This window comes from Salarias fasciatus, chromosome 5 (genome assembly GCF_902148845.1).
Source record: "Salarias fasciatus chromosome 5, fSalaFa1.1, whole genome shotgun sequence".
NCBI classification, from domain to species: domain Eukaryota; kingdom Metazoa; phylum Chordata; class Actinopteri; order Blenniiformes; family Blenniidae; genus Salarias; species Salarias fasciatus.
The window spans coordinates 23,216,042-23,268,467 of record NC_043749.1 but is presented as its reverse complement, the minus strand read 5'-3'; the positions used below and the strand labels follow the sequence as shown (position 1 = coordinate 23,268,467).

The 52,426-nt window shown below is 42.7% G+C and overlaps 6 protein-coding genes across 8 annotated transcripts in view; 3 read left to right on the top strand and 3 right to left on the bottom strand.

The window, feature by feature from the left end:
- Window positions 1-1,848: 1,848 nt before the first annotated feature.
- Window positions 1,849-6,728, bottom strand: nprl2 (NPR2 like, GATOR1 complex subunit). The gene is made up of 11 exons (XM_030090952.1): window positions 6,333-6,728; window positions 5,079-5,170; window positions 4,756-4,924; window positions 4,560-4,668; window positions 4,272-4,408; window positions 3,822-3,919; window positions 3,675-3,711; window positions 3,102-3,195; window positions 2,899-3,016; window positions 2,671-2,813; window positions 1,849-2,591 (listed from the first exon to the last, which is right to left on the bottom strand). The coding sequence occupies exons 1-11, from the start codon at window positions 6,411-6,413 to the stop codon at window positions 2,524-2,526; spliced, it is 1,146 nt and encodes a 381-aa protein (XP_029946812.1). The 5' UTR covers window positions 6,414-6,728; the 3' UTR covers window positions 1,849-2,523.
- Window positions 6,729-7,159: 431 nt separating this feature from the next.
- hemk1 (HemK methyltransferase family member 1) lies at window positions 7,160-14,421 on the top strand. The gene is made up of 11 exons (XM_030090961.1): window positions 7,160-7,341; window positions 8,699-8,872; window positions 8,971-9,062; window positions 9,134-9,227; window positions 9,629-9,766; window positions 11,476-11,540; window positions 11,640-11,689; window positions 11,767-11,872; window positions 13,251-13,346; window positions 13,643-13,753; window positions 13,966-14,421. The coding sequence occupies exons 1-11, from the start codon at window positions 7,276-7,278 to the stop codon at window positions 14,027-14,029; spliced, it is 1,056 nt and encodes a 351-aa protein (XP_029946821.1). The 5' UTR covers window positions 7,160-7,275; the 3' UTR covers window positions 14,030-14,421.
- Window positions 14,422-14,863: 442 nt separating this feature from the next.
- Window positions 14,864-17,075, bottom strand: cisha (cytokine inducible SH2-containing protein a). The gene is made up of 3 exons (XM_030090982.1): window positions 16,492-17,075; window positions 15,906-16,069; window positions 14,864-15,714 (listed from the first exon to the last, which is right to left on the bottom strand). Exons 1-3 carry the CDS (start codon window positions 16,509-16,511, stop codon window positions 15,218-15,220), a joined length of 681 nt encoding a protein of 226 aa, XP_029946842.1. The 5' UTR covers window positions 16,512-17,075; the 3' UTR covers window positions 14,864-15,217.
- Window positions 17,076-31,964: 14,889 nt separating this feature from the next.
- On the top strand, window positions 31,965-45,388 carry ippk (inositol 1,3,4,5,6-pentakisphosphate 2-kinase). The gene is made up of 14 exons (XM_030090939.1): window positions 31,965-32,169; window positions 36,790-36,849; window positions 38,410-38,505; window positions 38,865-38,931; window positions 39,139-39,257; window positions 39,491-39,580; window positions 39,859-39,917; window positions 41,141-41,213; window positions 41,294-41,446; window positions 41,624-41,744; window positions 42,471-42,606; window positions 42,682-42,784; window positions 42,906-42,997; window positions 43,224-45,388. Exons 1-14 carry the CDS (start codon window positions 32,059-32,061, stop codon window positions 43,456-43,458), a joined length of 1,515 nt encoding a protein of 504 aa, XP_029946799.1. The 5' UTR covers window positions 31,965-32,058; the 3' UTR covers window positions 43,459-45,388.
- Window positions 45,389-45,837: 449 nt separating this feature from the next.
- cenpp (centromere protein P) overlaps window positions 45,838-52,426 on the bottom strand; it is a 92,950-nt gene continuing 86,361 nt past the window's right edge. For both annotated transcript variants that reach the window (XM_030090972.1, XM_030090973.1), the window contains exons 7-9: window positions 46,824-46,903; window positions 46,646-46,737; window positions 45,838-46,002 (exon numbers count right to left, since the gene is read on the bottom strand). In XM_030090972.1, coding sequence (XP_029946832.1) covers window positions 45,872-46,002; window positions 46,646-46,737; window positions 46,824-46,903 — 303 coding nt within the window. In that variant the 3' untranslated portion in view covers window positions 45,838-45,871. The remainder of the gene's footprint in view (window positions 46,003-46,645; window positions 46,738-46,823; window positions 46,904-52,426) is intronic.
- The window catches only part of ecm2 (extracellular matrix protein 2, female organ and adipocyte specific), a 17,865-nt gene continuing 16,246 nt past the window's right edge, over window positions 50,808-52,426 (top strand). For both annotated transcript variants that reach the window (XM_030090930.1, XM_030090932.1), the window contains exon 1: window positions 50,808-51,013. The gene's annotated coding sequence lies outside the window, so the exon portion shown is untranslated. The remainder of the gene's footprint in view (window positions 51,014-52,426) is intronic.

Here is a 52,426-nt window from a genome sequence, read left to right as displayed (position 1 = left end):
CAGAGTGCCTGTTACTTTCATTTTCATGCTCCTTGTCTTAGTTTGTCTATATTCGTTACAGTTTGAGGAAAAATAGTGATTAGTCACTCCAGACATTGATTATGATGTTCTGCTAATAGGCTGTTTCAGTTGCTCATGTGTGACTCTTGCCTCTTGTGTCCTTTTGGTAACCCAATGCAGGAAGAGGGATCCCCAATGTTCTGGCCTCAGGTGGCTTTCCAGTCCAGGTTCCTGAGAACCTGCTGCCTTGTGCCTCTGTTGCAGCAGACTGGTACGATGCAGAGAGAGGCTCTTCCCTGACCAGGGTCTCAGGTTTTGGAGTCGACCCTTTCACAACAGAAGAGGCGAGACAACAGGCTGGAAGACGATTCTCAGGGGGTTTTGGCGACATCACTTCTGTGTTCGATGGCATCACTGACAACCCAACAGCCTTTCTGGATGCTCTGCAGCAGTGAATGAAGAGATCAGAGGACAGAAAAAAAGTGCAGAGAATTTGTTCTCCCATTAAAGTTCCTTGAAAAAAGTTTAAATGTTTATGTTTTCTTCATGCAGCACAAGATTAAAACATTTTTTGATATTAAGAAAGGAATCAATAGCTGCATATTTAACCAACACCCATATGAAATATCAATTTATTCCATAATGTTTCAAACAGTGACATTGCAAACATTCAATCAACAATAAACTCCAGCAGCAAGATAAACTATGTACAATAATAAAATGCAAAAACATGAGATCGCATGGGAAAGGAGAAAACATTAATTAACGGATCTGAAAAAGGCCAAGGCAGCATCGAGACCCCTTGTGTGGTGGACGCTGGACTCAAAGTCCGGGCTTCTGCACTTCAGTCAGTGGTCTGTTTATGAGCCACTGCCTCACACAGGCTCCACGCCCCACCAGTCATCCATCCATGATAGCTGTAAATACAAACAAACACAATCCTGATACAGAAATAACACATTTAAACAGTTCATTGAAAATTAAACAAAGTGTAAGTTAGCTGAAGATTGTATCTTGCACTTCTGAAGTCCCTGTGTTACTTATCTCTTCTGCATACCTTTACAAACCAGGCAGGCGAAAGCTTCCCCTGCTGGCTGGACATCAGCTTCCTGAATTTTCTTCAAGGCCATCTCAGATAGCCGAATGATGTTATCTGAGATGCCATGGAGGTTCTCAGCAGCATTTTTCAGTTCATCGACTTTTTTCTATGACATCCTGCAGATGGCCGTCTGGAGCCCTTCGACTTACATGTGGAAACAAAAAAGAAGTAACTGTAGACAATAAAGGACAATAAGTCATTTAAGATTTCCATGTGTGTAAGATTCTGTTAAAATGTGTGCAGTTAAAATGCACACATTGTAACTCACAACCTAAATGACACATTTTTACTTCATGTCAAATGTAATATTACCTTGTTCTGGCCCGCCGTCCACTCTGGAATTCCCGGAATTCACTGTCAAAAAAGGCAAATACTTTCCGGGAATTCTGTTTCCAATTGTGGGAGCCTGAAGAGTCAGAGAGAATCTGCATTACTTTTCCATTCAAAAGCTCAAAAGAATGATAAATTGCTATGATGTAATTCCCAGTTTGAGTGTGTGATACGTACCAAACAGTCTGAGCCTGAGAAAAACAACTTACTTCTTGTTCACCCAGAATTTATGATTTTATTACCCGTCCTCCTCAATCTCCAAAGCACCTTGTCCCAATCACTAACAGCAGAATCATCATTGATTCTTTGTTTCCTCCAATAACAAGTAACAAAATCAGCACACGACCATCATTAATGTGTTTTAGGAAACAGTCCTTTTTAAGTTCATTTAAATCAGGACTTAACGCATCATTATTTTACCAGCCTCTCCATTAAAACAGAAGATTTTGGTTATTTTATGATCTTTGTTTACTTTATTTATTGTTCTTTTCATTTTAACCACAGTTTTAATGCTTTTCATAATCCTATTAGTTTAGTAAGAAATCATTTTAATACAGTTTTTTTTTAATATATATTTCTTCAATTTCTTTGTAAAACAGTTAATTTCTGAATGGTGCTATCATCTTACCTTGCCTTTTTTTTCATGGTTAAATCATAGTTATTGTTTCTCTGTACACATGCTAAAATATTTCCGAAATTATATATTTGAGACAAACCTTTTTAACATCCATAGCTGTAAGTCCTTAACAAGCAACGTCTTCTTCAGTATTTTGCTGTGATAGGAATTATCTTTAGATCATAAAAAAGTGATCAAATATGAAAAGTGATTCCAGACAAACTGTCACATTATATTATGGATTTTATTTCCTTCTGTTCAACATTATTAAGAGTAACCTTCATCACTCGGTTCAAACACAAGTCCATCAGATTTTCTGATGAAAAGTAGGTCACATATTTTTTTTTAAAAAGTAGTTAACAAAGATACAAAAGGCTAGCTGATTTTATTAGTTCATTTAAGAAAACTCTTTGTGATGTCCAAGGCATCTGTGGTTGAAGCATCTCTGCGTCTTTCAGTCAGATGGCTTTATTTTGCGTCACTTCCAGCACACCACGATGTTGGGATCGTTTTCCAGACGCTCATCCAGCTCCTGGTAACTAATCCCTGTAACGTCAGAACATTGTAAGCATACGCTTTCGGCCATGAGAAGGATGGATGCCTCTGAGAGCGGTGGAGAACCTGCCTGTTTTGCAGCAGATCTCATCATAGCTGTGGCAGCCGGTGTACAGTCGGGGCGGCCGGCTTCTCTCATCGCGGATCACCTTCACCGGGTACTTTTGCAGCCGTCGAATCAAAGATTTCATCAGCCCAAACTGAATGAGCCTCCTGACCCAAACACGAGATGCATCGGTGTCACTCCGACCTGACTTTTCGGGAATTTTCAGCAGCTGATTAGGCGACCGACACTGACCTCTCATCAACCCTTTGAAGCTGCTGTGCGTAGCGGGAGCAAAGGTCACGCACTGTGGTGCCTGGACTCAGACCACAGTAAAGCTGGAACACGTCTCTCAAGCTGGCACGTTTCTGACCTGATAGTAACAGGGAAAACAGTGTAGTGAAGGCCGAGAAAAGGGAAAATAACATTTGTTTTGAGCTGTTCTGACCGCTACTCACCCTGTTTGGTGACGTAACTGAGGCACTCCTCCTGAATGGATTTGTCATCGATGAGGCTCTGCACTTTGGGGGTGGTGCAGTAAACATTTGAGTACTAAAGGAACATAAAAAAGGCATAAAACAATCATCGACTATGGCAAACTCCTGGCTAAAATTCAACCACATTTCCTGGAAAGTTGTGACGATGCATAAACGAAAAACAAAAACAGGAGGCAGTGGTGTTTCTCTCTAAAAGCAGAGCGTAACCAGTGTAGTGTGTGTGGGCGGCTGATGAATTCTACTGACTTTCAAACGATTAAAAGAAAACCTGAACAGCATGTGGTTCGCTGTGCTGCACTGTTTCCTTCCCGAACGTTTGCCACAAATGGCTGCATTACTTCGTCAATGTTTGATTGGCTCTGACAGTCAAAAAATGCATTTACCCAAATAATTTTCATAATATCCCTTATACAACACATCCGATTCTTGGTGGTTTTGTTTCTTTCAATAAAGAATTGAGGATTTATTGACACACCGTCTAAACCCCATGCAGTGGATGAAGTCTAATGAATAATGTGAGTTTTTGTTAAATACCTGAAAGATTGACACCAACGTCACAACGCCATAATACCTGTGCAGGAAAGAGCAGATTTAAGTAAAACTTCTGCCCTGGCCTTATTTGAATATAACAGCGTCACTACCTGTGAGCGGGACACAGCACGGCAGCAGCGTCACACTTACAGGAGGTTCTGGACCGCGATACGAACAAGATTCAGCTCCACGTCGGCTTCAGCTGAAATTTTCTGTATATGTCTGAATCCATCGATGTGGCGCAGGATCTGGAGCAAACAACATACAAGGGTAATGACTTGATATGCAAAGGTCAATGACATGTTTTAAGCTCGCTTTTCAAGGGCAGGACTGGATGTATGGATTCAATTCCGAGAACACTGAAAACTGGTTTCTTTATTACATCCATAATATTATATCGCACTAATAAATAACACCCTCTTCTGCACTAATACCACACTGGTGTTATGAGACAAACAAGATAAGTGCATATCACTTATTGTTAGGCTGATAAAATTGTTTTACCACCAAGTTTTTCTTAGTACATCTCAGAACTTTGTGGCAGTCGTCATAATGTCTGTTTTTATCGACGGCTCGTCGGCGCTGACGGTGAGGACCGACCTGCTGAGTGGTGAGATCCCACTGAGATTTGATAAAGTGGTCTTTGCATTGGGTGAACACAGGCACGTCGTACTCCTGGACTATCGGTGGGTCCTTTCGCAGCTGGATGAGCTTGAGGTGAATAGTGTTGGACTCATCTAAAGCAGAAACAGAAACAATAGAACTTTTTCTTTCCTTTTGTTTTTTTTTTAATCCCTCTAGACCAATTTTGGAAATGAATCCAATGATCCTGGAAGTGTGTGCTGACTGCCTGCTGCAGAAGAAACTGTAATATAACAAAAATAATACCTATAGGCAAAGTGCAGGCTCCTGTGGCGTTGAGATCCTCCAACAGTGTTGACAAGATGGGTAAAAGCTTTGGTTTGCTCTCCTCTTTAGAAATAAATCCGCTCTCCAGCTGCAACACAACGAAGCAGAAGAATACAGAAACAAAGCAAGACGAAGAGCAGATCAAATAGAGGTATGGAAATACTGGGCTCAATACCTCCAGAGTGGTGAGGTAGCCAGAGAGCTTCTTCACAATGGGCTCCAGGGCGCACGTGTTGGACTGGGCGTCGCAGACCAGGCCCAGGTTAAACAGGAGGGCGTTCCGGCTGTACTTCTTATGCTCGATGCACACGGGGCACCCAATTAACTTTTTTCCCATCGCAGTGCTATTTCACATTAAATGAAAAACACAGTAAATATTAAGTTTGTTAACTTTTATGCAGACACGGCAGAGGAGCAGCAGCAGTACATACAAGACATTTTTGGATAACAGATATACGACAGGAGCAGAGACAGGAGGAGGCGTGTGGGATTACATACACTGTGATTAATTTGTTTTGCAGTTCTGGCTTGGTGATGATATAAACTTGGACTGTGTCAAAAAGCTCCCGAGAAATGTATTCCTCTGGCACCTGTAAACAGAAAGACACGAAGATCAGTTTATGTCCTGCAAGCAGGGATGAGTTCTATACTCCACAGATAATAAAACAAGAGTTTCTCACATCCTAACACATCTAACTTTCAACTAGGGCTGCACAATATCATTTAAACATGCAACAATTTTTTACAACCACAGTATGGCTTGTGATAAATAAACACTTTGGTGTATGATGTCACTGTCTTTCTGCCTTCGGATTTGTACTTTCACATACCAGTGCTGTTCTTTTGACCCAGTTTTAACAGGACACAACAGTGCTATTCTTGTTTTTCTTTTCTGGTCACATACGTCTGAATTATGAGCAGCTATAAGCAGCATGACACTAGTCAAGCTGTTGTTGTTATTGACGTATTTAATAAATGATCCTTGTTTTTTCCAACGGAATGTTCCTGGCTTCTGGTCTGGAATGGAATGTTATAATAAAGATGCCATTTATGACCTATATGGAAACACATATTTAACTTCAGTTCAGTCAGCCTTTTGCATTATATATATCTCAAGGTTGATACATTTACAATAAATCACACAGCCAGGACTGCTTTCCTCAGTCCTGGAAGAAGATACTGTTTTTCAGAAATACTGAAATGGGGAAATAAATGATTCCTCATGTCACAGCCATTAGATGTAGTAATAAGAAAAATTATAAGCAGAACATAAAGTCAAACACAAAGGGGGGAGGGGTAGAGGTGTCTCTCGAGCAGAAGGTTGCACGTTTGGTTTCCCATCTCTCCCTGTCCACATGCCAGTGTCCTTGAGCAACACACTGAACCACAAAACTGCTCCCAACTGACCGATTGACCATCTCCACTGGTGCATGACTGAGGTGTAAAGTACTGGAAATGAGCTATAGAAGTGAAATCCATTTACCATTCTAACATGTAAAAGAGAAATCAACAATGAAATGACTGTAAGGCAGCATCATTAAAAATCCTGCTGTTTGGATCAAATACATGTTAATTATTAGAATTGTCAGTTATTCCATTATTGAATTGCTCTAAGCATCTTGAGGTTACTTGCCAGGATGACCACGATATTAATTGAAGTTATAACAGCGTTTATTTTAAATTATTGGGAACATTATTATGGAAGCTGGTAAAATTAAGGAAGTCCAAGGCTGACTTCCTCTTAACACTCACCTGATATGTGATCTTTGGGCCCAGAGTTGGATGAAACTCACTGAAGAAGATGCACTCGATTCGGCTGCTCATGCCCATCATCCGGCTCCCCTGTCAGGTGAACTTCTCCAGGCTTTCTCCTCTCTGTCTCTGCCTTATTTTTTGACACAGTCTGGTGGATCTGTTCACCTCCAGCTGCGGAACACAAGCTAACCTCCACTTTCAACGCTAAAATACGAGCGAGTGTCCTCCCCCGAAATACGCCCAGGTACTTCTAAGGCTAGTCCGAGTACAGGTGCTATTAAAATATTGAGTAAAAGTGTCTGTGGCATTGATTTCTAACTATTCACCAACTCGACAGATCCATGTAGACACACGACAGAGAACAACAACACTGCTGCGTTCAAGAACGTCCCGGAAATTACACTTCCGAGTAACGGACGGCTTACCTAGACGAAAGACACAGTGAAACGTCTAAAGCAAACTACACTTTAAAATGACCCGATGTACTAAAATGAGATAAACTATGTCGAATATTTTAAAATTACTTCTAATAACACAATCTCCCTGCACTGCTTAATGTCCATCTACAGCTGAGTTGAAACAAAAGAAGATCATACAACATTTGATTTTGCCACCACATTTTGTGTATTTTGAATAAAATGGACATTATATAATAGTTTTGTTTGAAACATCTCTTTCGCTTTAGCGCCACTGGACGTCTCGTATTGTAGTGCACTGAAAAGAATAATTTATTTCACGGTACCTAAATGCATCGTGGTTCTGTTGCGTCAGTGCTGCGCAGGCTGCGTCGCATGTTTGCGTCAAATTACATGCGACCTTTTTGTGCCATGTGTAGGAAACATGCCACGGCCAGGCGTGTTTATCATGTAGTACTCCGGAAATGTCGTTTCGATTTCAAAGTGTGAGATACTGAATGAACTGAGATGTGTTTATATCCGCCATGTGGAGCAGGGCGCTGAGCGCGAGCTGCCGCCGGTGGTCTGGGCGCACGAGCAGTGGAGCAAAGGTGAGTGTTGGTGAAGGCTGATGTTGACCCAGTGTCCCCTGAGTGCTGCTAAATATTTTGAGCACACAAGGACAAAAGCACATCAGTGTCTGTGTTGAGGGTACAAACGGGTTGCTCTCCTTTTGTTATTGTACCTGCTGGTAGAAAGTGGCGCACGTGTAAACATTTGACAACATCACCTCAGAGACATAACAGAGAATAGAATATTTATAATAATATAGAATATAATTATTTATCCCTGAGGGAAATGTTAAATATCAATGACAGGATAAAATTCAATAAATAATATATTTTTATGTACATGTTTTACGGTGCCTATAAGCACAACAATTATGCAATTAACAGAAAACGTAGCAAACACAGAGAGGAGCTATAGAGTTTTACGTCCACTAGAAAGAAAGATTCCCTGGCACTCTGCAGTGCACTTTGAAGGGAACACTTCAGAGAAACAGTCTCTCAGATCTGAAGATGAGCAGAGGTTCACTGCCTGTGGCTCATTGCATCGTAAATGAACAATTTCAGGGGAAAAATGTTCTTCGGGGCAAAATTGCAAGGATTTGAAAGTCTTTCCAGCTGAAGTTTTGAATACAATCTTAAGTTTTAGAAATCATCTGGCACATCGTACATCGTTCTTTACTGGATAGCACTTCATGGCCTCAGGGACACTCAGAAATCCCTGGGTTTGATTTCACCATTAGGATCCACAAATTCAAGTTTTCATGCAAAGAAGGAGCCATGTGTGAATGCAGTTTAGAAATGCGTCTGTTTCCTCTAAACCAAAGCTCAGTCAGGGGCAAAATGGAAATATCTGTTCTGTGGTCCACAATGACAATTAATTTTTGTTTTGGAGGATGATGCAGATTGTGTCCTATGGACATGGAGGGGGACCATCCAGTACGTTCTCTCACACTTCAAGAACCTGCATCTCTGATGGTGTGGGGTGGCATTCGTGCCTCCAGTGTGGAGGAGCTTGCACATCAGAAAAGGCATTTTCATGTTTAATAGCAACATATGCTCTCACCCAGACATCTGTTTCAATAAACACTTTGTGAATTCCAGCAAGTATCTTGGAACAATATTTTCCAAGAAATAAAATTTCTCAGTTTCAAAATCTGACATAGTTTTTGTTTTATTCAAAGCAAAATATGGTTTATGGATTATTAAATCATTTTATTCAGTTTTGATTTACACTCGAAAATCATTGTACTGGTTAGCGTTCGTTGTATTGTAAGTGTGAGTCAAAAACAGTTTTTTCTGTAATGATTCTCTTGAGAACTGGATGCATAATCCACTGAATCAATGACTGACCATGAACATTTGATTTGGACTTATATCTGACTCCTTCTGGTGATTTCAGGTGATATGGCGCTGTCATTCTGTACGCGGATACGGCGCTCCAGCCTTACCTGCGGGCAGGATCACGGCACTCCAGGCGGTGGAGTTTTGGAAAAGGCACTTTGCGGAGAGAGGAGTGTCGGAGCCTGATCAGTCCAGTCAGTACATCATTGCTCATCTGCTTGGAGCTAAAACTGTGAGTTGAAATCTGCACAGGTCTCTCTCTGTGGTTTCAGTATACCTGCATTCATATTCAGAGCTTCTCTTCCTGTTGCCTCTCTCCGGTTTATCCAGATAGAAAGTCTGGAGCCGCAAAAACTCACAGAGTTCCTCAGCCGAGAACAAACGGAGCAGGTGTGGAAGCTCTGCACACAACGTCTCTCCAGGTGAGAATACTTTCCAGGTGTATCAAGGTGTTTTTTTACTGATTGTACTCACACGTGCACATTTGGTGCAGAGTGCCAGTGCAGTATGTAATCGAGGAGTGGGACTTCAGAGACCTGACACTCAAGATGAAGCCTCCTGTGTTCATACCAAGACCTGAAACTGAGGTGAGTGAGAGTGAAAACATTCTGCACATGTGCAAAACATACAGTCAGGAAAAAATGTGATTACTGGCACATGAACTGAAGAAGAGGCGAATTTACCCATATAGCAATACTCACCACCTGGAGGTACGTTGAAGGGAGATTAAAATTCAGTTTGGAGACAAAACAAACTGTTAAAAACATACATTTTAACAACATTTTAAAACAAACATGAAGCACAGCAGTTACAAATGATCCAAAATGTTTGTTACATGTCAAAGTTATGTTTGACTGTCTGAGTTTGAGGAGACCTCAGATGTTCCAGAAGTTTGCTCCACTTAAAGCTGCTTTACCCTGCTTGGTTTCCATCCTGATCCGTATAAAACAAGTGGAAGAGTTGTGTCCGTTCCCTTCTTTTGTTGCAGGAGTTGGTTGACCTGGTGCTCACTGATCTGCAGACGAGGCCCGGGCTTGGAGTGGAGCCAGACACTCGGCGGACCTGCTTAGAAGTGGGATGTGGGTCTGGGGCCATTTCTCTGAGTCTGCTCAAGAGTTTGCCTCAGGTGCACTTTGTCTTCATCAAAAGAGGAAATGTTGTGTTTAGCCACAGGTCAACTGGCACAGGCTGTTAAACTGTCATAATGGAGGCTTCAGCATCACCTGGGGTTTGGAATTCCCTTTTTGGGGTTTCCAGAGGTTAAAGGTCAGGCTTGAATTCTCTGAAGTGGTCAGAATTACATTTGTACTTGTTAAAGGAAATCATAATACACTTTCTAGAATCCAGGGCTCTGATTACAAGAGAAACATCTCCTGAAAAAGGTGGAAGTTTTTTTTTTTTTTAGGTTTCAGAAAAATCCAACATGAAGACAGTAACATTTATATAATCTACATGCTGCAAGAATGTGAAATGTTGTAAATGCTGGCTTTTTTTTTTGCATTGCATTACAGAACTTTTTTTGCAGAAGAATATGACGTAAACGTTGTACTGGTAACGTTGTACTGGTTCGCACAGGATCCTTCGATAGTAAGAAATGCTTCTCCACAGACGATGGTGTAGTCAGTTGGAGTTAACATGCTCTCTGGTGGAGGAGTGCTGTTAAATTCAAAAGAGTGAGCAACACAAGCATCGCTCGTCAATGACGTGTGTTCTGCAATCGAACAGGAAAAATGCAACAGAAAGTTTACAACATTGATGTGTCAATAAGCCAGCAGCAGACCTGGGGAGCGTCACAGAGCTGTTATTTTGAAGGGTCCTGTTTTCTGTGTTGGGAGGGGAAAAAAAACAAAAAAACTGGCATGTAGTCTTCAATCCAAAGCTGTTTTAATCCGAAAACATCTTTCCAAATAATATAGTGGAGGCCCGTGTGTCAGAGCAACTGTCTGGATACTTCAGGTTTAATTTTCTTAGTAACAGAGCAACAAGTGCTGTCAGTGCAGATAAATAGTGACAAGCTGTAAATATGAACTTTATAGCTGACAGCTGTCTCTACTTGTTGTATTTATAATATGCGTATGTCACTTTTAGCTGCGATAACGATGATTATTGAAAACAATAATGCACTTTTCCCACATAACTTCACCAAAACTTAGTTCTGCTTAAATGTGATTTCATTAGAACAATTTTTTAAAACAGAAATGCAATCAAAGCTGTAAACATGGACAGAAAGTCGAGCTGCATTTATTTTCATATGCACGCGTCTTTTATTTGATTTCATATTTATCTTGTTATTTTGTCTTTTTGTCTGTTTGACTTGGTTTACATTCTGTTGCTTTAATGTTTTTACTGTCCTTGACAGTTTTCCTGCTCTTTCATGCTCAGTTCAGAAAAATAGCAAACAGAGCAAGAGTAGTGGTGAAGCTGAGCCTGTCTGCAGTTAACAATTAAAACAAAAAAGGAAAGAGAAAAACACACATAGATATGATAGAATTTCTTTGAATGCTCATAGTTCGCTGAATTCTATTGCATCACTAATAGTTTTTCAACTAATCATTTGTATTGAGTGCTTGGTCACAATTCCACAAAGGTGGAAGACAAGAATTGTTTCGTTGAAAAACAAATTCAGCTTGGTTGAGTAGTAATGACTCTCCACTGTTCAGACATGGGAGTGTAACCTCTGCTGACCTCTTTCTTCTGTTAACTAGAAGAAAGGAAAGCTCTTCTTTTTCTCATGTAGTTGAACAGGCAAAAACACAAAGGTCTGTTGTGCCTGAGGTGGTTTCAACCAAACAGCGAGGAGAGCTTTTTATTTACTGTTTGCTTCTCTTTCTCCAGCTTGAGGCTGTCGCCGTGGATCAAAGTCAGGACGCCGTGGATCTAACAAGAGAGAATGCTTTCAGGTTTTTACATTATCACTTTATATCTGCACACATATACTTTATTTGTTTTATCAAATGTTGTTGGGTGGAACTGTTGAATTTTTTTTTTTTTTAATCCAGGTTGGGACTCCAGGACAGATTACAGATTCATCAAATAGACATCATGAAAGGTGAAAGAAGCATTTGAAATAGTATATGAGAACAGACTCCCGATTAAAGGTCATAATTAATCTCTTTTTACTCCCAGATGCAGAAGCCGTATGGAGCGTCTGCGGTCTGGTTTCAGCTGTGGTCAGTAACCCTCCGTACCTGTTTTCAGAGGATATGGCGTCACTGGAGCCTGAGATCTTCAGGTAACTTTAAGAAAACAAAAAAAGGTTAATGTTCCTATGAAATCTTTGCGAACATATAAGTGAACTTATGTTAAGAGATTTTTAAAAAATGTTAATGAATGCAGGGGATTTGTTGATGAGTTTTTGATAAAATTCTTTAACATAGATTATGCAATAATTTGTAAGTGGGTTTACACATTCATTTAAATATTATGAAAATCGATGTTTTCACTCCATAAAGTTGTTCCGAAGATTCAGTTGTTGTTTACTGTTTTTTCAGATAATCTCAAAAACACAACCATGTGAAATCTGTTGAAATAACTAAATTAGAAAACCATATTTCACAACTTGGAATTAATTTCTCACTGGATTTCAGCACTACTGTACAACATTTTCATTATATACACTATTCTCTCCTGCAACATAATGACTTGTTTGCAGAAAAGTCATGTGTTCTTTGTCATTTACTATAGGATGACTTTTTTAATATGAGAAAGTGCTGAGTAGATATTCCTGTTATTATTCCATTCAGAAAATCGCAATGTTGCAAAGACAATAGCAAACACTAATTCAAAGTGCAGTGTTGGTAGGGGCGAACAATTTTTCAACATTGTTGTCGTCCAACATGTAACTTGAATATCAATAAATTTTATAGGATGTTATTGCAGACTGCAGAAATCTGCCAAGAACCGACAAAAGATCCTGCTAAACTATCATATTAACGATCCTGCTTGTTGCCAAAGTATGTTATGACATGGATTAGATCTTCAAGTCACTATTCTCCACTGGCTTGTAATTTTTGTCGAATCCTGTCATTTTCCAAGAATAATCTGATAGAAAAACTATGATTCATAGTGGAGCATTAGAGAAATAAAATATCTGGAATTAGATAAATGCATTGTTGTACATCTCTTATAAAGTTATATTCACTTAAAAGTTCCGTCATGTATTCTTTATCAAATGCAACAGTAATTCACACTAATTATTATATTTAATTGCTACATGTAAGTATTATGAAAGTATTATGGGACAAATAACTTAATCAAATAGTTAATTCATCAATTAAAATGTTCATTCAGTTTATTTAATTAAGCTTTCAAGTTTTAATTTTCCCCATTTCATTTAGATTAGTTAGCTAATTTGTAGTATCTGCATGTTTCAGATACTTCACCAGCTTCAATCAATGAAAAGAAAATAATTTGGGGTGCTAAAGGTTATAGAAAGGGTTGACATTTTGTTTATTTTTTGGCAAAAATTGTACTGCACTTTACATAAAAAGTGTTTCAGAATAACCAAATGAGATTCCAGCCTCAGCTGACAGGAGGGGTCCTGGAGAGGGAGACTGAGACGATAACAGGATTGACGGGAGCGATGTCTTGTTGTTTACTGCTGCTTGCAGATTTGAGGACCACGCTGCTTTAGACGGCGGCGAAGACGGCTTAGTAGTCATCAGACAGATACTGACTCTTGCTCCGCAGATTCTGTTAAATCATGGGTGAGGAAGCCCCGGCGCTCGACGTGGATACACACACTCACACACACACACACACACGAACCCACCTGGGTTTAATTCCTAATGGCGGTGGCGACTTGTCGCTAGAACAGCATGTTCTGAAAAACACACGTATCGTGTTGCCTCTTTAATGAGTTAAGCTTTCTAAAAGACTTCCAGTAAATACAGTTCCAGACATTTGTGTCGCCGCTCGCACCTCAGGGCCGTTTCTGATAACGCCGTCCAAGCCCATGATTACATTTTAATCCACTTTCTGTTGTTTTTGTGGCGAGGAACAGGCGTGTTTACTTGGAGGTGGACCCCAGACACCCCCCGCTTGTCCAACGGTGGGTGGAGGTGAACGTGGGAGGGCTGCAGTATGTTGAGACGCGACACGACATCAGTGGCAGGTCTGTGAAGAAAAGCCTCCTTTATGTGTTTCACCTGCACTAGAGCACTTTGTCATCCTCTAACATTCTATTCATGTATTTATTTTATTTAATGATCAATATAATTTAAAATGCGAACTCTTCTTTAAACCTTTGATTTTGGGTGCAGATTTATCTTCAGCCTCTGTGATACTGTGACACTGATTTTTTTTTTTTTTTTTAACCCTCGCCAGGCCACGATTCTGCATCCTTCAGAAAGAGGAGTCAAACAAGAGCGACAAACTCGATCTGGAGTGAGAAACCCAAGATCCTATTACGTTGGCTTTAGCCCAGGTCGCCGCGGCTGCAGCTCTCTCACCCCCTCTGAGCCACCGGGCTCCACCGCTGACACCATAACCTCCCAGTTCACATATTCACAAGCTCCCATAATATCTATACCGCTGTCGCACTTTTAATCAGGTAACGCTGGCGATCACATCCCGCGCCACAATAAAAGCGTGTGCGCGGTTGGCACGAAAGCAGGCTCCAAGCTGAAGGTAATTACCGAGGCTTTTCTTAGAACCCTCCCTCTCAGAATCTCACCCTCCTCCCAGGAAGCGTTCAGTAGTTCTGTGAATCCGCTGATGAACGGTCCTCCCCTTCGCTTGTCCACTCGCTGACTCAGATGCAGGCGGTATGCATTGTTGAGCAAAAAGCACACACAATGTGGCCTTTACTTCCCCACACAATCTGCGTCTCATGCACACGCTTAAAGCTCAAAGGCCGCCGAGGCTTTGCGTCGCAAAGATGATGATAAAGAGGGAATATTTCGAAAGGGGCGTCGCAGAAAGCAACCATCCCACGGTGGCTAATGATGACGATGACAAGATTTCTCCTGTAAATACTGTTGCTGTTGCTGTTTCGGGCGAAAAACACAGGAACATGCACACCAAGGATACCAACTTCAGATTCCAGTTGGTTATTTTAATAGAAAAATGTACACATGTAAAAGGTACAAAAAATGCTTTACCAATAAGAATAAAATGGCGTAGAAGACGTCTCAATGGAATCAGTGTACTTCTTCATTGGAACAGCATGTACTTCCAGAACTGATGAGGGTAAAATGGATGTCGCCACTGTCCACATCTACCGTAAAATGAGTGTTGATTACAGTACTGCATTTTCCTTGCAAATTGTCTTTTTTTTTTTTTTTTTTCTTGTTTTTGTTCCTGGGGTGGTTCACCACCAAGTCCTCGATAAATTACGTCTGGAACCAGACATGTCAGTTCGAGCTGAATTTGCACTTTTTTTACTTTTCTTTTCTTTTTTTTTTTTGTCAGCGACAACACGATGACCCTGTGTCCAGTATGTCTGCGACTGGCCTCCGACTGCTAGAGCAGTGGCGTCCTGTGCAGGCACTTAGTACCTGCATTAGAGTTTTTCTGGGGTTTTTTTTTTTCATTGGGAAGCTGACATTCAGCCACAGTGACGCGCTCCTCAGGCCCCTCATACCTTGAAGGGATAGTCCTGTAGGTATCGCAGCAGGGGCCTGGGCAGTGGGAGCTGCTCGTGGCAGTCAGTGTGTCTGTTGATGACGAGGCGCGTGAGGTGCTGCAGAGAGGGGAGGCTCTGGGGCTTGTACACCGCCCGCTTCAGTTTCAGTACCACGGACGTCTCCTGAAGAGTCTGCTGCGAAGCTTTCGAAGGAACCTCCTCCTCCACCTTGCGCTCCTCCGCTTTCCTCTCTGGTCCCATGTAGTGCTGCACCAGACTGGGCACGTTGGGGAAGGACGATATGCTGGGCCGGGCGGGGGAGCTGGAGTCGAGCAGGAACTGGGCGCCGCTGTACTGAATGCGTATGCTGGTGGGTCCTCGCGCAGTCCTGACCGACAGGGTCAGCATGTACAGAGGGTGGCTGCTGTCCCGGACCAGGAACGCTCCTTCAGATGCCTCTTGTAGAGCCGCGTGGGCCTGGGCCGCCGTCACAGCTCCCCAGTACCATCCTACGCACACAGATTCCACAACATTAGTCACTGTGAACAGTCTGTGCCGTTCTTTCGCTGTGGAGAAACTTAACCAAATCTCTGAGCCGACACACAATGAAACAGTGTCTGAAACAGGCCGCAGATTTTAATCTCATTCCTAACATTCAGCGGATTGTAATGTAAATATCGCGCAGCTTTGATGCTGTTACCTGAGTTTTCTAGAAAGCAGAAGTTGCTGGCGATTGCCCGCAGATCCTTTGTGGGGTCCCATAATGGAGGGGCGCTTTGAAGGCAAGGTGAAGGTGGTGCAGTTCCTGCCCTCATGCCCCGAGGGGCTTCAGAGGAGGGAGCTGCGGGCAGAAGACTTCTAGGACTGCAAACAAAATGGAAAATAAGCTTTAAATTTTAAATAAACAAACAAAACAAAAGAACTACAGGCTTGATCTTATTTTAAACAGATTTTGTGTATTTCTCTGTTGCCTTGTGCGTCTAGAACATACATTATTTATATTCAGTTACATCATCAACCATGTGCAAAAATTCTGAACACTTAACAACTGTAAAAGAACAGAAATATTTATACTTTATTCTTAAATACTAATTATTAGTTTCAGTCAGCATTTTGCTTAAATTTAGGTTTTGACTTTAGTTTTTTTACTATCACATGAAGTAAATGTTTGACTTTACATTTAGTGTGATTAACCAAAAATCGACAGTTTAGCTTGTTTTTTTGTTTTTTTTTAATCTGTTTTAAGGCAGGTTAATGAGGAAATTGACAAAGGAAAGTCAACTCACCCGGGGACACAAAGAATCATGCTATTGGCCAAAAATCCGGTCAGAAATCCACGGAGAAGAAGGAGAACATAAAGAGACGGCTGGATATCTAAAGTGAAAACACCTCGTCTGGATAAACAAGTCGTGTCATCGGGTTTCTGTGAAGAGGCCGAGAGGGCACGAAGCGCTCCGAGTCCGGCTCCGAGTGCGCGAGCGGCTCCGCTCCGGCTCTTTAATCCTTTACAGATTAAAAAAAAGAGGGAATAAATGGAAATAGAGCGCGCGACGCGGTCAAAAAGCGGCTCCGGATGCGTGCGGCCGCGATGTGGAGTGTGTTATCGGCAGCGTAGGATCCCAGCGAGTGAAGGACAGAGTGTAAAGGCTCGGCTTTTAAAATTTACCGTTTCCTAGAAGTCTATTCTGAGAACTGCTCAGCACCGGCGGCTCTGACGTCACGCCTCGCGCACCAACCGGCTGTCTGTGCTCGCGCTCGCGAACTCGCTCCGCTCAGCGCTCCTCGCGGACAGCGCCGGCTTTTATTGTCTTTCTTTCTTTATTTGTTTGTTTTATCTATCACTTTTTTTTTTTTTTTGCCTTCAGTTTTCGGGCCAGCCGCACCGGGCCCGACACGGCTCTCCCGTAGCTCCGCCCGGCTGCTCCTGCCTTTCGCTGAAGCGGCCGCTCGCTCGCTCCCTGGAACCGCGCGGCATCTTCTGCCTATCCGCTTTCCAGGAACACCGGCAGGGCCTGACTCCGCCCCGCCGGGCGGCCCCGACTGAGCCTTCGTTCTGGGAACTCGCCGCCTCGACATTTAAAGATAATAGGAATGCACGCAGGCTATTTCCAGTAATATAGATTTCCCTCGATCCCGGTGGAAAAACACGGCGAGAGGTTTTCTCGGAGCTCCGCAATAATTATTCTCACGAAAACAAGCCGTTATTTTTACTATAAGCTCAAACAAATGCGTTTGGTCAGATGAAACGGCCTTGTAATCACAGTTTGTGGCGAATTAAACGACAAGTGTGTGGTTGTGTGTGCTTTTTTTCAAGTCCTGCTGTTTTTTCTTTCTTTTTGCCCTTTTTATTTCTAAGAGTCTTATCTTGGAGGTTTCTGCTTCGGCCTGCTTCTTTGTATGTAAAGTAAACTTCATACACACTTTGCAGCAAAAAAAAAGGCAGATCTCAAAAGTGTAACGTATTTCCGTGGCATTAATAAATTAGGTAGAATTTTGTCTGGAAGCATGTATTTCAGACCACTTTGTTAAAAGTAATGTACTTTACACTGAAAGGTGTTTTTTCTGTTTGTAAATTCTTCACAGTGTTTCTTGATAAAGTACTAGTGCTTTATTAAAGTCCTCAAGGTTTCTTTGGAGGACTCATCTATTTCACCACGCACGTCTGCAATAAGCTGTACAGAGACACACTGGCAGTTTTTTTTTCTTTCTTTCTTTTTTTTTTAATAAATCTGAAGAACATCCTGTACAGGGGGGAAAAAATCTTCAAAATATTTCTTCCAACAATAGACTGAACCATCTTTCTCTCTCTCTCCCTCAAACACACACACACACACACACACACACACACACACACACACACACACACACACACACACACACACACACACACACACACACAGAAAAGTACATCGGGAACAGCAGTATCAGGACTGTGTGGTATCATAATCACAGCCACATTCACCAAAGCCTGTTGATGCCATTGGCTTAATATCAAGGTTTTCCAAGAAATCCTGAAGTGAGATTTTTTTTTTTTAACCTCGGAAGTCTTGCAGACTTTATTTGTTCCTTCTGGATGTTTCCTTTTTGGTTCATGAATAGGAACTAGCACCACAAAAGTTTTAATAAAATGCACTTTATGTGTTATATAACTGTAAAACCTGAAATAGATTTGTTATAAAACCGACAAAAATCATTTCCTGCAAACTGACCAGACCAACACTTCTGACGTTCTTCATGAAGCAGTTTCTAGAGGTGATTTTTCAATCATGACATGTTTGCTTTGTTTAATTAATCACAGTTTTTTTCAGAACTTTGTATATGAAAGGTCAAGTTTGATAACAGAAGAATGTTTTGTAAGTAAGCTACTTGACTTTGAGTAATCTAAAACTTAAAATATGCCTTGTCAAATCTATGTGCCACATGCGATATGTTTTATTTATAGCAGACTACACATGCTTTTGTGCAAATACTTTCAGAAAATATTGTTCCAATGAAAGCATTTTTCAAAAGTGAATAGAATGGTACACTCTGTACACTTTTTTTTTTATTGCAGTGATTATAATTTTGTTTATACAATTCTTTTAATCAAAGTTCTGTGTTCTTATGAAAAATACTGCAATATGTGATCTGATTCCTCAACAAAGTTTGTACTTTGGCTTTAAAGCCTGTACAGACTGGTTAATAGCACTGCTGCTCCAAATTACAAAATGACTTCCCTATTGTCTCTTGTCTGACCTTTGCAACGCTGAGGCCTGTGCCCTGACAGCGCAGAGCAAAGCGCTTGCTGTTTTGTGTATGCAGAGTTGACTTCTTTTTTTCATGAATATGCTGATTTGCCTGTTAAAAGGCAATAATGTATATTTCTATAGTCCAAAATTGGCTGTTTTGTCCAACCAACTCAAAAATATTCGTATTACGTTCAGGGAAACACCACAAAATGCAATATATTCACATTTTTCGAATTGTATTTAGAAATTCTTTCATAGAATATCTTAAGCTATGAAGCATGTAATTATTTTGATCTGTGACCCTGAAGCCTCCGCTGCCCCGGTGGCTGATGTGTCCACTCGGTGCTTCCTACTCAGACTCCACCAGTTAGAATTAGTGCATTTCTTTGCGTCAGGTTTGACATTTCAAGCATGTGAGGCCTAAAATTGGACTTTGCTGACACAGTCGTGACACTTTCACCAATGTCCTTTTGTAATCTCCAGTTGCAGTTCCTAAAATGAAAAAGCTGAAGGGCTTTTTTTTTTTTTTTTTTTTTTTTTGGTTTTTGTCTTTTTTTGTGTCCTTCAGGTTTCCAACCACTCCAGTAAAACCTCGTGATAGTCTGACTGTTTTTCCATGCAAAGTTAAGTTGATGTCTTCATGCTGTGGTCTTTATAACACCATATAACAATAACAGATAGACAACAAACATCAGTGTTCCCACTACAACTTTTCCCCTCAATATATACTAATGATCCACTGATTTCAGTGCAGATAAGAGTCCTGAACGAGTGGACACTCTCAGTTATTCTAACAGAAACTTGTAGGCACGCCGAGCGAGCGTCAAACAAACAGCCGGTTTTACAGCAGTTCTCCCCATCAAATAAAACATTCCTGGAAAGTGTTTTGCTTTCCAGTAACTTTCCAAACGTGTCTCACTGCCATTGTGCACGCAGCTCTGGCTTAATCACTCCCAGCTGTGACTATCAGAACAATTTAAGGCTGCCAGCATTCATCCCACAAATCCACCTCACACACCAGCCACATATTAGCTCGCTGCAATCATCAGTGACTTTAATTTTCCTGCATGAGAACACTGCATACTGGGAGTGTACTGAATTAGTGGGAGAAGTGATGTCCGAGACGCCATGGCGCAGAGCGAGGCGGAGAGAGAGAGAGAGAGAGAGAGAGAGAGCGAGAGAGAGAGAAATGGGCGTTTCAAGAAGATTCTTAGAAAAGCTTTCAGTGCCTGGAATCGGCAACATAAATTCCTCTGTTGTACGTTAGGAGACGCTTATCCGTCCGCACAGCTTTGTTCCCAGAGAACAGGCCTGGAGAAATCTGTGGCCTTCAAATAAGGAACATGCTTGTTGATTTGTACAATTTCAGCTAATTGATTATTTCATCTGATTTCAAAAAATCTGTGAAGGGGTTTGAATTATTTTAATGTCATTAACTTGCACTTCAGGGGCGGACGTGGTCACGCAGGTGGTTTCAAATGTCAGTCTGAAATTCTCAGAAAATGCAATACATAAGTGAATACTTCTGATTCAAAGTCCAAAAGATGACAGCGGGCGGGCGGTCGGCGGGTTCAGTCAGTTCATTCAGTACTTCAGGCTGAAATATGTGTCCAATCTTTTCTACTGGGGTTGACATTTGTTTCGAGTGAGACAATCCAGCAATGACTGGATTGATATGAAGTTCAGAAGTTTCCATGTTCCTGGTGTGGTTTGGTTTTCTCATTAAGATAAACATGGCAGCCTCAAAGAAAATTACAAAATGATTCAACCAAGAGCATTTAGAGCCTCCGTCACACCGTCAGGTTGTCTGTATTTCACAGGAAGTGACACACATGCTTCAGCCATGTGAAGGTGTGCTGAGAAGTATTTGCAAGTTACTAAAAATGGTACAATGAATGTCTTTTAAAAGCAGTAGACACTCTAGTCACTGACAGAAAACCTTTTCACTTGAACAAATAACCAGGTCTGGATTATTTTTAACAGGCATTTGGATTAAGATGTGTACTGATCCTAACCCTAAATGAGGTGCGAGGTTGTCATGCTGCTGACACATTAACAGAGGTGTCATCACTGTGTGATAACCGATTCCCGTTTAAGTTCAGCTGAAGTGGCATCGGTTCGTTGGAAGTTAACTCGTGGTGCAATCCAGTTATTTCGGTCTGTCTGTGTCATTTGTGTCATTGATTTAAAGTTCTCCAGTTTCAATTTGAAATACTCCACTGCCCGGGAAGCAATGAAGGTGAAGTAAATGAATAAGCAAATAAATATAAACCGAGTACAATGACAAAAATAAAAATGCTCAGAAACACTGAAGCAGCCATCAGTGAGAGCGCTCTGTTAAAGGTATGGTTGTTCAGGCCTGCTGGTGAATCAGAGCCACTGTGGTAACAGGCTAATAATGATGTTAGTTACAGTCAGACGTGTTTATGTTGCTGTGAGAAAGACTGAGAATCCCAGGAACACCGGAGGGGCTCCTACAGGAAAAACAAGTGGTCAAATTGTAACTGTTGGAAAAAAATCAAGTGGCTCATCTTGACTCTTTAACCGTGAGCGAACATCATGGAGAAATGGTTTAACAGGAGTTGCTCAGTTTTATTTATGCACCATTTTACTGCCGCAACAGAAAATGCTTCAGAAAGTTTTGTAACATCAGCTTGTCCATGGCAGTGTGTTCCACACAGAGAATCTACCAGCTTCTAGCATCACAGCCAGATCAGCATTTACTTTAAGAAACGCTAAATGAAATGTAAATAAAACCACAATGCAATGACTTTCAAATGTTGCATATTTCTCATGTTTAAAACACCAGCAGCGTGTCAGACGTTCAAATGCGGATGTTTAACCAAAAAATAAAGTACAGCTTAGGATTGTGATGGCACTGTGTAGCATTTCTTCTTCTTACACGATTCTAAATATTAATGATGTATTCCTGTCTGATGTTGTGTTCAAAACCTAAACAGTCAAGAGTTTTATATGCTGGAGTTTTTATTTTCTACCAGGTCTGGAAGCACTGCACCCACACTCTTCTACTGTGAAGCCGTGCAGTGATGGTGACGAGGTCTAAAATTGTCAGGTTTATTGTTTCAGAACATGAATGTTCTTTAGCCGTGATCAGAGATTCTTTTTTTCTTTTTCGCACAATCTCAAGTGAAAACAACTGCAGTTTAGTCTGATTTAGCTCTATATTTGGCCTCCATCATCTTTAGTGCTGGGCTTTGTTTGGAAATATATCACTGTATTCACATGAATATGATTTGTTTCACGATTAGAAAATCTTATTGAAATCCTGTTGCTGACTTGTTTAAATCTTCAATTTTCAAAAGGGCAAGAATGAGTTGAGAAAGCATGCTACTGCTCCACTACTCTCACTTCTTCATTTGAACTGTTTTTGTGTTTCTACATGGAAAACAATCTTAGAAATTAAGAAATACTTTAAAAAAAACTTATCAAAATGAGGATCCACTACTGTTATACGTAAAACATATTCAGAAACTTGTTAAATCCCACCAGTCGTCCTTCAGTTATTGAAAAATTTGTTTTCACATTATACAAAACAAAAAGAAACATCTATTTTAAATCATATGTGTGCCCCATGAAAAGCAGTATAGGAGATGGATGGATGAATGAATATGCCCTTTATGTGCGACATATTTACATCATAGATAGATAATATAAATAAGATGAAAAGAGCAAACGTGACTCCATCCCATAATGCCTGCAAACACATTGTGAACCCTTTGTTTTATTCATGTTTTGTCAGATAATGCTGAGTTTCCTAATGCCGTGTGTTGTTCTGCATTTTTCAACAGTACAGTAGTTGCTGTGTGTGTGTGTGTGTGTGTGTGTGTGTGTGTGTGTGTGTGTGTGTGTCTCCTGAGTGTTAAAGTAGCACGGTGTCTCAGTACAGTCTCACTGAGCTGGGAGCTCACACAGCTGTGGGCATGTTGTTTGACTTTGTGGTGATTTGTGTTCATTGGCATGAAAAATACCTCAGATCCACTAAAAAGCATAAAGTTCCTGACAGAAGAAGAGACTCACAAAAACTCAACAACTAACCAAGCAGCAATTCTTGGAGCATTAAAACCAGGTTGCTGACAATGCGTCCGAGGCGCTGCTTCACGTTTTGTGACCCACTTTCTCCGGTTCCGAACACTCTGCGGTGGGATTGAAGCGAAGGCTGATAGTTTGATCGCCGATCCTGTGGCCAAGGTAACTGCTGAGACCCGCGGCAATCAATCTGTTGAAAAAGAGCAGAGAGCAGTTATGCAAATCGATCGTGTAAGTGAGAATTTTTATGGCTTGTCATGGCTGCAGATTTATGAGTTATACTCAGAATACACAGGACAGAGCCGCTGCTGAACTCTGATTTTATGGAGACGCTTCAATACAGTGCAACCTTTCAGAGGCTGCACTGAACTGAGCCTCGTTGCATGAGAGCCTTGTTTATGTGGGTTTTTGTTGTCAGTGTCTGATCTGAAACGGCTGGCCTCGTTTTATGCCTCTTATGTGTAAAATATAATTAGTGCATTTTATCCCAGTTAATAAGTACATCCTATGCATTTGTGGTATTTATTTTTCAACCTACAAATAAACTGCATGAAAACGCCACGGTTAAGTACTTGAATCAGAAATGACCTTTTTTTATGTGCTTTATTGGTATTATTGTGCTGCATTTAACCCGTCTTATCCATAAAAATTAAATCTCCATTAGAGGACTGACTTTACAAGTGGATTTATTTGTTTGGATGGGAAAGGATGATAAAATTTAAAAAGCCTTTTGTCTGCGATTCAACTTGATCTCAGCTAAATGTATTTCGTATATGAAACGCTGCAACGGTTTTCCTCCAAAGAGCTTCCCTCTGCTGAATGCCAGCGATCCTGAACCACTCCTCTCTACACTGCTTATGCTGTTTTTGCCTTTTATCGTCTACTTAAACAGCAAGTAAAAAAAGAGGAAAACAAATGATAACAGTAACAAAACACTGTAAATACATGAAATAAGCTAAGATTCTTTATTTTTTTAAAGTCTCCCTACTGTGAGCATGTTGTGTAAAGATTTATTTTTGTAGGTGTAGAATAGCATCAGCTTGCAAAACATCCTCACTGTCTGGAAAAATACAAAAGGCGTGTCTTCGGTTGTAGCCGCAACCCTGTGTGAACCTCTGTTATCTGGTATTCTGTCACAGCATCCCTACATCTGCCCATCTGGGACCCTTTTTTTTAATATCCCTAAATGCTAATCTTTCCCCACATCCTCCATCCAGTGGTCGCCTCTTGCAGCTGGAGTGAAGCATCTGCTCCTGATGCTGCAGCTGCACCCTGACGAACACTCCAGACGGGGACGTCTGATAAGAAAGACACACACACAGGCTAAACATGAAGATTTGTGGTGTATGAGGATTATGTATCTGATGTTGTGCGTTACATTTAAAGCAATTTCCCCTCTAGGAAAATATCAGCTGTTGAGCACCGACACTACTTCACACCTGAGCCGAACTGCACAGGGTGTAGTGGTGAGGAATTTTAAGAATATCCCTGATACAAGTTCGGGCATTCCCTCTCCGGGCGGAGTTTCCATGTTCTCCCCTTTTATGGTAGTTTTCTCCAGGTACTCTGGTTTCCTCCCACAGTATTAAAACTTGCATTAGGGGTGAACTCCAGAATTGCCCAAGGGCTTCCTGCCTTCACCTACAATGAGCATGAGAGATGGTCAAAAAATACAAATTATATTCCCTTCAAGTGTCTGGGGTTCGTTTCTGAATCCCATTTCATAAGTATGTCTAACGACAATAGTTTAACAACCTCATCGTAAAAAAGCGGAATATGTTGAAACATGCAGATCCAGCTCATCGTTACTCGTTTCTTCCTTTCTGTTCTTCTCATGAAACAACCAATAAGTTATTTTTGCCACACAAAATGATCGATAAATGTTGACTTCCATATCTTTACTGGGTTTGAAAAACAGTCAGTTTAATGATCAATATCTTGTATCCCTTCCCATTTTTTTAAGAATGGTCTTGAACTTGTTTATTTTAAACTTTACGATGTGTGCTTTAAATATGACAAATGTGCTTCCCCTGTTTGTACTGATGTGTTTACATACTGTGTAAATATTGGGTGTGGAGTATGTAACAGATATTGTTGCTATATATGTGTAGGAAACAAGGGTTTTATTCTCTCTGGGGTATTCCCTGCCTTACCATGGTCAGCTGGATCGGCTCCAGCCCGCATCCTGCCTTTGATGAAGCAGTACAAAGAGTGAATTGAGAAATTGATACTTTTTCATAATCAATGTCACCACTAGAGGTCATCAAATGGGCTGTTTTTGCTGTCTTAAAAGTCAGCTCATGTGTATTTTTTTTTTTTAACATGAGGATGGCCTGCAGTTAATTCAGTAAATATTTACTCAGATGGTTCAGGTTGAGCCACAAAAACACTTTTTCGAATCACGTATTGTTTGTTTTGTTTTAGCGAGGCTCATCATCCAGAGGTCATCTGGTGTCAAACATCCCACGCTCCTGTTTTCATTGGTTTTATTGCCGACTCGCCTGACCTCGGCTTCAGGTCGAACGGTGTTCAAAGTGATTTATTTGACCTCGTACTCCTCTGCAGCGCAGAAACAGTTGGGAAACGGCGATGTGGATAATGTGAGTGTCTGCCGTCCAGGTGTATGAAGTCTTTGGACATCTCCCACCGGCTGGGGGATTATTATAGCACAAGGAGCAGCATCATACTGGCAGATTCTGGGTAGTCCCTTTCCTGGGAGTGTTTATAAAGGAAGAAATGGTTTCTGGGAGCGTCTTAGGAAACTCCGCAGGGCAAATCTTCGGTTTCTGTCGGGTTACAATGGACACGCATTTCTTTGAAAACACAATAAATAAATGTACGACGATTCTCTAACATTTCAATTTTGCTGAGATAAAAGGGCTTCTGATGTTAGCCTTCAATTAAACTGAAAGCCTGGAATAGAGTGTTTGTCATATAGCAACTTTGCTGTGAAATCATCTCTTTGCATTCACCAGCTTCAAGCATTTGATGTGTTTCTGGAAAGAGCTCCTCTGACTGTCGGCAGCAAAGAAAAAGCCAGGCCCTACACTGTCTGGGATTTTACTCTTTATGCTGACCTCTTTCTTCACCTGCAGCATGAGTGTTTTCATTAATGTTTTTATACAAATCCAAACTATGTTCACTGAAAAAAAGCTTCATATTTCTTTTAAAGATTACAACTGCTCACCCAATGTTTCTTCCTGTTTAAGTCTGATCCCAATTTCTGTTGCATGGACACAGATATGTAGTTTCCAGTTGCACACATACCTGTTGAACCCGTCATGAAAAGGGCAGCCAGAGGAGCCGAAGGTTAGAGCTCCTCTGCTCACATGGATGAGACTGAGTGAGTGGTGAGACCCATGACGCTGGTAGTTCCGTAAGCAGTCGTCCTCCTCCTGTTGCATGAAAAACAAGAGGCCTTTTCAAAAGCAGCCCAGGGCACAAAATGCCACAGAAAGGTGTCACGACAGCATGGAAACAGAGTGTCGGTGTGTGTGTGGCGATGTGCCGTCGGGAGGAACGTTTTTGATTTCATCACAGCCCAACACGTGGCACGGTAAACGCTGATAGCTATCCATCTATCTGGAGGTCAGACAACCCTGATCCAGCCAACATAGCTGTCTTACCTGAGGTGCCTGGAAAAAACACAGTGACGACAGAGGATGAGATTTCATACACTCTGAAGAGTTTGCCAGTGTGTTGAAAACTGAAGAGGAAGCTAATCTGGCGATTCATTGAAAATGAATGACCTGATAGTGAAAGATGTGGCAGAAAATGTAATTCGTGCGCTTTCTATCAGTTGTGCTTGCTACTCATCTGATGTGGCTCACCAAACGATGAAACTGCATTAAAAGTGTATCAAAGATTGCATCAGCAAAACACACGGAGACCTGTGTGCTCATCTCAGTGGTCTGCAACAAATATAATTTCTGGTGGAATTGAAGGTGTGTGTTTGTTTGATCCGTCACAGAACTTCAGATGGCTGTACCCCAAGAGGTCTGTGGAGTCAGAATCCGTGCACCGCTCATTCTAATAATCTAATAATAATGTTTTAGCTCAGAAGATCCCATGGTGGGGGTTGTCTAGCAAGCCAGACAACAAATGATGAGACTAATTTTAGACACTGCAAGCCTGACTTCATGCAAGCCAAGGAGGCCGATTGTGGTTGACAGAGATGCTGATTTTCCTTTACGTGAGTCATTCATCATGCAGGAGGCACTCAGTACTTTATAAAGGACACTGATTTACTTGTATATGTGAACAGAGCAAGACAATGAGAGTCAGCTTTTAGTAAAATACGTACTAAAGCTGCTCCTCACAGCCTGGAAGTGCAGGCGTAATGGCTTGTGACCTTTATTGATTCTGCCTTATTGGACTTGATTAGCAGGGCTAGGGTTAGTTTGTTAGCTCTGAAAGCCTCTAAGAGTCATCAGTATTCACACAAATTGGGATAATCAGAAGCAAGATGCAACTTGTTTTCTGTCACAGGTGTGGGATCTAAGAAAAACTGAACAGTCAACCCTTTGATCTGGGCTGACACACACTGCCATTTCACCACAAAATCACAATACTTCACAGTTCCTGCAAAATGCTGAAGGCGTCCAGTCACTTTAACTCCAGATCCCAAGCAACACAGAGCTAAACAATGTGGTCTGTTTTCTTCATTTTGAATATCTTTTGAAACATGGTGAGCAGATGATTTGTTAAATGTGTTTTGTTCTGCAATAAAATTATACTGTTGATCTCAGTATAAAGGCCCTGCTATTGACTGAAGGTGCATAATCCAGACAGAGGAGGTCATGTATGCCTGTTTCCATGTTTGCCAATAATAATAAAAATAATAATAATAATAATAATAAAAGCTTTTTCTCTAGGGAAATTTGTATTTGTTTCCTCTTTGCAAACTTGACATGTTAGTTTGTGAAGTGGAGGCACTGGGTGGCCCACTGCGGTGAATTTCAACGGTTGAGGCCATAACTGTATTGGCAAAGGAAGCAGAGGAGAGTTCTTCATGGAGTTTTCTTGCATGGACAATTTACTGTACTTGTGTACCTTTGAAAGGGGAAGTAGTTTGAAAACAAATAAAATAGGAAAAAATAATGACTATCACCTCAGTCCATAACAGGTACTGTATATAACACAACAAAGGCAGTCTCTCTATTATGCTCCAAAAACACAATATACTGGCTATGTGGCAACCAATCTTAACAACAGATGCTCAAATATTGTTAAAAGGTTTATAATATGATACTAAACATGACTAAACAGTGGATTCTAATAATGATCATAATTTAGTATGCTGATTGAACAAAGGGAAAGAGTATAGAAGTGCATGGAACCAATTTAGGGTCACAAACATATTCAAGAGCACAAAATTGGACCTAAGCTTAATAGAACAAAGACATATTAACTTTTTTCTCATTCACGCGCTTTAGCACAAAGGAAAATGGGGTTTTTGTCCTACTAGTCTGAACACGAGACTCGTCATGCAGCAGACAGCAATAGGTTAAGTCAAGGTCAAGTTTATTTCAAAAGCACATTTAAAATAAAGTTTCCACTGCCCAAAGTGCTGTACAATTCAATGACATAAAATTATAACAGATACAAAGAAAGACATAAGAACCACAATAAATGCTAATCAATACCAAAATCTGACGCTAGGGGGAGCGCTGAATTTCCCCCATCAGGATTTGAATGTTCATGTCGTACTTATTGTTGGTTTTAACTCCATAAAGACAGCTTTACACCAAACACTCGCTGACAGTCTCTGAAACCTCAGTACTGGGGTCCTGTTACTACCATTCTCTGTGTCATCAGTGTTCACTTTGCCCAGTCCACACCAGTCATGTAACTGAATAAAGTAATCCAGCTAATTGCCTTTCCCAGCATTCACAGTACCGTTACTGTCTCTGACAATGTGAGGTTCCTGTTCTTATGATTCACTGCTTTCAACTTGGTTTTTCCTCCTCCAGAGTCCAGCTGAGCTGCAGAGCATGAAGTTTGTGTACAGAAAGAAGGAACCATATTGGTGAAAAGTGAGTCATGTGGCGTGACAGACACAGTCAGAGCCCTGATCATTCAAAAGCAACCTTCAAATGGAAGTAAAGACGTCTAAGGACATAGATGTATGTCAATAGATGTATCTCAATGAATGTAGAAATGCTATCTAATATTACAAATGAAATTTGATTTGTGTCAAATTTCACAGTTAAATATGATGCGGTCTGTAAGCTGTACACTGCAGTTTACTGTGTTTTGTTTAAAAAAGTGTCGCTTTAAAACAAGACATTGTTGCCAACTGTAAGAAAAGGTCTGAATGACATCATCACCTAATTTGTGTAGTGGCTCAGTAAGGTCAAATTACATGATGACGTCATTAAAAACTGACACATTGTTGCCAGCTCCTCAGTCAGGAACGTTCTAAATGACATCATCATACAGAAAGAAGGAACAAGTCCATCACGTGACGTGACAGATACAGCCATAGAGAGCCCTGGTCTATTGTATTTTATTGTTCTTTGACAAATTTAGAAATGCCATCTACAGCTGCACATCAAACTTGATTGGTGTCTTGTCTCATATTATCACACAGCAACATTTGAATAATTTAGATTAATTTCCTTGTACTTTACTTGTAATTTATTCTTCCAAGTGTCCATTTAAATCTTTAACTTTTTTCTTCACGTCTTTAACAAATATTTGAAAGTGCATCTTAAAGTTCCATGAAGAGGGATCCTGACTGTTACTTTGCCAAGCATTTACTTTTGAAATTTTATGGCTCAGTTACTAACTCAGTTACTTTGTTGAAGAAGTAACTCATAACTTTAACTAATTGTTTTTTAAAAGTAACTTGGCCAACAATGTCCCCGCTTGATCCTCGAGAAAAGACATCGATGTAATGTTTCCAAAACGCCTGCAGATGGGGCTAAACTACTTCCTTTTTTCTTTTCTTTTGTTTCTTTTTCCCTATTTTTTCTTTTCTTTTTTTTATTCTCGGTGAAGCAAAACTGGGTTCCAACAGCATATGGCTGACTGAATTTTAGATTACAACCAATTTTTAATGTGCATTTATCACGTCTCACATTTGCTTTATTACTCTCTGTCTCTCCATACACACATCTACAAAACTAACTTTTCATACGTTGTGTGTGTACAGGACACATGTTATATCTAACTGCAGTGATCTTTTTTCATATTTAATTTTGCATTTATGCTGTTGTAATACAGGAAATGTTCACCCCTTGAAACAGAAACCACACTCCCAAAACTCAAAGATCATTTGCCAAAACAAGACCACAGCCCATCCGCCGAAGCCCATCCCGTCTCCAAACTGTTCACCCATGTTTCAAAGCCACATCTCCCTCCCAGATAAATAGTCTTTGACACCAAAACTGCTAAACTGCTTCCAACTACAACTCAGATTCTGCAGTGCACACGATGAATCCCATTCATGTAAAAGAAATTGTGTCAATAAACTGGCTGCTTTGACCCAAAACCAACTCTGGATGAAAAGTACAGTAGATCATGGACAGACTGCCAAACAGCCCATCACTGGACAAAAGAAGACAGGGTTCAGAGAGTGCTGGGAAGTGTTCTCAAACCTAGGATCCAACTGGGGACAATTTTACGATGTGGTGAAATCATATGATCTATTTTTAGAAAGTGAAAGTAATTCATACCGATCAGCTTTTCCACCGTTTGCTGATTCATACACATGATGTTCAGGACGCTCAGAAAGACGTACATAAAGCACATGACAGTCCCACCTGTCCGACCCGGCTCCTGCTTCTTCTGACCAATCAGAGTGAAGGGGCGGGGTTTGACAGGCAGCGGGACCGCGGATTGGCTGATCAACATGCCTGTCAGAGATAGAGCGAAGCAAGCTTGATTCAGTTAGCAGGAAAAACACAGAGAAACTTCGAAATAAGATCGCTGAATTTATGTCTTTCAAAGAAAAGGGAAGCGCAAAGGAAAATGAAGAATTACAAAAATGAGATAACTAAATTCATGTCATTGAAAGATATGTGTTATGATGCCTTTTCTCAACATAATACATCCATATAAAATGGAAACCATTGATAATATATTGCATGAGAGCAAGAAAATACTGAGCATTTTGCTGAGTTTATCACTCAACAGGGGGTCTCATGGTGAAGCAGTGGTTAGCGCCCTTGCCCAACAACAAGAAAATACAATTCAGTTCTTTATTTATGTAGCGCCAAATACAACACAGTGATTTCTAGGCACTTTAACAATAATAAAAAAAAATCTCTGATTCAACTCAGCACTGAGAGAGAGAGAGAGAGAGAGAGAGAGAGAGAGAGAGAGAGAGAGAGAGAGAGAGAGAGAGAGAGAGAGAGAGAGACAATCATGGGTTCAACTAGAACTCCAGCCACTGTGACCTACACAGGAAAAAGCAAAGAGGTGGATTCACTTCACCAGCAGGGTTTTTAGCAATGTCAATTATTGCATAATTTCCTCATGCTTCTCTTTTGCCATCAAGTGCGGATGCACCTTCACTAAAACACAAGTATCTTCTGCTTACTGCATAAATATTTCCATTTGATGTGTCTGTATTTGTTTAGTATATTGTATTACTCTCTGCAGAAAAGATCATTGGCTGCAGTTTGCCTTCCCTCCATAACCTGCACACCTCCAGGACCCTGAGGCCTGCAGGCAAGATGATGGCTGACCGATCCCACCCTGCTCACCAACTCGTTCAAACTCTCCCCTGCGGAAGGAGGTCCCGGTCCACCAGGAGACCAGAACCTCACGACACAGGAACACTTTCTTCCCCCTCTGCCACCACTCTCATGAAAAAGGCCTCAGTCCCCCACTGACACGTTTTTCCTCTTTTTGGTTGAGGCCTTTATTTTGAAAGGTTAACCGGAATCAGTATGATAATAGTACGGGAGCCGGGAAGCACCTCTCTCTCTCTCTCCCACTCCCTTCCTCTCTCTCTCTCTCTCTCTCTGCCTGGGTCTCTCTCCCTACCTCTCTCCCGTTTGTCGGACTTGTACTTCGCCGCTGTCAGTCACCGGTACCGGTCACAGTCGGTGTCAGTTTCCGGGCCCTTGTATGTCCGTGTGTGGCTGCTCCTTTCACGGGATGGAAGTGGACAAAATGGACGAGAACGACTGGAAGTACCACGGAGAGGGGAACAAGAGCCTGGTGGTCTCTCACGTCCAGGTGAGCCAGCGAGGCTAACAGCGAGCTAAGTTCTGCTAAACCTGCACCATCTGGTCATCTTTAAAAGTGGTTTTATCCGGTTTCTTTTCTGAGGATTTAAACTTCTCTCTGAATGTTTTGGTGATTGTTTTCTCCCACCGGAAGGTCAAATGTCAGAGTTTATTCACACTGTTAGCGGTTGTTTCTTCTTTTAGCTTAGCCGAGCTTCTAGCAGGCGGCTAGTCCTTCATACACCGTTCATCCCCATTAGAAATACTTTACTACTCATCAACACAGATTAAAATTTAAGAAGTGGATTCAGCTAGCTTTAGGATTTAGCTACTGCTGTGTTATTGTCGTGTCTATGAGGGGTTGAAGCTGAAAGTGTCAAACACTGATGTGGAGGTGGACTGAAGTTAGCCTGTGATTCACTGTTTCCGACTCAGCAGTTAAAGGGGAACGCCATGATAAAGCGGCGAGCTGGAACCCTGCCCGGACCATTCAGGGTCTAAAACCTACCTAGACCCCCCAACACTGGAGCATTAACGGCCTTACAAGACTGGGTTGGGGGTTATTTTTCCGCTCACAGACGACATGGCACCAAATCTTGAGCAGGTTATACCCTAATGACTCTTCAATCTTGATCTACATTAATACAAATCACAGAAAACAAACTCCAACAGCAGCTTCTGATTGGGAATTTAAAAAATGTAGAGGGAGAGTCTGCAGACAAAATGAACTCTTTGTCAGTTTACATTATTTTACGTTAAAATGAATCATCCTAGGACACCATCCTACTCTGAAGATGTGAAATACTTGAACATGGTTAAGAAAATATGGACTTTTTTATCTATCAAAACCAAAATGTTGTTCTTTGTATCAAAGTTCCTCCACATTTACAGGTAAACTGGGGGAGGAACCACTTTGCCAAATTCTTTCAGATCTGGACTGATTTAAAAAGTGTAGATGTGTGACTGTGCCTAATTTGGTAATTCTCTTAAAATACAAAAAAAGAAAGAAAAAACATTCTTTTGTCTATTATAGCAAATGTAGTCCTCAGAGGAAGCTCTAATATAAACATGTTCTACTTAAGATTTATAAACTTGACCTTGATTATTATTGGAAAATTAGAATAGATTGCTTATCATTGTCACTGTATTTTTTTTTTTTTTTTTTTTTTTTGTATATAAAATGCAGAAATTGGAGGTGCGGATTTCTTGTAGTCTTTACAAATTCTGCCGAGCCTTTTCTGAATCATCCCAGACCAGACAGATCAAAGTTGACCCGAAATGCTCCCTCCACTTGTTTCCCCTCTGCTGGGAGCAGGTTTGCTGCGGAGTGAGTGAAGACAGAACATCGAGTCTTGCACTTGCACACAGATTCTGCATCAACTGCTGATGGGAGTTTAAAGAGGCCTTGAAAGCTGGCAGATCTTCAGCATCTCTCGGATCATTCCATCTTCTCTTGTAATGTCACATGTGGACACAATGGCGCTGAGATCAGATCTCTGTGTTCCAGCACCTCCAGGACTTGTCGTCCTTCTTCATGCTAATTATAGCTCCCAATGAGACTGGCTGCATAAATATGGCCATCGTCCACTGCAGAATAACTGTCAAGACAATCTAATGAAGCGGATTGGTTTGTTTGGTGGATAAATTGATTAAGTAGCCAGTTTGGGGTTTATATGTGCGTGTGCGCACGCGCGCGCGTGTGGATCGGTTTCAACAGAAAGGGCTAAATTTAGCTCGGTTAATACAGTATTAGCCTAGAGAGCGAGGTTCAAATTGAAGGCATTTTAATTCATAAGAGTTTATTTGTATAAATTCAAACCGCTGAGCCTGGAGAGGTTGAAGATGGATATCTTCAATAAAGAAGTGGCATGAAATGAACCTGAGATGTTCCTTTTTTTAAAAAATTTGGGATTGTAAATGGGACAGATTGGACAACTCTGTAATGTTTCCTGCACTTGGATCCAAAGTGAAGGAGTGAATTTAATGTGAAGTTTTCCCCTCGCCTCACCTCAGAGGGTGACTACGAATCAGAGTCTAACTTCACCGCGGAGCTTCATTAGCCGCTCGCGGCTCTCGCTGATTCGACCATCCGGCAGCCTGCAGCTCAGCTGCGGCCACACAAACAGGACAACCCGGCCCCGACTGCTGCCCTGCACCAGGACCTGCTGGGGAGCCGGCTGAGAGGCTGGGCTGAGGGGGGGTTCAGTGATCCGGGTCCGGCGGTGCGTTCAGGGACACGTCCGTGACGCTGTGGAGAGTGTGGGAAAGCAGAGTGCAACCATTCAACAGCGCTAATCTCAGAGTGCTGCTTGCACATGTTCAATGGTGTTTTCTTCAGTCATGCCTTTTCACCACCGGACATTCAAAAAACAAGTTCTTCCAGGAACTTTTCATTTCTACCCACCAACAAGTGAAGTGTTCCATGTTAAAACGAAAACAGAGTTTATCTGAGTTAACCATGATCTGCAACAGATATCAGATCAGAATTTCAGGATAACCATGTGATGTTTTGAGTAGAAGATCATTTGTAAGAAACCGAAAGGTTATTAAATAAAAGTTATGCTGTAAAAATTTGATGTAACTTTTATCCATAAAATTATGAACTGGGGGTGGCTGGGAATGGAACTGGTGTGATAGTTTATGCTTCCTGGGATTGATAGGGTGTTAGACAGGGAAGACAGTCCTATTACCTTCTGCAACAGCTTAATTATTCAGTCTCCCATAATTACCTTTTGTTAAATCTTGAAACATCCATTGTAAATAGCAGCCACACCATGTCCCTTTCAATTTGGAAGGTATCCACCCTAATGATGACACATGTCATTTAGCAGATTTTGAGTGAGACAGCAGTCTGTCACACAGATCACACTCCCACTGTGTTGCTCTGAGAACTCTAATGAGGCTGGTATATTGTCACACTGAAAGTCTTTCTTAAGAACTATGTTTTTGCTGTATTTTCCAGTATTTGGCTGGACTAAAAAGACATATCTTACGTCCTATCAGGATATTCACAATTGAAGTTAATCTCTTGTCTCAGATTATGTTACTGTATAATGTCTACAGATTTCACAGGTTAACACTGATACCGGGAGTTTTATCAGCGCTGCATTGATAAACAATATCAGTCTTTTTTTTTAATTTTTTTTTTTACATCATCTTCAATGGGTGTTTTCAGTTTCTTTCAGGCTGTTCATCTAAGGATACATGATTTTACTGGAGGGAATCCTTTCCACTTTAAGATGCCACGCAATGGACATTTTATGAAAATGTAATTAAAGATAAATTCATCATGTGGTGTAACATTAAGGACTTGGTAACTTGTGCTGTGCAGATAAGATCAGAAAAATCAGCTGTAAAGCTGTTAATGATAAAGACAACAAATGTATTTTGATTCAGCAGTCTCTACAATCACAAAAGCAAACATAAAGTAAGATACTGTCAGAAGTAGTAGGAGCCGCGGCATACAGTTGCACAAGGCTGTATGCAGAGTTTTCATCACTCTGCTCTTACATAATCACTCATGTTTGGCAGGGGGGGGTTAAGCTCAGGCATTAATCGGAATACATAGGAGGAAATGTCAGGAAGCTTATGTTATTCATGTATGAATCATGCTGTGGATTTACATACACTTACACAATGAGTTTCTTATGCAGTTCAGATGGAACATTTCACTGTGTGATGTTTACATGTCAACAGGAATTCTGTTTCCACAATAAGTCGATCTGACGTGAACGCCTCCTTTCAGAGATCCACATTTCAGCAGTCCCCCGCCCCTGGTGGAGGAGAGACAGGTTGGCGAAATGGCAGCATGTAGTGAAGGTCAGGCTGGGAACAGAGGAAGTCTAACCGCGGACTCGCTGCTGATGGCATTTGCACCCATGTGGCCTGTGCCGTAACTTTTGTGACTGCCGGCTCGTCCCGATGAGACAGCTGTCCTTTAGCTGCAGCATCTGTTCCCAAAGTGTCAGCAAGATGTTTGAAATCATTAGTGGGGCTGGGAGACAGTTCCTGAAGATCGGCGTGTCGCTCGGTTTTTATGTGGACAGTCATGGAATTTTGTCAGCCCACTGTCAGGTACATGGAAGTGACTAATGCTCATGTGCTGACAGTGATTCATTGTTGTTCCTCTTTATGTTCTCACCGAGTCCCACCAGTCTGGACTTGCACATTGACGTATTTAGAGATTTACAAACCGGAGTTCGCTCTGATCTCCCACTCGAACGTCTTCCTCGACACACCCCAGTCTCGACAGAATGGACTTGGTGTTCCTGTCACACTGTGGGAAACGATCAGCAGGCGTTTCTCAAGCTGAAATATGCTTTGTGGGTTGTTCCTAAGCAACTGTGTCATTAGGTCTTTAAGCAAGTTTTATGCTCAGATTCTTTTTTTTTTTTTTTTTTTTTTCAGGAATCATCAGGTTTTTGAAACAACTCTGTTGTTGTGTTCACACACTTTGATGTGACACGTCTGCAATATAATGCCACACTGAATGATACTGATGAAGGTTCTTCTGGTTTAGGAGACCTGTCTGCCCAGCTGTGAGAGCAGCACTTTGAAACCACCCAGAGACTTCCTGGACAAGAACTGCTTTAGACATTTAAACTAACAGAAATTCTCTCTGCCGTTGCAGCTTTCCAGAGTTTTGCGCCTCCTCAAGTATCCAGCAGAGGACTCTGAAAACCCCCCACAGGTAATTTCAAGCCATCCCTGAAGCTCCACCCGAGGATCGCTCATGGTCATGTAAAATAAGACATTTTGAAAATAAGTTACATCTTGACCACAAGTGTCACGCACAATCAGCCCTGCTTCATCTTGATAAAATAGAACCATAATAACCTGTTTTCACAAGACCAGATAACTGATTAAAAATGACTAAAATCTCAACATGAAGCCAATTTTAACGTGAACTTCTGGTGGAAAGAACAGTGAAATGTCGCAAAAAAGCGTCGCTATTGCATTATGCATGAGGCTAGTTTGCGAGCAATAAAGTAGCTCGCTTTTATGGCAGCATCCGATATCTCAGTGTTGTGTCCGCTGGTCTTTGGCCGACCGGAATTGAGCTTCTTGTGGGCTGGTTTTGGCCCATGTGCCTTATGTTTGACACCCCTGATCGAGACGTATTCAGTCAGTGTTCAGTTGTTTGATTCATGTTTGATGACACTGTTTGCTGGAATCAACAACCTCATAGCTGCACATGATCCCACAGTCAGAGCAAACACAGATAAAGCCGCTGAACTAGTTTTAAGGTAAATAACTCGTCACAGTCCGTGGGAACGAAAACTTCCTGTTGATAACCGAGGGATGATATCTGTAGATGACGTCCAAGCTGTGGCTCCTGCCGGTTAGCAGGCCTCCTGTCCGATCTGTCCAAGGGCCCAGGCAGCAGCACAGGCCTCAATTTACATGGAGCTAAAGCCGCCGTCGTCGGCGCCGCAGTTGTTTTTACATCCTGGTGAGATTATAGGCTCCCTGGTCCATATGTAAACTAAAGCGTGGCCTGGCCTGAACTCGGTATTCAAATTCTGTGCTGCACGCCTGCTGCTCTCCCTTTGAAACTCCCTTCCAATTCCAGGTTTAAGAGAACATAGCGGCTACATTTTGAATTATTAATGGCTGATAGTATATTTGTAGAAACAGCAAGAAAAACATGCCATTATTCATAATTCATCAAAAACTCCAGGAAATCAGGCTCACATAGTTTAAATTCTTCAACTGAAAGATAAAAAGATTTTGGAGGAGTTTTTCTTGCTGTCCAGAGAAACTTTGAGGAAAAAAATGTTTAACCAGCTTATTGTTGTGGGGTTGGTTGGAATGTTTCTGGAGTAACAGTTTGCCCCGTATTGTTTGAAATTATGTTTCGATTTGTGTGAGGAGTAATAATTCAACACAGACCAGAACCAACAGGGTGAGGGAGCCGTCCTGCTCCACTGAAACTGCCGTAATTTCACTTCCACGCTGAGTCTGTCGCAGGAAAGTGCTTCAGGTGACCTCCAGAGTTTTAGTTCCACATGAACATGATGCATCTGGCCCCGGCCCTCAGGACCCAGCTCTGTGTGAGCGCCTGTCTGCATGTCAACAGACAACAATAGATCCGTTTGAATCTCTGGAAAAACACGAGGCCCGATCACGAAGCGAGTCAGACGGTGATCAGCTCTGGAGGCCGAGTCCTCTGTGACACCATTGTCTTCTGTGGCTTAGAAAGGTCAAGTCAAGTTGTGTGTGTCTGATTGTGTGTGTGTGTGTCCTCCAGACCGCAGAACAGGCCTTCAGGCAGATCCAGAACATCGTGGACTTCAGCTCCAACGTGATGAGCAACCTGTTGGGGGAAAAGTTTATCCACAGCGGGGTAAGACAAAGAAAGAACAAATGTCCCTTTATCTGAGTTTGATTCCATTAAAAAAAAAAAAAAAATTATCCTGCTTTACAGATTCAGCTGTAATACTATTCTAAGATGGTGTGAAATTTGATGCAGTTTTTATCTGAAACAGGAAGTCTTTGAAACAGTGAGTCACGGTGTTGAAGTCTGGAAGGTTTTAGGAATGTGTAAAACCACCTGGTGCCTAATTTTAGGTTATAAGAATCGATAAAGCACCGAATCCTTAAGCAGAAGTGGAATCATAAAAATCGTATAAGTTCCCATCCCTAGAAGGGAATCGTTCAAACGGAGCCATTCACACAGTAACTCTGACTCTGTGTCGCTTTCAGGAAGTGGTCAAACTGCCTCTGGAGTTTGTGAGACAACTATCAATCAAAATTCAGCATCAGAGACCAGGTAAGAGTCGAGTTTCACTGCAGCTGCAGCCAATTTAGCGGAACAAGGTGAGCAGACTGACTCCAGTCTGGGAAAAGCAGAAACGAATCAGAGTCCCACGATTCTGACACATTTACAGACTGTTACTAACAAATCCAACACTTTTGATGTGAAACACAAACTGCATGTCTCTCTGTGTGTGTGTGTGTGTGTGTGTGTGTGTGTCAGCCTGGAGATGTGATAAGGTCATGGACATCTACAGCGGCTGTGCTCTCTGTCTGCCCAACCTGACATCTCCAGCCCTCCACCAGCCAACACACACTCCCCCTCTCTGCATTGAAATCAAGGTACGCACACACACGTCTGTTTTCAGGCTAGAATAGGACATTGTTCCAGTAAGAGAGAAAATGTTCAGTAGTCATGAAGAAACGTGAAACTATGAACGTGTTTCGGTCTTTATTTGGGTTTCAGTGACGTTTCCTCTGTTGAGACCAGCTATACTTTGAGAAATACAAACCGGGATAAGAACATCGTCTGGCTGTCAGTGTGCGACATTCACTGGGTTTCTTTGTGTTTTCAGCCTAAATGTGGCTTCCTGCCGTCTCCCAAACACGTCAGCAAAGACATCAAGACCAAAGTGTGCCGCTTTTGCATGCACCAGCATTACAAGGTAAAAATGAAGTCACTGCGGTCCTGAAACGGTTCAGGATCAGTATTTTTAGTGTGAGCGACTCGGCTCCATCCCCCCAATTCTTCGTAAAAACGTTCCCTCACATCTTGTTTTAGTCTCTGTGCTTCTTTTTCAAAATGATGTTCTCTATATTGTATTGCTTCATTGAGAAAACCATCGGGTGAAAGCAGTCACAGCCAGACACAGTCCTGCTTCCGCCGGTGTCCAGAACAGCCGCTCAGCTCTCTGAGCCTCTCCATGTGTCGTTCTCCCTCCAGGTGGCCAACGGGAAGTGGAAGAGACGCAGCCTGTACTGTCCTCTGGACCTCTTCTCAGGGTCAGTTCGCTGCAGCAGACTGATGCTTTTACTCACCTGCTGTCACCACTTTTCAGTTCTCGAGACGTTTAACGCTTACAAACGTACCCAGATGTTACATCAATCATGTGTATGGTTTTCTTCAGTTTGATTTTTGGGTTGTGTAAGGTTGATTGGCCGGCTGTCTTCTTAGCCGGAGGAGACGTTTCTGTCCTGCGTGACAACCTTCTGCTCGTCACTGTCCTTCAGATGCAGCGAGTCGGGACGGTTGATGTTTATGTTAATGACAGATCGCGCCGGCGGAGCCAGATTGCAGGAATTAGCCGGTCTAGACTCCGCAGCTGTTTGCAGGACAACACCCACTCTGTGGTGTTAGTGTGACGGCCAAAATGGACCAGAAAAACAGATGTTTCTTTGTAGAAGTGCCTACGTTGACCGTTTTGTTGTTGATGCTATATATAGGCATTGAATAAAGAACGGTCCGTTAGCATTTCAGTTCATTTCACTGCAGTTTGTATTTACTGCATTAACACGGAGGTCGTCTCAGCTGCACCTGAACAGACGGCCGACAGATTTACAGCAGGGTCCCTGTTGTTGTGGCGCTCTACAGGAGTGTTTCTGTGTGGCGTCGTCAGTGAGATGTAAGTTCAGGCGGGTGGAGCGAACAAACCAAAAATTGGAAACTTCCTCTGAGCTGCAGCGATGTCGTCAGAAACAGACTTCATGAAGTTAATGATTTCACTCTGAACTAGATATGAAAGCTACTGTACTGATAAAGAGATTATGATCTTTCCATCTGATCGGCTGTTGGGTGATGGCTACACCACTGCCACCTGGTGGTCAAACGGAAGCATTATTTTTCAACTTCTGATGAAAGCAGCTGAATCCTTTGTGTGAATCGTACAAGATGTGCTGGATGTCTCTGAAGAGGATTACTGTCTGCCTTTTAATGCTGCTTTTTGAGCCATAATTTTACAGTTGGATATGAAACCAACTGAATTTGATGTTTGCAGTATGTTCACCCCAACAGGTTGAAACAGCGTCCTCATTTGTGACATTCTGTCAAGTTTGTATTGCTTTTTACTTATTTTAATCTTGAACCTGATGAGTCTTGGTGCTCTTTAAGCTGCAGCCTGCAGGGAGCTCCTTTAGCCTCCACTGCAGATTCAGCTTCTGATTAAAAGGGGGGGGAAACGAGCTCGACTGTCCTGCTGCTGAACACCGTGTTCTCCTGTGATCTGCAGGAACAGACAGAGGATGCACTTTGCAGTCAGACACCTGGTAGAAGAACCTCAGAACAACTTTAAGATATTTAAGGTGAGCTGAATCATAGGTCGTCTTGTTACTGTCTTAATAACTCTCTGCAAAGACCAACTCCCTGTGTGTGTGTGTGTCAGGGAGGTCAGTGTATTTACAGCAGTAAGGAAGGCAGCGACGACTCACCGGACCTCAACTGTCTGCTGCATCATCTCAGACCGTATTTCATGTACGGAAACAACCGGATCAACAGTCACATGACGAGCAAAGCCGTCCTCAGCGACTTCATCCAGGTAAATAAATCCACACAGACACAGGAGAGGGCGGAGCGGCACAGGAAATGGCGGTTTCTAATAATGTATCATTGATTAAAACTAATTCGCAGCTCGCGTGTAAAGCAAGTGACGGGCAGTGTTCTGAAGTCTGCTGGGATTTCAAAGAAAGTTGATTTACATTCTCTGTTCCCGCAGGTCCTGGTGAACGCCCTGCTGAGCGGTGGAGGAGGAGATGGAGGAGGGCTGACGGACAGACGAGGGGAAAGCCGCAGCTTTTGTGAAGCCAGCCTCTTCAACAAGGAGCGGATACGCCACGGTGAGGAACTCCTCGCTGCACCCGGCAGCGGGCCGTCAGACATTGAATGTTCACCACAACAGACCTGAACTTTATTTAGGATGATTGAATCTCCCATAAGAGAAGAAACAATCTGCAGGAACTGCTGCAGAAAGCCTGAAGCATCTTGCAGAATCGTGTGTATTTGAATGCTTGTGCTGCAGTGATGTAAATAATTAAAGACCTCCCAGCAGCTCCCCTCAGAAAAAAGTAGGAAACTCTCATTAGTTAATGTATTGTATAATCTAAATGCATCGTTTTTATTGAAACTGAATCCCCTGCTGGATCTGAAGTGACAGTAGTTGTTGTTCAGGCTCCAGGCTGCGTTGCTCCAGCCTGAGTTCTCAGAGTCTCGGCCTGGCTGTGTGACCTGGAGTGACCTGCAGGGTGAAAGCAGTCTCTCAGATCCGCTCACAGCCTTCTGCCTCTTTCATCCTCACAAAGCCTTTTCCTGTGCGGCGGCCTCCTTCACAAATGTTTGCACGTTGAAAGGAGCGCTTGTTTTTCTCAGCACAAACATTTGTCTCGTTACATCCGGCTGTGACTGTAAACGTGCAGAACGGAGACCCGAAGGTGCAAGTTTGTGCTTTTGGTTCCATGCTTATGATTGACAGAGGTGCTTCATAGCAGCAATAACATCCTAATGTTAAATCTAAGAGCTGCAGCTAAATGTGTTTAATCATGGTTCTGTTCTGAATGTCTCTGCAGGATCTCAGGGTTTACCGAGCGACAGCGTCTTGTTCAGGATCCTTCAGACTCAGATGTTGGACACGTTGGACATTGAAGGACTGTTTCCTCTGTACCGCAGAGTGGAGCAGCACCTGCAGGACTTCCCTAAGGAGCGGTAAGGCTGGAGAGCGGAGACGATTAAAGCTGCCAGCGAGGTTCGGTCTGTAAAGTCGCTGTCCCCCTGCGGCAGGTCTCGTCTCCAGATCGACGGCCCGTATAACGAGGCCTTCCTGGAGAAGCTGCAGAAATGCTCCTCGGAGGACGACGGCTCTGTGGAATACGCTGCGGCCAAGGTCAAACAGACAGAAATCGATTTGACATCTACAAAATAAAAAGATCGAACACGCAGACTGAAGTGTTGTGTGACGCCTTTGAAACGGTTGGTGTCCAACATATTGCGTTCTCTGACTGCAGGTCCATCAATACCGCGTTGCCATGACAGCCAAGGACTGCTCCATCATGGTGGCCCTGGTGCCCAGCGCCGAGGAAGAGGACGATGATGAAGGGTGAGGATCTTCTTCCACATTAACAGCCTGTTTGTTAAACACTGCTGGGCATTTTTCATCTTTACTGCCCTTGTTTCGGACAGAATTCTGTGTGCATAAAAACTTATGATCACGGTTTTATTCTTGGAATCAAACACTGTAAAGTATAAAAGCACAACGAATGTTTAAAGCATCCAGCAGGTGGCGCCGTCAGCCGGCCTCACTCTCTCCCTCCTCCTGTCTGCAGCCAGCGGCGGCTCAGGGACTTCAGACCTCCCGCCTTCTCCTGCTCCGTCTCCATCTTGGATTTGGACCCCAAGCCGTTCGAGAGCATCCCCCGCCAGCTGCGCCTGGACCAGAAGATCGTCTCCTGCTACCTGCGGACCGGCGGCGCCTTGCCCAAGGGCTCCCTGCCGCCGCTGCCCGGCATCTTCTCGGCTGCGGAGAGAGAGGAGTGCACGCTGCTGTTCCACCCGATGTGAGCGGCGGCTCGACGGCGGCTCTGATCAGAGACTTCACTGCAGCACTTTCCTCTTCTCGTCGGCAGGAATCCTCTCAGACCGCTGCTCTGCAGGAGTTCACCAGCTCCAAGCTCCACATCTTTCTGTTACCGCTTCAGGCCGCCGCTGTTGCTGCGGATCATCTGTATTTATTGTGAAACTCACAGGGAGCCTCGTGGTGGCGCCGTTCTCCCGGTCGGCCGTATGATGTCATTACCGTAAAGTGTCCTGAGGCGTCACCGTGGCAACATGAGCTCCAGTTACTGTACCTAAAGAGGCTCGGGGAGGACGCTGGCTGGGGGGGGGGGGGGGGGCGCGCCGAGGCTGAGAGCCTCGTCCTGTTTCCTGCTGCTAACTCACATCAAGTGGCTGTTCTGCAAGGTCAAAGGTCAAAAGTGTGCGAAGGATCAGTTCACCCAGAAATTTATCGCGAGAGTAACATGTAATCAGGATATTTAAAGAAAGGTTGTTTTCATGAAATGTCTCTCATGCTTCGTTCACCAAAAACATCCCATCATCAGCGGATTGCCTGGACCTTTAATTTGAAAAGCCAGTGAGCGTCCTGGATGCAGCTGGGTGAACTGATCCTCTCACGACACATTTCGGGGTCTTGCTGTCAAAACTGCGTCCAGGCTCCTCCGTTCTGTCGGAAAGTCGTATTCCGGTGGTAAACTAACGGTCTGATTAACCCGGAGAGGCGTCGCTCTGTCAAAATACAGCTAAACGTCTTCATGTCTGAACGTCGGACCAGCCTCTTGCTCGTAACGTAACATCGAACTCATGACCAGCAGTCCTAAACAAAAACAGTTCATATCCTAAAACCCCCATTTATCAGCTGGAAAAGGTTTTAATATAAAAACAGACTAATTCCCGACGAGGAGTCACCGTTGGTTAATTTAAGCTGTTTGATTAGAATTAACGTGTTGCGGCTTCGCTTTGATTTCCGGTCTTTGCTCTTCGTTGTCTCATATCTCATGGAAGCTGTGACGCCGCCTCACCTGAGCAGTGTCTAACTCAGCGGAGCAAAGGCTGCTGGGTAACACCGGACAGGCAGAGCTTCAGGCTGGGTTTGTGCCATAAGTGGCTTGTTGTCTGTGGCGTGTTTGTGCCTAAATGCTGTGGCAGGATTGGAGGATGGAGGCCATCACTTTGTTACAGGCCGAACACAAAGACGGACTCTTGACCTCTGACCCGTCCGTCTTTGTGTTCAGCCGTCAGACGAGTTCGAGCTGCCGGGACGCAGCTGTGAGCTCCGAGTCCCTCCGACCCCGGACGACCCCGAACCGAAGCTCCTCGGGGTCGTCTGAGGTCGGAGAAACGATGCGTTCAGGGACGCTGGGAGGTTTCACCGTCCGGGCACAACGCAGTTCCCGTCCAGGTCGAACCCGCAGCGCCGCCGCACGCTTCACATAAAACTGGTAACACTTGACTTTTAGTTCCTGTTTCCGGCGCCCGCTCTCCACCCTCCAATCAGACGTCAGGAAACTTCCCGCACTACGGGAGTCGGATAACCCACGCTCCTTCTCACTGGTCGGCCAATCAGACGTTTCTGTCCAAACACTACAAGTGTGACGAACATCAACGGCTGGAGGGCGGACGGCCGCAAGCGGAACCAACCACTGATCATTCTGTTGAAACAAGACGCAGCAGGCAGCGCGGCCCGGCGGGGCAGCAAAGGCTCATGGGAGTCCCAGAGGCACCACCACTCTCAGAACAGGAACTTTTAATTCACCAATAACACTAAAACCATTTGATACAGATTCTATCAGGTCGTTTCACAGGAGTCAGACTCGTTGAAATGAGGAATCATCATGATGTTTATCAGATCAATCTTTACAGGACAATCTGCACAGATAAAAAAAAAAAAAACCCACATTGCATTTTATCAACTTATATTTGAAAGAATTAGAAAGTTGTCCAAATACATGTTTCCTGATCAGAATCTGTTCACGATCCCGTCAGGAAGTCTCACTGCGGTTCAGTCCAGATGAATTTCAGCAGTTTCCTCGAACCCCGACGTGGTTGCCCCTCCAGCTCTGAGCTGGATGCTGATTGGCCGGCCGGCTGCCTGAGCGTCAACCTGCAGAAACATCACAGCACTGTGATTCCTACAGACTTGTAATAACTGCGTGTGTGTAAATAGCTGAGAGAAGAAGAAACTATTTGAGAATACAAAGGCAACACTGCTGTCCGGCATTTTGTATTTAAATTATTTATTTTTGTAGATTTTGACCGACGAGCTGCGCAGTCACAGCTGCGTCACAGTCGCACTCTTTCTATTGAAATAAAGACTTCTAAGAGACTAAAAACCCTCGTTCTGTCTCCTGTTTTCACTCCACTGATGTCCTGAAACACCGCAGCTCACCCTGAGCACTTCCTGTGAGCGACGGCCGGCTCAAAGGTCTGGAGAAAGGCTGACGGCTCTGATCATCGACTCGATGGCTGCTTCCACTCCCAGAAGCTCCCGCAGGCTGTGAAAGGCCTCGGCAGCGCCACCTATGGGCGGAGAGGGGAACAGCTGCAGAGCTGCACACATGAAGAGAAGAGGGAAAACAAAATTACTAAACAGCCACATGAAACTTTCAGTTTAGTTTTTCTCATTTTAGATACAAGTAAATGTTCCTCATGCACGATCAGATCTGAATGTTAAGAGTTTAAAAATGGAGGAAATCACTCCATTTGCAGAGAAACATTTTATCGACATGTTGAGTCTCACTTCAAAAGGGCTCCTGAAGCTATTAGTCATGAGATTTTTATATTTTGACAGAGCGTTTTTGAGATGTACATCAAGTTACAAATGGATTGACTGGTTAAAAGTCAAATATTTGAAGAAGCCAATTAATTTTTTTTTTTTTTTTTTTTTTAGAAATAAGTTTGACATGAAATGTATCTGCAAAATCAAACCTGTCTCAACAGCTTGCAGGCAGAACTCAGGGCAGGAGACACCCATGTGAGGAAGAAGTGACCAAACTCGATTCTGATTTCTTTTTAAATATTTATCTGCAACAAACCTGGATACCAGGTACAATGACTCAATGCACCACCATGTGGTACAAAGTAGTATTACAATATGACACTGATAAATGTCAGTGTTCGAACAATAATAGTCACTTAAGGAGCGCTTCACAAGCATTCAGTGCACAGTAGACTCTGCTCAGGTGGATCTAACCTTCTTCCGGGATCTTGGTGAGCAGGTCGAACCTCGGAGTGACGACACCGTCTCTGGAAACCTCCACGGACCAGCGCAGGAACAAAACACAGCTGTGAACCAAACATGCAGAGAAGATATGATTTATTTTTTCTTTACAGACCTCAGCTTTGTCTTCGTACAGGGTGGGAGTGTTTACCCAGGAAGCTCGGGGTGATTCAGGGTCATGACCTCCGAACTGTGACCTCCAGGAAGTGAGACGACGGCGGGATATTTCTCCTGCAGGGAGAAAAAAACAATAGACGGAATGGAGTTTATCACTTAAACTCAGAAGTCACTACACCTTAAAAATATTAACATTGACAGAAAAATGCAATTTAAATGATGAATTTACAACAAAGATCAGATAAACTGCAGTCCTGAGTTTGAACTCAAACATATTAGTGAGTATGATCATTGCTCAGTTGAGTATCACGCAAGAAAAGGGCTTTAACCGTCAGATTCAGTGTGAATTTAGGAGCAATCCTGTGGAAGTTCTGTTAAAACAGCAATCAAGTTGACTTCAAAATAAAAAGTGGAGAAAATGTTGTTAAAACGATTTAAAGGTTTCTGACAGCAGTTTGGAAAAGTGGCATGACTTTCTGGACTTTAACAAACATTGTTCTAAACCAGGGGTGTCAAACATAAGGCCTGTGGGCCAAAACTAAGCCACAACAAAGAAGAGCCTTAAAATTTAAATGTAAAGGTTTTTATGATGCTTTTTCACCGGTCCGGCCCACTCAAGGTGAAATTGGGCTGAAAACGTTTTGAACGGCCCTGCTCGAAACACACCTCTGATTAAATGTAATACACACTTTGACCTCTGGGTGACACCAAAACTCACTCCTGCATCCAGCTGGAGCCCAGGAGTGTTTTTCACTTCCACTGTGACTGTTCTGTTACTTCAGGGGAATAAAGCCGCTTCAAAGTCACACAGAGTTGGGGTGAGAATTAAAGAATGTCAAAGACTTTGCCAAACCTGACCTTTGGTTCATAGAAACAAGGACGTTTTTTTTTTTTTTTTTTTTTTTAATCTAGACACTTCCTGTAAGTGAGAGATGTGGCAACAAATAAAGTTTGCAGTGATGTTCAGATACACGCTGATCTTCCACAGTTGGACCCTGATCGTGTGGATAATCCTCAAACAGATTACGATCCTTTCACTTTCTTAGTAACAAAACTAAACTGTTCATCGCACCTCACTTCATAAGCAGTAAAATATTACTGTGATTACTTGCATGATAAGAAATAACATAGATTTGGAAGTTAACTTGTTGTACAAGCTCCCCACTTTGAGTCCAGTGTGGGTTTGGGGCCTTTCTCTGTGAAGTTTGCATGTTTTCCGTGTGTGTGTGTGTGTGTGTGTGTGTGTGTGTGTGTGTGTGTGTGTGTGTGTGTGTGTGTGTGTGTGTGTGTGTGTGTGTGTGTTTACTCCAGGTTCCTAGCAGACTCCAAACACACGTGTTTGGGATTGAATTCCATGTCCACGTGACTGTCTGCTTGCTTTGTGATGGACTGAACTGTTCCAGAGCCTCGTGACTCTGAGCTGGACGAAGCGATGTTTACTGAAGTGTTGCAAAGTGTGTTTTTGTTTGAAATGAAACTGGCTGAAGTGACTGTCGCCGCTGCAGTGCGGGAGCACGGTGAAGCCGGCCTGCAGGCGGCGCTGCAGCTCCTCTGGTCCTCAGCCTCGCAGAGGTTTGCTCAGACACATTAATCTACTACCGGGAGTCACTGGAGGAGCAGAGAGGCTGAATATTTGGAGCGTGAGGTCGTGCTGTTGCTTCATTTCACAGACGAAATCTCCACAGATGAGCGCAGATTGTGAAAGTTTCCACTGGGTCTCCTTCCAGAAACAGCTTTCGGAGCTTTATGAGCTGCTGCGAGGTCTTAAAGGAGGCGATCGCGTGCGTTCGGGGACGTTTCGCTTCTGATGAAACAATAAACCCTGAATCTCCTTTGTTTCCAGACTGAAGGGTCCACTGGCAGTGAGGGTCTGCAGAGGTGGGCGGGGCAGTGAAGGTGGGCGGGGCAGCAGGTGAGGGTCTTGAGAGGTGGGCGGGGCAGTAAGGGTGAGGAGAATCCTGGTGAATCAGTCAGTAATCTGCAGATCTGCAGTTGTGCCTATTCGGTCTGTAGTAATCCAAATACAACACTATTAATGACAAATTTATTGTCATTTCTTCTGATCTAACTCTTGATCTCAAGCTAAATGTGGCTCTAAGCCTCGCTCGTTTTCTCCGCAAATAGAAAAACACACATGAATCTAGACGACACCTGAAATAAATGGAAAGTTGTCAAGACCTTACGTGAGATTTTTTTCTGCCCAAATCACTAAAATTTCTGCTTATATGATTCAGTTCGATCCCCAGGTCTCTATGTTCATGTGTCAAACTTTTCTGAACTTTTAAGTTTCTCCCTGTTAAAAGACAAATTAGAGGGAAAAGGAGAAGATGCTGAATAAATGTGTGATTTTGAATTGTTAATAATCCTTCTCTCCTCTGTCATCTGAAATCACAGGAGAGAGTGTGTGTGTGTGTGTGTGTGTGTGTGTGGCATATTGCTGTTTGACACTGAGTAAAGAGCTTCTGCATAACATTACAGATCAGTTGGGTGGATTTCAGACAAGTCGAGGCAGACGGTCTGAAGCGTGACTCACTCTGATCGACTTGTAGCGTCTCGTTCTGCTAATGTTATTTTTAATGATGCCAGTTGAAACAATCACTTTCAGCATCTCACAGAGTGCAGCTGCTCAACGCTGATGAAAAACATGAACATGTCTGTAAAAGCTTTCCTTATTAATTTAAATCCAACAGCTTTGTTTTTTTGTTGCCACAGTCATCACAACTCACAATGCTGGACTGAGATGTTTGTTTTTTTTGTTTCACATTTCCTCAAGTTCATCAGTTCATCGACCTCACTTGTCTCGGTTCCCATAAAAGGTGTTGAGTTGTTAAACCTCAGTGAACAGCTTGACTAGTAACTTTTATAAGCCTTACAAAACCTTGCACCAGCTTGAACGCCGCAGTTTGCGAGTAAACTCGTTTCAAACTCAGTGTGGCTCTAATTAGCAGGTCGAGGTGAAAACTGTCATCCCTGCTGAGTGACTCCAAGCTGACTTTTTGTGTGTCAGAGTTTTGACTACAGCGGCAGGCATTTGTTGTTTAGCAAATATCCGGAAGGATAATATTCACACTACTTTTGTTGGACTTTTTATAAATGATTTCTGCTGTCATGACTGAAACTAGTCATTCACACTGTTAAAGATTTAAAGGATTTCAAGTGGGAGAAAGCAGACTGGAATCGGTTGCTTCCAGACACACAATGAGCAACTGAGGAGGAGAGAAGAAACTTCCTCCAACAAGGTTGTTCTAATCCACTGGAATACAAACGGCTCTTTCTGGCTTCTGACAGCTGTCATATCAGGAGAAAACCTCCATTCAGACTCCAGATTTCTCCTCGACCTTTACGTGGGACAAAAACATCAACATGTTACGGTCTGAGCTCAACGTTCGAAGTGAAAACGCATCGTTTTGTGTTTTCGTTTCAGTGCCTCACATGATGAAGTCTTTACTACCGCTGTGGCGCGCATACGCAGTACCAGCGTTTCAGACAAGTTCCATTCTCCCGTTTCCATGGAGACGGCGTTATTGAGACTTTAATCACTTTTTTAATAGTAAGAATAATTCCAAAACCTTTCAAGACTGAATTGAATCCATTGAGAAAATAATGACACACATTGAACCATTTCCAGGCTAAACTGATGTTTACAGTTTGTGAAATTCTTCCTGTGTGACACTGAGGTGGGATATTTGGCTTCATGTGACCTCTGACCTTTGCCCTACCTCAGCTCCTTCAGAAACTTTCTTCTACTTTTCTGTTCTTCAAATCCCATCGGAAGCAGGAAGACTTGCTGCTCCTTCAGGCGCATGTTTCCCCAGCGCAGTGTGTGTGTGTGTGTGTGTCTCAGACATGTCCTGCAGCATGCTGGCAGTGTCCTCCTCACAGATACAGGAAGACAGAAGTCAGACCTGTCTCTCTCTTTCTTCCTCTCTCTTCCTCTCCCTCCCTCCCTCCCTCTCTCTCTCCTTTTTTGTTTCAGCTGCAGTTTGAATCCCGGCTTTCCGTCGCTGCTTTATTAGCCTGCTCTGCTCCTCACAACCGCTGCACGCGCTGGGACACCCCGAGAAACACACACATACACACACACACACACACACACACACAAACACACAACACAGTATCATCACACACACTCACACACCTCCTGGAGCTCCTGCTGAACCGGAGGAGGAGGAACGAGGGAGGAAGAATTTGGCCTGAAGTCCTGCAGACGCCTTGGAACTGCTGGTAAAGTAGAGCTAATGTCCGTCTGTCCTCAGCTCCTCCCCTCCGCGTCTCCGTCTGTCCGTCTGTCCCTCATGCTGCTTTCTAAACTGTTGCTTCATTTTCAGCTTCGACTGAGACTTCTATCAGCATTCACACATATGAGCAATCAGATTAAAAAAAATGCTTTTTTTGGGGGGAGGTTTGAATGTTTTCTGGATTCTGTGAGCTTCGTTTCATCAAGTTACCAGACTGTTTAAAGACAAAAAAAAAAAAAACTCCAAAGTTATATAATGAAAAAAAGGACAATCAAATCAGTGAATAATATTTGTGCAGAATCGGTGTCCTGGTCCTCCAGAAACACAAAGCTCTTTTCTGTTTACTCTATCAAACCCATCAATCACACACATTATAACCATGGAACAGAAAAGTTTCTCTGTAAGAACTGGGAGCTTTGTTTGGATGAATCAGATCAGATGTTCACATGAGGAGACCAAAACAGCAACACTCTGAAACCAATAATCTGTAATCACTACACGGAGTGACGGAACGAAACCGATGAAATCAAGATCGTCAGCGTGACATTTCAGAAGTGGAACAAGCAGGAAATATGAAATATCTGAAGAGCTTACAGTGGAAACTCGGACCTGCTCTGCAATTATATTTCCCAGACCTGACATTATTTAAGGCGACGAAGCACCAAAAGCGAAGCTGGTTTTTAGATCAGGAGCCCAGATCTGCTCACTTGAACAGATGTGGAAGTGTGTTTGTGTGTGTGTGCGCGTGGTGCTTTGGGATTCATTTGGTCTGTCAGGACCCCCGGAGCTCGCTCTCCCACAGCACAAGCCTCCCCGTCTTCCTTTGTTTCCACTCTCCTACTCCAAATCTGGCTCTGATCAGCGGTTCACCATTAGTCAAGCTGATTGAAAACTATTAAAACCACGACCAATAAGTCCACTCAGCTGCGTCTACATGGAGCAGTCTTTACAGAGAAGACCACCGAGCGATCCAACCAACGTCACAGCGTCGTTAGTAGTAGAGTCTTTAAACCTGCAGGAGCTGGAATGGAGCTGAAACCAACACAAACTGCTTCATTTGACTCGATAACTGCTTAAATTCAGCATTTCAGTGGTTGATCCGCTGTAGAAAAGCAGGCTAGAGTCAGCATGTCATGATTATTGGGAGATCAAGCTGGAACATAAGGCTTTATGTGAGAAGGAGGGAACACAAATCTGTTCCTGTCGTGACTGCCGGAGGTTGGAGCAGGCACCTCGAGCTTTATCATCTTCAGCTACATCAGTTCAGGCCTTTAGCAGGGACGCATCTATTTCCTGGTAACCACAACTAAAACCGTGACCCTTTCTCATTGGATGCTCTCTCTCCTGCTGCACACACTCCATTGATTATGCAAATATCTCCAGTTCAGGTCCAGTTAAT

Coding starts and splice junctions, on each gene's coding strand:
- nprl2 (XM_030090952.1), bottom strand. CDS start 6,413: ATGATGGGCATGAGCAGCCGAATCGAGTGCATCTTCTTCAGTGAGTTT. Junction 4,669..4,755: donor GCTACCTCACCACTCTGGAG/GTATTGAGCCCA, acceptor GTTGTGTTGCAG/CTGGAGAGCGGATTTATTTC. Junction 4,409..4,559: donor AGCCTGCACTTTGCCTATAG/GTATTATTTTTG, acceptor TTTCTGCTTTAG/ATGAGTCCAACACTATTCAC.
- hemk1 (XM_030090961.1), top strand. CDS start 7,276: ATGTGGAGCAGGGCGCTGAGCGCGAGCTGCCGCCGGTGGTCTGGGCGC. Junction 9,228..9,628: donor TACCAAGACCTGAAACTGAG/GTGAGTGAGAGT, acceptor CTTTTGTTGCAG/GAGTTGGTTGACCTGGTGCT. Junction 9,767..11,475: donor TGCTCAAGAGTTTGCCTCAG/GTGCACTTTGTC, acceptor CTCTTTCTCCAG/CTTGAGGCTGTCGCCGTGGA.
- cisha (XM_030090982.1), bottom strand. CDS start 16,511: ATGATTCTTTGTGTCCCCGG. Junction 16,070..16,491: donor ATGATTCTTTGTGTCCCCGG/GTGAGTTGACTT, acceptor TTTTGTTTGCAG/TCCTAGAAGTCTTCTGCCCG. Junction 15,715..15,905: donor CTGCTTTCTAGAAAACTCAG/GTAACAGCATCA, acceptor CTGTGTGCGTAG/GATGGTACTGGGGAGCTGTG.
- ippk (XM_030090939.1), top strand. CDS start 32,059: ATGTCCGTGTGTGGCTGCTCCTTTCACGGGATGGAAGTGGACAAAATG. Junction 36,850..38,409: donor ACTCTGAAAACCCCCCACAG/GTAATTTCAAGC, acceptor TGTGTCCTCCAG/ACCGCAGAACAGGCCTTCAG. Junction 38,506..38,864: donor AAAAGTTTATCCACAGCGGG/GTAAGACAAAGA, acceptor TGTCGCTTTCAG/GAAGTGGTCAAACTGCCTCT.